The sequence below is a fragment of the Helianthus annuus genome, chromosome 10, assembly GCF_002127325.2.
Source record: "Helianthus annuus cultivar XRQ/B chromosome 10, HanXRQr2.0-SUNRISE, whole genome shotgun sequence".
In the NCBI taxonomy this organism is placed as follows: Eukaryota; Viridiplantae; Streptophyta; class Magnoliopsida; order Asterales; family Asteraceae; genus Helianthus; species Helianthus annuus.
The window spans coordinates 69,357,455-69,429,543 of NC_035442.2; the positions used below are offsets into that span (position 1 = coordinate 69,357,455).

The 72,089-nt window shown below is 37.0% G+C and overlaps 2 protein-coding genes and 1 long non-coding RNA gene across 3 annotated transcripts; 2 read left to right on the forward strand and 1 right to left on the reverse strand.

Moving 5' to 3' along the window:
* Positions 1-7,738: 7,738 nt before the first annotated feature.
* Positions 7,739-10,442, reverse strand: LOC110885491 (alpha-1,3-arabinosyltransferase XAT3). The gene is made up of 3 exons (XM_022133199.2): positions 10,140-10,442; positions 9,987-10,055; positions 7,739-9,152 (listed from the first exon to the last, which is right to left on the reverse strand). The coding sequence occupies exons 1-3, from the start codon at positions 10,351-10,353 to the stop codon at positions 7,921-7,923; spliced, it is 1,515 nt and encodes a 504-aa protein (XP_021988891.1). The 5' UTR covers positions 10,354-10,442; the 3' UTR covers positions 7,739-7,920.
* A 6,022-nt stretch (positions 10,443-16,464) lies between these two features.
* Positions 16,465-20,375, forward strand: LOC118482805. Its single transcript, XR_004868860.1, has 3 exons — positions 16,465-16,659; positions 19,161-19,209; positions 20,152-20,375. It is a non-coding gene; the product is annotated as an uncharacterized LOC118482805 (long non-coding RNA).
* Positions 20,376-27,127: 6,752 nt separating this feature from the next.
* Positions 27,128-28,093, forward strand: LOC110882240. Its single transcript, XM_022130315.1, has 3 exons — positions 27,128-27,467; positions 27,539-27,657; positions 27,734-28,093. The coding sequence occupies exons 1-3, from the start codon at positions 27,128-27,130 to the stop codon at positions 28,091-28,093; spliced, it is 819 nt and encodes a 272-aa protein (XP_021986007.1).
* The last annotated feature ends 43,996 nt before the right edge of the window (positions 28,094-72,089 follow it).

Here is a 72,089-nt window from a genome sequence, read left to right on the forward strand (position 1 = left end):
GACATATAGTTAACGGTTTTTACCTCTCCAAGAGCATCTCCTCTAACTTCTTGTGAAATCCTTTTGTCATAAAACGCCCAGCTAAAAAATATTAACAAAACAGATTTAGATAACTCGTTAATAACAAACACTCTTAAATCTGTTAATGTTTAATGTACCAAACTTCTCACACTTGCATCAATGCTTTGACACACAAAATCAACTTTAGCATAATGTTACCATCATGATGTAGATCGACACAAACCGTAAAGAAACAATATAATTTATGAACAAACAAAACACATGAGCAATATAACTGGATATAATAAAAAAACTACACCCCAACAACTAAAAGAAAGTTAGCAAAATGTAACATATTTTAAGGCAATTACTGATATTTGTATAATCATTTGCATATTATTTAGCATGATTCTAACTATTTAAGGGATTAAACTCATCTAATGTAGAATTTTAAGATTAAAAAAACTGATACTATAACTTTAATCAAATGATCATCTGATTCTATACTTCAAAACAATCACTTTGAAGGCCTAAAATTAATATTAATTTCTTAAGACACTAAAGAAGCCATATGCCAACATCTAAAAACTGTATAAATGTACAAAACCCTAAATTTCAAATAGAACTCACTGAGCTCAGCGAAGAACAACAGAAGCATGAAAATGGAAGATTCAATAGTGATAACACCACCAGAGATGGTTCTACCAGAGAAATCGTCATTGATTTTAGGATACTACTACCTAAATAAATTCAATTGTAAATACCTTGTCTGCCTCCATTTCAGCTTTACTCGACGCCATTTCTTCCCTATATCATTTACAGATAACAAATCTTGAAGTTAATGTTATACATAGAATATAACAATGATAATTACTCATTAAAAATTATACGAAGTTACGAACCTCTCCTCTCTAAGAGTTGATGCTACTTGATCCTTCATTTGCTCAATTACTCGGCTCCATTTAGTTATCGATGGGTCGGCAATAGTACGACGCTTGAACTTTGAACATAGCTTTACCATGAGACAGAAAATGATGAGAAAAATAAATACATAAATTTGATGTTAAGAAGAGAAGTGTACTCACAATAGCTTTTAAGATAGATCGGTCATTGTCTATGCGGATAAAGATGGAGGCGGTAGGTGAGGGATTTGGGAGGAGGAAGGGGTCTGGTACAGAATTATGTTATATATATATATATCAGAAATAATGGTTTGAATTTTGAATCTGGAGCCATAATTTTGAATTTTAAATGTGACAGAGGTTTTGAATTTTGAATGAGCAGAGCTTTGAAACTTGTATGAGGGCAGGGCATTGCCCTTTTGTATGTGGGCAGAGCTTTGAAATTGAATGTGGGCCAGGGATTTGAATTTGAATGTGGAGCAGAGGTTTGAAAATTAAAGTTGTTTTATATATTAAGCTTTATGATGCAATAATGACATAAGAAAAGCATTGTTGGACAGCCTCTACGGCTGCCACATCAGCTTTTCTTTTGTCATTGGGATTTCTCCTTTTATAGAAAATATAGATATAAATTTGATTAATTAAACTATATGAAAAATATATACGTGAAAGATAAACTACATAAAAATTGAACATTAATGAAAATTTAATTTTACAATTTAAATTCCAAAATTGGAGTTTTAAAATTTACACATTTATTTTACAACATTTTAGGAATAAAGGGGTTGGCAGCACTCCTCGAATTGGATTTCAAGTAGGGTACTTAATTTGGGTCACAACCCTCACCCATTCAGGTAACCAAATTCGGGTATTGATTTAGGGTAGTTCTTACTGATTGAAGGGGTGTGAGGGTAGGAGAGAGATACGGAGTAGGGAGAGAGATGATAGTGTAAAAATATAAGGTCTATGGTTCAGGGTAGCCATACCACCAATAATGTGTTTTTTATGGTAAAAGTGAGTTGCAATACGTGATTGGTGGAATTTCATGTACATTTGGGTTGTGTCACGACCTCCTAACTTATGTTTCATAATCAGGTAATAATAAATACGTGACGCATTAATGATTTTCAAAATATAAGAAATACACAAATTTGATGTAAATGTACATAAACATAATTTTTTGTTTTGGAAAGATGATATTTCATTCAACCAAAAAACACTAGCAAGATGTTAGATATACAAACAAGAAAGCAAACAAGACACAAACAAGAGACAATCCTCCCCTAATTAAACTCAAATTTTCTCCATTGCTCTTCATTCATCAACAACCTCTTGACAAGGTCTTGATTCACAGAAACCCCAAGGCCTTTACTTCCTACACAATACCTTCAACAACTTGTTTTTCAATTAATAACAAGATTGTTTCAAGATTTCCAAATCGACCAATAAACCATAAGCATAACCGACTGCGCCATTCGATTGTATAATTTATCCCCTTTGAGGTTCATATGATAGCTCAAAACGTCATAAATAAATAAAGCAAAAAATGGGAGAAGGCGACAACAAAACACAATAGCCTTCCAAACCTCAAAATATAAGATGCTGGATGTGAAGAGATGGTCCACCAATTCGGTCACCTCTTCACAAAATGGACACAAGTCTCTAGGGGTTTGCATGTTCTTTCACTAAAGAGCCCCTCGAGTTGGTGGCCTGTTTAAAAATGTCATTCACCCAAAAATGTTAACCTTCTTAGGGAGCAAATTATTCCAGGGAAAAACCTGTAAGCCCCTGGGAGGGGCTAAATCTAGACACATTTTATAAATAGATTAGACTGAAAAACCTCCAACGGGGTCCTGCACCCAAGTCCACGAGTCGTCCTACTCCGAAAGTCTTATCCCGCACAACAAATTATTACATTTTTATTCTTCATCCTTCTTCGCTGTCGTCTTTGGGATATGGACCCAATCCCATCTGAATTGGGTATAAGTTACCCGCCGCCGTCGGTAGCTTGTCATACACCAAAACATATGAAGTCGGACATGCCACCCATTTCCCATAACCCCTTTAATCAATATGTTATACATATATTCATTCTACCAAAGTCTGGGTTCAAATTGGAGACCTATTTCCACACCCTCGTCGCATTAGGCTTAAGCAAGATAAAGGAACCTGGCGTACTTATAATGAATAGCTTGAATAACCAAATTTCACAACCGGGGACCTTCATTTTTAATCTCCACTCTCACTTTGCCGACAAGCTAATATTGAAATCATTAAGTGCTATTAGACCCACCCCTTTTACTTTTTGGTCTCATCACCAAGGCCCAAAATTTTCATAATCGGATTAGTACTGTCTTACCAACCTGTTGGTCATACCAATTCAATCAATTTTAAAACACGGTGAAGTCAAATGTAATTTAATGTGGGTGTGTGTGTGTCTATATATATAATGCACTGATATTTATGAATCGAATCCTACAGTGACACGTGTCCAGAAACCCTCCCCATAATTCACAACGTTGAAATGAGGGATTAAAAATCTTTAAAAAAGGATTAGACTCAAAGTTGAGGGGCTAAATCTACCAAAAACCAAAATTTTGGTTTTCTGGAGGCCCTTGCAGACTGTATCATTAATCCCCTTGCGGTCCACAAGAGGTATTTAAAATATTTGCACACTGACGATCCTTGCGAACCTTATGGGGTACACCCTTGAGGTCCGCAAGGGGTCCCCAGACAACAAATATATTGCTAGCAGTAGCCTTGCTACATATTTGACACCTTTCTTCAATGATGCCACCATTTAATCTTCACTTGACACATAACATGAAACTAATCCTATTCTAAACACATCATAGGACACTTGTCATGTTCTCTTGATTCCTTGATCACTATGAATACCCTCATTTGTTCACCATTTCACTCACACCATTTCAAAGCACACAAAATTAAAGTGTGAGTTATGATCTCTTCTTCTTCTAATAGCTTCCCTTGGGTACTTTAAGAAGCTTTCTGAAGCAAGTAAGTTGTCCAACCATAGCTTTTTCCATAGAAGTCAGTTTCATAACTTAGTATTGTCCAAAAGTCCGGAATTGTCAACAACTTGACTTTTATGTTGACTTTCGATTCTGACCACTTTCGTCAAGTCAATTTCAAATTAAATTCACTGACGTGATCATCATAATATAGGGTATAATTCCCTGAAATTATATCATATGATCATCACGTTTAAATGGGTCAAGTGACGAATCAAACTTATATTTATAAAAAGTCAAAAATACCCTTTTATCTAATAACCAAAGAATAAAGTTATAAATATATATAACATGTAATTTGACTTCAAAAAGTTTATATAACACAATAAAATACATTTTGACATATCGGACTTATCACGAACCCATTTGACTATCCAAACCCGTAGTTACGCACAAGACTAGTTAAAATGGCATAAATTATGTAAACTAGTCTTAACAGGTGAAAAACTTTTCAAAACATTTCCAATTCAGAATTTATGGTTAAATCACCCATATCACACGATACTCCTCACTCGTACGGATACAAACAACATTACTCACCGGTCAACGCTTAATCTAGCGGAACCAATCGTAAATCCATGTTAACCGGTCAAGTCCAAAGGACACATAATGACCCATAAACAATTCTAATGGATAATATTTCCATTCATTCTATACTATAGAGCTCTTCGATGAATCGCATCTAAGTTAATAAACTTTGAATTCGGCTGTGCTACGAGAACCAAATATACTATTTATACAAAGGTAAATACTTTTTAGCCTATTTTATTTATAAAACTTGGGATATGGCACTAGGCACTTGGAGCGGGCATGGAAAATGGGCAAATGCTTTTAAAGAATGTTAATAACCCAGTTTATTCCGTTTTGCTTGATTAACATTAAAATAATTGGGGGTTAATAGTACCGTATCCCACCGTCCCGACTCACTAATTGTAATGGCCATAAATAAGTATGGAGTGTAGACATACACCTGACAGACGCAAAACATTAAATGGTGTGTATATTGATCATGAACCGGTTTTGAGCACTGGTCCCCGATTGTATGACTAACATGTAAATCTGGTAGCATGAATCTATCCCTATATATATCAAATGATTACTAAATGGTTATCTTGATTATCAAATGATTTTTCAAATGAGTCGGTTAATAGCGAAAGCTGACGTATTTTTAAAGATTGACTTACTAGCGACGAACCTCAATAGTAGGCTGGATAAGGTTCGGTCTAGCTTTGGAATTTGCAACTTCAATAGCAAAAAGACCTATGATGTCTAAACATTTATTTCATTTAGATCCTACCTATGGGATATTGTACCCAGCGATAATACTTTAAGTTTTAATAAGATTTCAAGTTTTTATATTTGTACTTTATTACTCTATACTTCCGCTGCAAATTGTTAACTGTTATCTGACCGTCATGCATAAACCCCACATTCAGACCCACTGGGAAATTGGGGTGTGACATTAGTAGTGTGACGTTCAATAGGGAATACTAAAAAATGGAGTACCGAGGAACAGTACATTAAACATGTTAAATATATCATAAAAATTCAATGTAAAATGCTAAAAGTTTTTTTTTTCAAAAATAAAAATGGGAGCTTTTGCATGTACAGTTGTGTAGAAGCTATTCCAATAAAAAAAATATTTTTGTAACAGAATTTTGTTACCTTTTTTAACTATTTTTTAAGCATATCTTTTAAGTTTTTTAGTTTATAATTTTTTTTATTAAAAAGGTTTGTATATGTATTTATATGTAAAGAGGAAGGTTAACGTACATTATGGCTTAACGTACATCACGTACGACAGGTAATTACGCACGTTCATTTTAAAATCACGCATGTTATAACTCAAAAATCCAAAATCACGCATGTTGAAAAACAATAATCACGCTTGTGAAAACATTAATCACGCATGTTATAGAACAAATCACGCACGTTGTTGTACGTGAAGTACGTTAAGCCGTAATATACGATATACTTTTTCTATATGTAAAAGCTACAAAAAGAATTTTGAAAAGAATACTTTTTAACATGCTACATTAAATTTTTATGATAAATTTAATATGTTAAATGCACCCTTCCTGGTTGGTTCCCCACTAAACCCAACCCATTGTATGTATACTTATATAAAAGTAAATTAAAACAATGTATATAATTTCTTATATATTATTAGTGTATTTACAATATTAGCAAAACATGAAACCCCGTGATTGGTTTAAATGAAGACGGTTCATGAGTATCCAACCAGACAATCATGTAGGCGGTTCTCATATATCCTAATCCTATCATCTCATCGGGCGTGTTACTTACGTGATTTTATCTCTTAGAGATGACAAGGTATCAATCTTTGTCAGCTTGAAAATAACCCAATACTTTTTTCTCATGTCAGTGTCGCATCAGTTTTATCTAGCTGGTGGTAAATGTCAGTCTCGTCTCCTCAAATCGCACTTTAGGGAAAACAAATATTACATCTCTAATTGTTAGTTTTGGAGATAAACAGAAAAGGGATAAATGATACAAGTAGAAAAGATTTTTGTCTTTAAAGGTAAAAGATGAGCATTTTTATGGTATTAAAAAATAGAATATGATCATGAAAAAGCTGAGCATAGTAACGTTCAAAAAACCAGCAACTATCCCTTTGTATTATCACACACATAAAGAAGAAAAAACAATGACATCCCACTTCCAAACCAACAACTGAGGCACAACTAACGATGCATAAAGTACAAACCCCTTTATCCCTGGAATCCAAAACCAGCTCACAACCAATTGTTTTATCAAGATTCTCCCTCATCAAAGTGCCAAACTGATTACAACTTAGGTCCCTCTAGTGGGGCGTTTTGTGTCCGGGTTTTTGCCTCATAGCGCCCAGTGACGTCTGGAACATCACGACGAGGGGCTTTATGGGGGAAGAAAATGGTGGGGGCGGTATGGTGATAGCGCCGTGATGGAGGGGAGTTTCAAATCTTTCACCAATAAAAAATAGTTAATGTTTATTTAATTAATTAATAAAAATAAAAATTAATAATTAGGTAATGATGGGTAGGGGCTTTATGACAACGAACTCTGGTGATATAACGCCCCATAAAGCCACTGTGCGACGTGACACGACACGTGTCGCATAACGCCCACCCGAGGGCTTTATGATTACAGATGGTCTTAGGAGGCACAATGTACAACATCGTGATGTAATTAGCATACGGATTACATATTTCTTTATACGAATTATATTTTTTCTTCTTAAAACGCTATCAGTTACGACTTTAAGTAACACGAATAGCACCTGATTTACAAAGCCTGAATATTATGGTATTTGTTTCCGCTAGTATATCTTAAGTTGAATTAAAGAATCCGGACGCGATTCAAATATTTATTTTTGTAAAAAATATACACCTTAATCAGGCTGACTTAAAAGTAGTGTAACTCATTATCTTAACGAGATAGAGGTTGATGGTTATAACGTGTTGCCAGTCTGTAAATGAATTGTTATCAAGTCGTAAAGAGATAACACATGTATGTTTTTTAATCTAGTTTTTTTACGGGTTGAGGGGTCACCACCACCCACCACCACTGTCCGTACACCGCCACCAGTTTATTTTAGAAGTCTGCATACGTTAAAAAACAAACAAACTTCTTCTTGCAGACTGCAGAGGTTTGGTTCACCTCTTCTTCTACAGATGTCTGCAGATGTGATCCGCAGATGCAGACATTTTACCTCTTAAAAAACAAACATCACCTTAGAAATTACCATCCCTAAGCTTGAAATCAGTAACTAAACTTAGTATATTATCATCGTATGTAAATATACATTACATAAACAATATTCCTATTCATGTATGAATAAAAAGAATTAAAAAATATAGTAACATTTTATCTATTTTTCCTACGATATATCTCATATACATTCATTCAATCTGCTAAACTTATACATTTGGTACCAATTCCACCCTAGCTTCGAACTTTGGTTATGTGTTACAATCTTCATGTTTTTATTGTGACCGCACCATCCCATTCCTCTTCTTCATCGTATAAATATACGAACGAACCAAACGCTTTCTGAATCGCGCGAGATTTAACCTCACCTTTTGTCGATCAAGATAAATCTTTTTCGTGAAATCCCACCCTCTATCGTTTACGCTATTTGGGTCCCTTAGAACTGGGTCGTTACTTTCATATTCTTCATACAACGAGCTCTCTCGAGGAAGAATCTCATACCCAATGTATCTTAACCCGAGCTTCTTCGCGGGTTCGCCATAATATGTCTCAGCAGCCCAAGTTGTACCTAGAGGCACAACTTGAATAAAAACCGAACCCGGTTTCATAAACAAGAAATGTGTCATGGCGGCCCCGTGAACCCCGACCATGACATCACTCGAGTAAAGTTCGCGGTAAATCTTCGCGAGTTCGGAAGTCCTCTGTGGCTTCAGAACCGTGACCGAAAACCCGATTTTCGAAGCCATTTTCACCAATACATTTTCGTTCATTATCGCGCGCGACCCGTTTCGCGATATGATCACGAGCTTCGGCTTCTTTGATTCTCCAACGAGCTTGATCGGGTTTTTCAACTGCGTGTTTTCTCGTTCCTCTTCTTGAATTAGACCTTGGATTCGCGGTTTATACCCTTTGTCCAAAATGTCGCGAAAATCTTTGATCGTTTTGCTACCTTCCATCAATGACGAATCCACTGTGAGCTCATCGTGAATTCTCAATCCGACAATGGACTCCGAGAAACAATGAGTCCTCTTATCACCACTAAAATCAATCGGTTCAAAATCCGAAAGATGTGTGAGGATATTCGCGTATTTGGTTATCCACCAATCATGATATTCAAGAATCACAAACACAACTTTCTTGTTGTACTTCTGAGAAGTAATGTATAATGGAATCAGCCCATCATTGAACTCATGGTATACATTTCCAGTGTAGCCTCCGGTGGAGAAGAACACCGCAGGAACGTCGTGATTCACATCGCATTTGTGCTGATCAACAGAAGCATTCGGTTTCTTGGCAATGAGGGTAAGTTCATCAATGGTGGCCATAGTTGATGCCTCCCATTTTCGAGTGTACGGTCTGATCTTTTCTTGCTGGAGTTGTTGATCCCCGGCACCCGAGTTCTTGGAACTGTATAGAAACACTGAGAACGACGACGAATGTGTTCGTATATCGCCTTTCATTACGCACACGTCTGATCGAATGCTACTTCTGTCGCAACAAATCGTTCCTGTAAATCAAACCGAAAAAGATCATTACAATCAATTTTTTTTTCAATCAGTTGGCCCTACATCCCGGACCCCACACGGGAGCCTCCAGGTTTACCACCCAAAAAATCATTACCATCCAAATTTTTTGATCAGTTGGCCTGACACGGACCCCGCATATATATATGGGAGTCTCTTGTATTGGCAGTGGCGGACCCATGATTTTGTACAAATTTTTCATAACAAAACGTTAAAATTTTCAGGTCAGGTCAAAGCGAGGTTTGAATTAGATTTAAAAAAAACACAAAAAATGGGTTATACAAGGTTTACCAGTACACCAGCTTTCCTTTTCTTTCTATGGTGTCCACCTAATTGTATTTATAGGGCCCTTATAAAATTTAATATACCGTATCTACTAATTTTTTTAAGAACACCGGGGTTCGAAGACCTCGACCCGCTCTATGTGGGTCCGCCCCTACGTATCGGGTTTCCAATAAGTTGGCCCGACACTTCCAAACCCCGAATTTTGTACGGGAGCCTCGGGGTTTACACCCAAATGTAAGGTTACAATCTATTGGCCCGACCCCTAGGACCCTTTACATACGGGAGCCTCATGAACCGGGTTTACCAACTTTTTTCATTTAGTTGGCTCGACAACCGGACCACGCACATATGAGAGTCTCGTGTACCGGGTTTACCCCCAGACTGCCAAAAGATGGCTCGGAATCCCCGGAACCCGTGCATGCTGGAGCCTCGTGTATGTGTATCGGGTTTACACTTTTTTTGGATAAAATTATTTTTCTACTGTTTCATCAAATTAAAACGCAAACAAACACCCACAAAATCAAACAACTAACCATTTGAGACAGATGAACAAACATTAATCTTTGAATCAGAAACAGCTTCGTGATCACCAGCAGATGGATCTAAAAACACACAAAAAAAACCATCAGAACCCAACAAAACAGAAAGAAACTTGTAACAGTAGAGAGAGAAAACAGAAAACTTACAAAGGAGAGAGAGAGTGGGTGTGGGGAAAGGAAGAAGATGTGGGGCAAGAATCAAGCAAAAAGAAAGAAGTGTGCAGAGCATAAGAAAAAACACAAGTTTAGGCTTTGGTTTCTTGTTACATCCACTCATATGAACACATGCATCTTCTTCATCAACATATGTTGCTACTGTGACCCCTTTTCTGAGTTGAATGTATCTTTGATAGTGCACCATTTTTATTGGGGTCTAGAGAGAGAAAGTTTGTGAGTTTCTAGAGAGAGAAAGTTGAAGGAGATTGGAGAATGGGTGAGGGGTATTTATGGGGTTAACAGGATACTCTGTTTCTTGTCATGTAAGATGAAAATTATATAAAAGAAATTAAAAAAAAAAGATGTAGTTGATGATGAGCTGGCAGAGGATGGCCAAGTCAGCTTTTGGGTATGTGGGTTATGCTTTTTGACAGTCAAAACCGATGTGTTGAGGATGGAGAATGCGGAAATAATACTAATATGGTCCTTGAGGTTTTGTAGAGTGTGGTTTTTGGTCCTTGTAGAATTTGGGAAGTTTAAATTTGTGACGTTTATTGTATGGTAATCGTCGAGATTTGGTCTTTGTGTGTCATCTTTCACGTGGTTTTTGATAGCATAATGTGATCGAGTCAACTTGATCATCTACCGATTTAGTTTGACCTTAGATTTGATAATGCTATATCATTATTTATATTTATACGGTTATTAATCATGTAACCTGTTTTCTTTAACGTGTTAAATGAGTAAATGGGTTTAAAACTTTTAATAAATGTGTTAAGCACGTTGTAAATAAAGTGGTAACAATCTTTGAATGAAATAAAATATACATGGAAAAAAACTTGTTTAAAAATAAGAAGGCTAATAACAATCATGTTGGCACACATCACAAATATTAACAGGATAATTGAATATATTATACCATTAACCGGTCCATATCAAACTAGACCATTCATAGATTGGACTTGGACTTGATCAAGACTGTTCATATGAGTCGAAGATTTGATCCGTTTTATAACCATTTGCTTCTGGGGCTAAACTATATATTATTCCATATATAAGTTTACAAGATTTTTGTGCATAACAACTTGTACATTGTGTTTTGTGACTTTTTCAAAAAAAAAAAGTTGATTTTTTACTTTTAACCAAAAGATTTTTACCTTTTTCAATTTTAACCCTACATAATTTGTTTTTTAACTTTAACCCAAAACTTTTTATTATTTGCAATTTAAATTCGCAACTTTTGTCACTTATACTTTTCAACTTTCGCAAATTTTCGTTTTACGTATAGTTCTAAATTTTTCGAGTTAATATGATGTAACGTGCATGTGTGGTCCAACGTTTTTACCTCTATTTTTCTATGTTTGACAGGTTCGTCGCAACACGCATATCCTAGGTCGAGTCAGTGTTGGTGGTCGATGACGGTTGTATGACATTAGTACTATTTGACACACCGTTTTACGCCTCACCGCAACGCGGTCTGCTTTGGGGGGTTTTCAAAGAAAAAATGGTTATGCATATGGTTGTCGTAACGTTGGCTTTTTGGGGTTTTCCAAAAAAAAAATTGATTTTTTTACTTTTCACCCAAAAGTATTTCATAAATTACTTTTAACCCAAAACTATTTGTTTTTTTTTACTGTTAACCCAAAACTTTTTATTTTTTGTAATCTATTCTCATAACTTTTTTTACTTTCAACTTTGATCCTTTATAGTTTTCATTTTTCGCAAATTTTTTGCTTTATGTTTGGTTCTAAATTTTGTGACTTAACACATCGCAACGTGCGTCTTTGGTTTAACATTTTTACGTTTCGTTCTAAATTTTGCGAGTTAACACAACGCAACGTGCGTGTGTGGGTGAACGTTTTTACATCGTCTATTTTTCCCCGTTTGACAGGTTTAACATAACGTGCGAGTCCTAAATTGACTTAGTAATAATTAAAGAATCCCCGCCGCATTGCGGCGGGTCGCAATCCTAGTTATTACTAATTTTTAAATTTTAATAAGAGTTAATTACATAGTTAGTCCCTGTGGTTTGTACAAAATAACATACTTGGGTACTAATAGTTTAAAATCACTTTCTAAGCTATTAACTTTTCATTTTGTAACGTTTGAAGGTATTAACTTCTAGGGTATTAACATAGTTAGTCCCTATGTTTTGCACAAAATAACATACTTAGGTACTAATAGAATGTGATTTTAAACCTACAAATAACGTTAATACCTACAAATGTTATAAAATGAAAAGTTAATACCCTAGAATGTGATTTTAAACTATTAGTACCTAAGTATGTTACTTTATGCAAACCACAGGGACTAACTATGTACGGATTTTTTTCTTACTTTTACTTTTAGTTCTATTCATAAGTTAAGTGGTTATCAGAACTGTCTACATAACTGCTTCAGTTAAGTTTATTTGGCTCCGTTCATTTAAACTGGTTGGTTTTCCCAATAAAACCGGCAAACAACATCTTATTGTAGGATCGGGTTTTAATTTTTTTCCTTACACAATCTCACTCACTTATATTTATAGGGTAAAGTTCTTGTACAAATAATCTTAACATACTAAACATACAAATTGAAGGAAAACTCAAAAAGACAAGGTGGCATTTTTGTAATTATCAATAACTATCAAAGTTACTCTACAAATATGTCTAAAAAAACCTAACCACTCCCCCCACCCCCAAAAAAAACCTAAACCCCCCCCCCCCCAAAAAAAACCTAAAAAAAACTACCCCCCCCCACCCCCCAAAAACCTAAAAAAACCTAACCCCCCCCCCCCCACCCCCAAAAACCTAAAAAAAACCTAACCCCCCCCCCCCCCAAGCTAAAATGCTAAAAACTAAACCCCCCAAAAAACCTAAAAAAATCTAAAAAAATAAAAAAAACACACAAATTATTTTATTTTATTTTTTTAACATTTTTTATTAAAAAATCGCTACTTTTAGTAGCAGCAAAAAAAAATAATAATTTTTTTTTTTTGCTAACGAAATGTAGCGATTTTTTAATAAAAAATGTTAAAAAAAATTTTGTGTTTTTTTAGGTATTTTTGGTTGTAACTTCGATAGTTGGTGGTAATTACAAAAATGCCACCTTGTCTTTTTGGGTTTTCCTTTAATTTGTATGTTTAGTATGTTAAGATTATTTGTATTTGATCTTTTGCCTATATTTATATTTATAGCTCATATATTTTATTTTAGAATTAGTATATTTTGTTAAAAATGCAAATTTACATCAGAAAGATAAACTTATTTCATATTTTGTTTTGAATTAGATACAAATATACATTTAAAGATCTTAATAAGTTATAACGTAATCACATTTTGAAAGAGCCTGACCATTGGACCAGTAAAACAGTAAATACGATTATTAGATTGGTTAAGCAAAAACTTATTTTTATCCATAACATTAGCAAATATAACTAAATTTATTGGAATACACAAATGAAATAATAATAATAATAATAATAATAATAATAATAATAATAATAATAATAATAATAATAATAATAATAATAATAATAATAATAATAATAATAACAATAACAACAACAACAATAATAATAATATACCATACACATATATTTTAAATATAAAAATATAAGTGTAATAAATCAAACTAATGGCACGTCTAAGAAAACGATGAAGTAAAACCATATACCAAACGTCCAAAACAATGGGATAAAAAAATCAGAAAACAAGTGACGGCTTTAAAAACAAAGGTCTAGTTTTGACATATACAATAACTAAGGGGATGCCTTTAAAACTATCACAAGATGACCATTTAGGAGGCTTGAACAGATTTAGCAGAGTGGCTGCTGCGTAGAGTTCACGCGCCTGAGAAACGGCGTAGTGTCCTAACTGTGGGGCAGAGTGCCAGCTATGAGTTTAACGGGACAATTTCTGTTGTGGGGTACCTACAATTGGGGTCATTAAAATTTTTGTAGCATTATGAGACTATTTTCTTTTCTTTTATAAAATTTAGAGATTACGTTTACATTTTATAGGTTGTTTCTTAACTTTTCCAATGAGTTATTTCAAATAATGGGACATTATGAGACTTCTTTTATAATAAAAGTATATATACTTGTTATAAGTTGTAAACGTAGTTTTGTAAAATTGTTGCAATGTTGAATATTCGAGGGTGTATCTTGTGGGTAACGGATGTGTTAATATGTTAAAATGTATATCTAGTTTGTAGTCTTGGTTGGAACCTGAAACATGTATGATGAATACAATCATAAGTGTTGTTTTTAAAGAAGACGCTATAACATGTACATATCAGATCGATGTACTCTTTTTACATGATATGGACGTATGTATCAAGTATGTCTTTTGCATGTGGTTCCAATCAACCATTGTATGAGCTAGTGTTGCTCTGAATGGTAGAATAGATTCACATGATAGAACATGTACATATCAGATCGTTGTACTCTTTTTACATGATATGGACGTACGTGTCGGGTATGTCTTTTGCATGTGGTTCCAATCACCAGTCTCTTTCTTCTTTGAAACTACAAGAACTGTCACAAATATATGGCGTTTTGGTTTTGGTGTGATTTATTGTTGTTCGTTGTTGAAGTGCCCTTGTGGATGTTGGAGACATAGATCGATGTCGTGTGGGTGGATGTTATTTGTCCGTCTTCCTCATTATCATCATGGAGTCCAAAATAACATTTACACTGGGATCAGTCTCTTCTTCTCATCCAAACCTTCTTCAAAAACAAATCACACAAAATGCCATATCATTGTCATTAGTCACTTTTTCTTGAATATTTGTCCATCTCATGCAACAAAATCTTATTGAGTTACCCCCTCACCCAACAATCCATTCAGTGAAATTTCACGCAAAACAATACTGAATATCCAAGAAACGATGTTTACCATATTTGGTTTTTTAAAACATTTTTTGGCGTTTTACAGTGGGTGGTAGTTAGGAAACATGGCATTTGTTTTTTGGTGTGATCAATGGAAGGTGCTGAGACGTTTCTATTTATAGGATGTTTTTGGCGTATAGTTTAGGCGGGATACTATTATAATAAATGCTAGTAATAAAGTATCCGTTGTTTTAGTTACTGTTTGTATTTACTGTTTTGTTCAGCTTTATCTGTTAAGTCTGTAACACGTCCCATCTTTCAAGTTTGACGTTTTATATTTAATGGCGTTTTTGTAGAACAAGATGATAAAATACACTAACTAACACACAGAAAAATTATGTAGGAAAAATAGTTTTTATTATTTGGCATTTTGTATTTAATGGCTTTTGTGGCATTTTGGCGTTTTGTAACTAATGAGAGAAATATAGTATCTTATTATTTGAAAAAAAATTACACAAAAGAAAATAAAAAAAATAAAACTCCTCGTTAGAAGGGACTTTGTCTGAGAAGTATTCATCACTCCCTTCGTCTTCTTCTTCGGATTCGTCTTCCAGTCTCTCATCCAAGTCATCACTTTCACTTTAATTGGCTTCTTGTTCTTAAAGATTTTGTAGCCTCTATTTGAACATGTCCTGCATCAATGCCAATTTTATGTTCATGTATGTGTTCAAACATGTGGCGTTGTGTAAATCCTCCAGGAACCCAAGACCCTGCTTGGTCATGATGTCTTCAAGTATGTAGTCTTCCTGTGACACCCGACAATTTAGGCTAGTACCGTACTGTTGTGACACGTGTAGTGACTAAATGATAATAAGATTTTATTAGACATGATGTTATTTTAAAATAGTTGAAGTCTGGTAAATCCAAACTAAATTATAAAGTCAGTTGCAATAAAAAGATAAACGCTTATCGCGTAACGAACAAAATGTGAAACGAAAGTCGGTGACCGCCCGGATAATGTTAAAATCCTAAAAAATATTTCGCTGTGATTAAAATCCTATTTTTAATCATAATCGTGAGGAAAAATTGATTAAAGTGCTTAAAATTCTTATTTTGCGAATTTAAGCACACACCGCGCGATACCGCGTGAATACTGCGAGACGTAGATAACGCAGTCAATCTAGAATGACAAAATATTATCCAGTAATATTTTAGTAAGATTATTTTATAAGTTGATAAAATGATTTTTAAAAGCGTTAAAACGCGATAAAACGCTAGATAAAATACCCGGTAGTCAGCAAAAGACCTGCTTTTTACCTGCATTATGTGTATATATTATATGTATATGTGTGATATGTGAGAGAGGTGATAGGTGGCGGCATTAGTGATGCCCACCTCTTTCTTATTTTGTGCAATTTGACAAGTGTAAGAAGCATGCAAAATTAATCATTCTAAAACCATTTAACCATTTCAAAAACCATCAAACAACAAATTCCTTTCCTTCCTTCATCACTCTCGGCTGAAACCTTCAACCATACACCTGCTTTCAAAATTTCAACTCATTTTCTTGAAGATCATGACGATTTCAAGCTAGTTTTGATTCGGTTTGAAGATCTAAAGGTGATTCCAAGGCGATTTCAAAGAGGAACAACCTCATTATCATCAAAAATCTCATCATAATTCCACTTTCGTACTTTAAAGGTATAAAAAATGTCATTACATTAAAAACTTGTTCTTAATGATGATGATGATGATGATGATGATGATTAGCATGGTTCTCGAATACGTGGATTCTCACAACTCTTGTAAACAGAACAATAAATGGTTTTTACAAAATTACAAATGAGATGAATGTGTGTATGTGTGTGAAGCATGGGTTTGTGTTTGTATTTAAGAATATGTGTTTTGATTTTTGATTAAAAGTGTTCTTGAAGAATGATTGCTTGAATGATTTAAGTAACATGCATGTGAAACTTGAAAGTTCTTGAAATAATATTTGCTATATGTATGATCATATGGCCGAAATATATAGGCTAGTGTGAAGATGATTGTGTTATGATTAAGTAGTTTAACTTATTGTAAGAACTATGGAAAGCATGCATGATTAATCAAAAGGTTTTCATGAAGGATACTTATAAATCAGAATATAAACTCACAAAAACAATACTGTATGATGTGTTTTGATGTAATAAAACTATGTCATAAATTTAGTAGCTTCACATGTTGTACATGTAGCTTAAAAAGTAGTAAAATTAGTGAAATTGCATGATTTTTGTGTCATACATGAAACGTGCATTATCATGAGTAAAATTATCATTTTGATCAGTAGATAATGTGTTTTATGTTAAAATATCAAGTCATGATGATTTGGGATGGTTACGGTAAAGTTCGGTACGAAACTATGCGTTAAAAACGGAAAAAATCGGCTTTTTAAGTGATTTTATAAAACAGTTTTGAATATGATTATAAACTGAAATTTTATGATAAATATAAAGTATTTTAACTTATATTAAATATCTTTGGTAATTGGTTGGTCATACGTGACTTCTGACGCCAAAAAACGCTACCGAAATGGTAAATACGCATATTTCAACGTACACGACAACGGGAAGTTCAAAGGTGAACTTTGAGTGATATAAGTTGATATGTGAATATGAATATTTGAAAATAGGTCTGTTAAGTGGTTACATGTTAATATGGATTGATGCTATGTTTAGGCGTTCGTGTGATAAAAACGGTAAACTAGATCAAAATCACGTTATATGTGCGTAAATTGTGATGAACATGAAAATTTACGTTTAAGATACTTTGATGAATTATTTGACATATTAAGTGTTATGTGAAATATATGTGCGAATCGATGTAATATGAGAATTATGAAATATATCGAATATGTCCATACTTATGCATATATATTACGAAGCGCAAATCGTAGATATATGGCGAATAAGCAGGCATAATAAAAAGGTCACCTATAAAATCGTTCTAAACGGAAATATCTTAATATGTATGTGTATGTATGAACATAGGGGAAGGTTCAAATGAAAAACACTAGTTAACGCGAAAACTCGAAAACTAACTTAAAAAGCCTAAAAAGCATACCAATTTTTTTTCATACCAATTTTCGTTATCTTAGGAAGGGATGGCAAAAATACCCGAGCCCAACGGGTATACCCGAAACCCGACACAACTGGGACGGGTATACCCAACACCCGACGGGTATTGGGCCGGGTATGAGATTAGTTTTAAAAATTTTCGCGGGTATGGGTAGGGTATGGGATTAGGTGATACCCGACCCGATTACCCGATTTCACATACCCGTTTACCCGAACTATATACCCGATCATATACCCAAAGTTTTTAATTTATATTTTTATTTTCCATTAACCCTTATCTATTAGTGATTTATTTTAGTATGTTCATAATGTGAAAAAATAATTTTTCTTTTAGCATATGTATTTGATGATAGTATTTATATTTTGTATGTTGTGAAGTATATACATATAAGTGTATAAATATTATAAAGTTATTAATTTATGATAAAACTAATATGTATGTAATATATTTTAATTTATAATAGTTGTTGCATAAATAAAATTATATAATAATTATAATAGTAAAAAATGTATTTGGAAATCCCAATGTATATCTTCTAACAAACTAATGGGTATACCCGGTACCCGACGGGTAATTACCCGACATATACCCGACGGGTATTGGGTCGGGTATGGGACACGATTTTACAACCGGGTATGGGTATGGGATTACCAATACCCGACCCGAACCCGACCTATTGCCATCCCAAATTTTACGTATATAAACAAAACACACATGTGTACTACAAATTTTTTTTTTGTAATTTCTTTTTTATATACAAAAAGTAGCGATTTTTTATAAAAAAAATTTTAAAAATAAACTTTGGTGTATTTTTTAGGCTGTTTTAGTTAGTTTTCGCGTTAAAAGTGGTTTTCATTTGAATCATCCCCTATGAACACACACACACACACACACACACACACACACATATATATATATATATATATATATATATATATATATATATATATATATATATAAATTGCCAACATAATCAAAATAAAGATTTTCGTGAAAATCTTAGAGATGTGTGAAAATTCGAAGTATCTGAGAAACTAAATTGTTTGTAGAATAATTAGTTATTAAATCGTTCCTATTTAAATTAGGATATGTAGATTCAGACTAAGGGATTGCGATAATAAAAAGCACCCAAAGGTGAGTGTCACAGAAACCCCTCTTTTTACTGTTTTATATACTGTTTCAGGGGAGAGAAACGCCTTTAAAAAGAAAAGTATATGTTTTCATATAAAATATACTTTCGAATTACATAAAAATGTATTTTCAAGGAAAATATGATTTTTAGAATATTATAATGTGTTTTGTAGAAAACACGAAATCATATAGATGAATGACTTAAACTGTTTTCGAGAAAAAACAAGTTTTAATGAAATAAATAGTTTTTGGGGAAAACGGGGGAAATGACTATGTTATGGGTATAACAATCGTAAAGATTTAAAAACGGTTTTTAAATCTAAGTTGGGACAAATTTGCCAAGTCTCAAGAGTGTAAGTAGTAGCATTGTCTTACATTGCCTGGGGGATGTCGGGAATTTTTACAACGCCAAATATTAAATTGTTATTCAGTAGGTTATATATATTGTTGAATTGGGGAATGCAAGTGGTTTTCTAAATGCGGGAAACTGGGCGCAGTTAATAGCATTTAATCATTAAGTAATGCACACGTGGAATCGTTAATAGGTCTATTGGGTTGACTACCCCGTCATGATCAGTCGCTCTGATCTACATAGCGGCGAATTTGAATTCTTTAACCGTCTAGTATTGATTAAAACCTCAATCTTAGTATATAGCTCGTAATGTCTAACTAACTTACGAAACTGAAGTTATAACGAAAAATTTAATATTACTAAAAATCATGGGTATAAGTCTTCATCAGAGACATGCCTGCGGGGCCGCTTCGAATGAATTCCTCCATGACATTTTACGAAGAAAATAAAATGATCTTTCTTAAACATATGTGAATGTTTTCAAACCATCAAAGGGTTGAATTAAGAAAGTTTTCCATAAACAAAATTGTTACGAAATTATATGTGAACTCACCTTCCATTGTGTTGACACTTGATTTTTACGTGTTCTTCAGGTACATGAATTCGGCTTCGAGGATTTTGGCTTATGTCGTCATGTGGTTGGTGATGCTTGTTGTAATTAAATAATTAAGTTTGGACACTTTAAAAAACTGTCATGGTGTGACAACTGGCACTTTTCCATGTATTCCGTACAATAATGAACAGTAAATTGTACTTTGATGACTGTGCATGATTGAATTAACAAGACGAATGATTTTCTGATTACTGTCGTATACATACAAAGGCATTTCATGTTGCAAGATTGTTTATCATTATTACATGCAACACAGTATGGTTCAATTAGCTCACAGAACAAAGTTAGCACAATTATCAGACAAACTAGAAGTACTGACGGGAGTTCAGTACTCAGACAGACATGATGTTAAGACACAGAATGAGCCCCGGAACCAAGAGTTACACTAGAATAGTGTGTAGGAAAGTAGGGATCATAAAATGCCTTCCGAATGATGATTCAAGTGCCGAAAGGTGCCCGGAACACACTAAAACTGCATAATTCTGCAGAAAACAATAAAATTCAGCAGTTTTCAGCATTTTAACATCACAACATAATGCAGAATTATGGTTTAATGGTCCAGAATGCTTTGATAAGGGTCAGGAATAAAAACTGTTATAAAAGGCATCATATTGCACACTAAACTGCGCAATTTAGCACCTTAACGAACCGGTAACCAACCGAATAACCGGAAACTACACGAAATACCAAAATTTAACTAGAAGCATTGTTTTAATGTTACAAAGCTAGTTATGGTCACTAAACATCATATTACCTCCCTAAACTCATAAACACACTTAAACCCTCTCGAATGCGAAGGTGCCTAACTACGATGGTAATGGTGAGGCGGAGGAGGCAACCTTGGACAGCAACCCTATCAGTGGGACGAGGTCCCCGAGGCATTTACAAAACAAGATTGACGACACTCTTGTCCAGACAAGGAAGATGAGGTACTCATCTTGAAGGTGCCCCTCCAACTACTATTACTAGGAACCCTCCTTATTCCTATCATGTCTAAGCATTGTGCCATCTCTCGCATGACGACAACCGGATTTAGCACGTGGACCACCATAAAGGTCCTTTCTATTTGAAAGTAAGAGGACAGTAGTGTCCCCTCTCTGGCTGATCGTTTGCTTTGAACGAGAGAAAATCAGGGTGACCATGCAAGACAATTTATTATTATGGGGGCCCACGTGATAACAACTTGTAGTGCATGGGGAATCTTGGTGGACTATGCGGGTCAAGCTAATGATCACCACCCATTCAAACTCTCTAGGTGTTCAAACCTCCATCTAATGGAACAATACCGAGATAGTTGCTATAACACTCTACAAAGCAGGAAGTCTGTCTTTGCCTACTTCGTGCCTCACACTTCTACCCGTAATATGAGTCGTTTGGGAACCGATATCTAAGCAAGAGAAGATGGCTAACACTCAGAAAAGATTCAGTAACTCTACACTCTCTATCCCATAAAGCACCCCATCGTTGGGTAGTGCATTCGCGCCTTGGAAAACTGCTCTACGGTTGCTACAAGGCGCAATTCGGTGCTGGGGATGAAGTCACGTACCCTCATGACCTTGTTTCTGCATTTTCACTATCACCTCCTATCCGTGGTAGTAATGCACAACCTCCATCTTTTGGGGAGTACACCCGTTTTTGTGAAACTAAAGACCTAAGAAGACCAATGTAGAAGGAAAATAGTCACTACTTTTGTATTATGAAACTTGTATGACCGAGGTGATGTAACCTCGAGTCCATCTTGTTTTTCTTCTGAAAAAATGTATCAAGTTGTCAAGCATATGTGAAAGCTCAGTGGTTGTTTTCTTATTTATACATTGTCGATTTCATGTGCATGTGATGTTATGTGATTACATGTTTTCTTGCTGTGATGATTATTCATGTTATATATGTATGTATACATATACACCTCATAGGCAATTATTGGGCGAATGATGTCTAACCTACCCGATACCTTTTGCTAGAAGAAAATGCCGCCCAGACGTGACACGGACACTAATACGTTACCAAGGACAGAAGCTGAGCTTCAAGAACGCATATCGTAGGCAATTGCACAGCACGAGGCCAACCGCTCAGCACATAGCGGTGGCACTTCTGAAAATAACCCTCCAACTGGTAATGTTAAGTCACCTAAGACACATTACAAATCTTTTGGGTATTTCCAATTATGCTTTGCGAATGCTCACTCGTAAATTGTGTTGCTTGTGTTACAGGCTGTACTTACAAGCAATTTCTGGATTGCAAGCCTCTCAGCTTTGATGGCACTGGAGGTGTTGTCGCATTTGTTCGTTGGGTCGAGAAAACCGATTCTGTGTTGAGGATGAGCAAGTGTGCACCTGAACAGAGGGTTACCTATATTTCAGGGCTATTCATGGATGGTGCACTTTCCTGGTGGAACCACCAAGTTCAAACTCTTGGCGAAGCTGCTGCATATGTGCTAACCTGGGATGAGCTTAAGGAACTGATGCGCAAGAAGTACTGTTCAAGAGCTGAGATCCAGAAACTAGAAACAGAGTTCTGGAACTTGAAGATGGATGGACCTAAGGTAGCTGAGTATATTCAGCGTTTTCATGACTTATCAAGGGTCGTTCCTTATCTTGTCGAGCCGGAGTTCAAGAGAATCGAGCGGTTTATTTGGGGACTTGCGCCTCAAATCCTGAGCATGGTTACTGCCGCAAAGCCTCCAACCATCGTAGAGGCTATCGATTTGAGCGTTGCACTGACTGAAGAAGCTCTTCATATGGGAAAGTTTTCGAAATCTGAGACAAATATGAAAGAGACTCACGTGGAATCTTTGGGCGACAACAAAAGAAAGCTTTCAAACCTGAAGAAAGGCACTCAAGCAAGCCATGGCAACTCCAATGTAAACAAAAGAAGGGAAGCAAACCCGCCTCGTGGCATGAGAGCTTATGGAGCCACCAATAAGGCCGGTGGTAAAGTTTACCTGGGGACTAAGCCGAGATGTGACGAATGCAAGTTTCACCATGAAGGTCAATGCCTGAGACCTAAGTGTGACATATGTGGAAAAGAGGGACACGACAAGGATGCCTGTTGGGCAAGATATCCCAACCAAGGAGGAAATGATAACTATAACCAAGGCGGAAAGAATAATGATAGGATTCCAGGTTGCTTCAACTGTGGTGACGTGGGGCACTTTAGAAAAGATGGCCCTAAGAAGAAGCAAGCGAGGAAGAGACTTCACAATCAGAGATCGTGAAGCACGCCAGGATCGAAATGTGGTCACGGGTACGTTCCCTATTAACCAACCCTATGCATCCATTTTGATTGATATTGGCGCCGACTTTAGCTTTGTATCTATAGAACTTAAGAACCTACTTGGTCTAGAAGCAAGTAAGCTAAATACCCCCTTATTCAATAGGATTAGTAAATGGGAAAGTTAGTTAAAGCAAATGAGGTGATTAAGGGTTGTACTTTGGAACTTGGAGAGTGGGAATTTTCTATTGAACTCCCACCTGTTGATTTGGAGGTTATGACGTTGTAGTCGGCATGGATTGGCTATCCAAGAATAGAGAGCTGAGGTTGTTTGTCATGAGGAAATCATTCGCCTCCCTCTTGCGAATGATGAAACATTTATAGTACACGACCTTCATGCAGTTGTTGCGAGGACGCTGGGCCCAATAAGGCGGAGGATGGCGACATCCCACATTGGTCATAAAGGCGCATGAGTGCCTCCGAAAAAGGCTGCATAGTCTTCCTTGCTCATGTTGTCGATAAGGAGACCAAGGAGCCGAAGCTGGAAGACATCCACGTTGGGAAGGAACTTCCAGAAGTCTCTCCCGAGGACTTGCTAGGATTACCCCCACAGAGACAAGTCGAATTCCATATTGACTTGGCTCCAGGCGCCGCTCCTGTAGCCAAGGCACCACATCGACTTGCGCCATCCGAAATACAAGAGTTATCCATTCACAAGGCCGAGCTTCTCACCTTGGGGGGGGGGGCTCCAATGTGATTTGTCAAGTAAAAGGATGGACATTTTCCGTATGTGTAACGACTATAGAGAGTGAATAAGTTAACCATCAAGAATCGGTATCCCTTGCCAAGGATTGATGACTTAGTCGACCTACTGCAAGGCTCTAGCTACTACTCCGAGATCGACTTGAGGCCGAGATATCATCAACTACGAACACAAGAATAAAGTATCCCTAAAACGACTTTTAGGACTCGTTATAGACATTACGAGTTTCTTGTCATGCCATTTGGCTTAACGAACGCACCGGCAGTATTCATGGATCTCATGAATTGGGTGTGTAAGCCGTACATGGATGAGTTTGTAATTGTGTTCATTGATGACATCCTTGTGTACTCGCGAACCCAGGTGGGTCATGAGTGATACCTACAAGATACCCTAGAACTCTTGAAGAAGGAACAGTTGTATGCGAAACTGTCGAAGTGCGAATTCTGGGTTCGCGAGGTGCAATTCTTAGGGCACGTGGTGAATGAGAATGGAATTCATGTTGACCCTACCAAGATCGAGGCTGTCAAGAACTGGGAAGCCCCAAAGACGCCAACTGAGATACAACAATTTCTGGGGTTAGCGGGCTATAACAGACGATTCATAGAGAACCTTTTCAAGGATTGCTCAACCGCTAGCAACCCTAACCTAGACGGTACCTATCTTGTCTTTAACTGACGGTACCGATGAATTTGCGGTTTATTGTGACGCTTCTCGACAAGGTCTCGGCTGTGTGTTGATGCAACGAGACAAGGTCATCACGTACGCGTCACGTCAATTAAAGGTGCATGAGAAGAGCTATACGACGCACGACCTTGAGTTAGGAGCTGTGATATTCACATTGAAGATTTAGCGTCACTACCTGTATGGCACTCGTTGCACAATCCTCACAGACCGAAAGAGCTTGCAACACATTTTTGATCAGAAGGATTTGAATATGAGACAACGAATATGGGTTGAACTGTTGAATGATTACGACTGTGAGATTAAGTAACACCTTGACAAGGCGAGCATTGTAGCTGACACCTTTATCCGCAAGGAGTGCGCAAAACCCCTAAGGATGCGAGCCTTAGAGATGACCGTACAGACGAATCCCGCTACTCGGATTCGTGAAGCTGAGCAAGAGGCGCTCAAACCAGAGAACCTACAAGCTGAAGCATTACGCGGAATGGGAGAGTAATCGTTGCCCAAGGAAGATGGAAACATTGTACTTCCTGAAGCAAATTTGGGTTCCATTCTTCGGCGATCTACGTGCACTTATTCTGGATGAAGCTCATGAGTCGAGGTACTCTATCCATCCTGGATCCGATAGGATGTACCAAAACTTTTATTGACAGCCCAAGATGAAAGCCGACATTGCTACATATGTGGGTAACTGTCTTACTTATGCCTCTGTTGTCAAAAGCGAGGGCTTAGGTCGCCTAGGCGCCAATTTCAGGCGAAGCCCCATAATACCGCCTGGTGGCAGGCAAGACGATGCAAAAGGTGGAATTTGGAAAAGCCCTAATAGGCGATAGCTTTCTTTCAGGCGCTACTCAATGGAAGGCGGTGGCTTTTTTCAGGTACGCTCCATCCTAATAGGAATTTGATTTTATCTAAAAAAATTCTTTGATTTTGTTTTGATCTTATCACATAAGATTGCCAATTCGAATTGACCTTAAAAATTATCGGCAATCACCATCTCTATAAAACTCTAAATAAAAAATCTAGGGTTACCAAGCTTTTCACATACCACGATAACCAACCAGAACTTTCAGAGGCAAATTCAAGGTTAGTTTTTTTTTCTCAATTGCTCAATAGCTTATTTGCTTTATAGCTTATTTGCTTTATAGCTTATTTGCTTTTGATTTGATACCTCGATACTCAACTATGTATATTCTTTTAATTCATATTATGTTAACTAGTTTTATTTACACTTGAAATTAGTCTATAACTAGCACATTCTCATAAACTCCGTAGTAGTTGCTAAATTGTACGACCTCTTAGTGTCTAAGTGGATATAGAAGAGTAAATAAACAGTTTTCTGTTGTAGGCTGACGAAAGCTTAATTGTTGGGGAAAAATCACTATTTAACTTATTGAGATTTTTGAACTAATTAATGTTATGGACTGCAATTGTTGACTTGTTTCCACAGAAAATGGCATCTGAAGGTGATTTGGCATCCTCAAAAACCAGGAGTAACGATCCTGGATGGAAGTATAATCTTTTGAAAGATAAGAATGACAAAAATTGTGTAACTTGCATTTTCTGCAACAAAGTAACTAGAGGAGGGATTTATCGAGCTAAGCAACACCAAATTGGAGGTCATAAAAATGCAAAAGTATGTTCTAAGTGTCCACAAAATGTTAAAGATGAACTGAGATCATATGTCGAAATCCAAAAGTCAAAGAAAAACCTTGATGGTTTCCATTACTTGGATTTTGAACAAGGTGGATTTGGTGATGATGAAGAGGATGAGGATGAGGTAACGGAGATAGCTAATGTTCAAAAGAAAAGGACTGGGGTAAATATTGGTGGAGCTGATAAAAGAAAGAAATCAAATGTGAAGGGTCCACTTGATTTGTTAATGTCGAAAAGTAAAGGAAAATATGTTCAAACAAGCATAATGCTTACGACAAGGAGCTTCGAGGAAGAACAGTTCAAAAAAATGCTGCCTTTTTTTACCAAGCTGGCATAGCATTCAATGTTGCTAAGTTAGATAGTTTCAAAGAGATGATCGGGGCTATTGGAAACTATAGGCCAAATCTCAAGCCGCCTAGTTATCACGAGTTGCGGGTTCCACTTCTTAAGAATGAGACAGACAATGTAGAAAAGTGGATTGAAGGGCAAAAGGTGGAGTGGTCAAAATTTGGGTGTTCGATTATGTCGGATGCTTGGACGGATCAGAGACATAGAACATTGATCAACTTTTTGGTCAATAGTTCTAAAGGGACTGTGTTTGGTTGATAACGAGAAAAAACTCGCAATGGGTTATATTTATGAAGCGATGGTGAGAGCAAAAAAAAAAAAAACAATAGCAAAAGCTTTAGGCAAGGATAGTACCGATTACATGATGGTGGCGAGCATAATTGATAACAGGTGGAGTTGTCAACTCCACCATCCATTACATGCAGCGGGTTACTACTTTAACCCGGAGTTTTATTGCACCAACCCGGACATTGAAAATAACAAAGAGGTGTCTGATGGATTGATTGAGTGCATTAAGAGGCTTGTCCCTAACAAGCAAAAACAAGATTCTATCATGAAGGAGATGGTGATCTGGGTGAACCAAGAGGGCTCTTTTGGTTTAGAGATGGCAAAGCGTGGAATTGGTAATATAGCTCCAGGTAAGTTCTCTACCTTTGAATTATTTTATGTTTAAGTTTTTTTATTTTTGCTTAATTTGGTATTTTATCAGCTGAGTGGTGGAAACTTTATGGGAAAGGGACCCCAAATATTCAACACGTGGCTATTAAAGTTCTTAGTCTGACATGCAGTTCGTCTGGATGCGAAAGAAACTTTAGTGCTTTTGAGCATGTAAGTGACCCAATTTTAGAGTTTGTATGAAATTTTTTATTCCTTCAAACTATTTAAAATTTGTCACTTTTAATAGATCCATTCCAAGAAAAGAAACCGTTTGGAACACAAGAAGTTACATGATATTGTGTTTGTAAGATACAACAAGACACTCCAAAATCGTCGTGACAAGAATGTTGCATATGATCCAATATCATTGGATAACATTGATGCTTGTAATGAGTGGTTGGTTGGGAGGATGGAAGAAGATGTGAATGATGAGGCTAAAGATGAATATGGGGTTGGAGAGGTAAGGGGAAGAAAATCGTCACAACCTTCTTCCTCACGAGCTCTAGTGGATGAAACCTCTAAAGAAGACATTGAAGATGAACCAGAAGCTGATTATCAACCTGAAGTGGATGGAAATTATGATGAATTTGATAACCTTGATGATTGATGAATGAAAGATTGCTGGTGGATTTGAACTTTTGCTTTTTTAGTATTTTTAAGCATTTGGCATTTGGATTTTAAAAGTTTGTTGCTTTTGAATTTGGTATTCATGTTTTGGTATTGCTTTTGAATTGTCTTTTGAACTGAATTTGGATTTAAATAAATTTGCGGCATACGTTGTTTGGATTTAAATAAATTTGCGGCATACCTTGTTCTATTTAGCTCAGGAGGTCTTGCTGCATACGTTGTTTGGATTTAAATAAATTTGCGGCAGATAATCTTATTACTTATTAGTGAGATCTTATAATTTTTTTTGTATGCAGAGCGAGATACTGAAACATGCTGGCGATTTTACGGGAGCAGCTGCATTTGGATTTTAAAAGTTTGTTGCTTTTGAAACATGCTGGTGATTTTACGAATGTTGCAGGCTGATCAGGTCCAACTATTCAAATACATTATGATATTCATTTACTTAATTTTAAACATTTGTACACTCCCTGATTTCAGTTTTTTACTCTCGATAATGAATTCTGTTAGGTCCAACTATTCAAATACATTATAATATTCATTTACTTAATTTTAAACATTCGTACGCTCACTGACTTCAGTTTTAAACGAACTTTGCAGGCTGATCAGGTCCAACCTGCATGACATGCAGTGCATGTGGTTATTTTTTGGTTTTTTTTCCTACGTGAGCTTTTTTTTTTCTCGGGCTAGCGCTTTATGTGGCGCCTTGCGCTTAGGCCCTAGAGAGACCTTAGCGCCTTGAGTGCGCCTATCGCCTTTAACAACATAGACTTGTGCGAAAGTTAAGATAGAATACCAGAAACCACTAGGGCTGCTGCAACAACCTGAGATTCCCATGTGGAAATGGGAAGAAATCTCAATGGGTTTCATTATGAAGCTACCACGAACCCGAAAAGATCATGATATGATTTGGGTAATTTTTGATCGACTCACAAAGTCCGTGCATTTCCTACCGAACCGTGAGGAAGATAACACGAAGAAGTTAGCAGAGATATGCCTCAGGGAGATTGTGGCACGCCATGGAGTGCCTGTATCCACCATATCCGATCGAGATGGTCGTTTGTGTCAAGGATCTGGCAAACGTTTCAGAAGGCATATGGATCACAGTTGGATCTTAGCACAACCTTTCACCCCCAAACGGACGACCAAAGTGAACGGGCGATATAGACCTTGGAAGACATGCTACGTGCTTGTGTGATGGACTTTGATGGAAGTTGGGATACTCACTTGCCTTTAGTGGAGTCTTCCTACAATAATAGTTATCACACCAGCGTTCAGGCCACCCCGTTTGAAGCTTTATATGGACGTAAGTGTCGGTCCCCATTGCGTTGGGCGGAAACCGGAGATAAATGGTTTATTGGCCGTTGGTTCAGGAAACTAAAGACAAGATCGTTCAAATACGTGATCGTATCAAGTCAGCACGTGATATACAGAAAAGCTACGCCGATAAGCGGCGGAAACCGTTGGAATTTGAGGTTGGAGATATGGTTTTATTGAAAATCTCGCCTTGGAAAGGCATGGTACGATTTGGAAAGCATGGGAAGTTGAACCCACGGTACATTCGACCTTTTGAGACCCTGGAAAGGATCAGAACCGTTGCATACAAGTTGAAACTTCCAAAAAGAACTTACCAGTGTCCCTGACATGTTTCACGTGTCTAACCTCAGGAAAAGTCCTACCCAAGAAACAGTCGTCTTTCCCGCAAACGAGATTCACATCAATGACAAACTCCAACTTACCGAAGAACCTGTTAAGGTCATGGACTATAAGGTCCACAAAACATGGAGAAGTCGTTTTAAACTTGTCAAAGTTCGTTGGAATTCACATCATGGCCCATAATTTACTTGGGAACATGAAGACCAAATCAAGTCTAAGTATCCACATCTATTTCACAACTCCCCTGCAACTGATAAAACAGCTTGAATTTCGGGACGAAATTCTTTTAACGGGGGGAGAATGACAACTGACACTTTTCTATGTATTCCGTACAATAATGAACAGTAAATTGTGCTTTGATGACTGTGCATGATTGAATTAACAAGACGAATGATTTTCTGGTTACTGTCATATACATACAAAGGCATTTCATGTTGCGAGATTGTTTATCATTATTACATGCAACACAGTATGGTTCAATTAGCGCACAGAACAAAGTTAGCACAGTTATCAGACAAACTAGAAGTACTGACGAGAGTTCCGTACTCAGACAGACATGATGTTAAGACACAGAATGAGCCCCGGAACCAAGAGTTACACTAGAATATTGTGTAGGAAAGTAGGGATCATAAAATTGCCTTCCGAATGATGATTTAAGTGCCGGAAGGTGCCAGAAAGTGCCCGAAACACGCTAAAACTGCAGAATTCTGCAGAAAACAATAAAATTCAGAAACTTTTAGCATTTTAACATCACAATATAACGCAGAATTATGGTTTAATGGTCCAGAATGCTTTGATAAGGGCCGGGAATCAAAACTGTCATAAAAGACATCATATTGCACACTAAACTGCGCAATTTAGCATCTTAACAAACCGGTAACCAACCGAACAACCGAATTGTTTTAATGTTACAAATCTAGTTATGGTCACTAAACATCATATTATCTTCCTAAACTCATAAACACACTTAAACCATAAATTAACACTTAAATCCTAACTAAACTAACTAACCAAGACTTGAAACCAAACTAGATAACCCCCCCCCCCATAACCGGTTATAGACAAGGGCCCCACTCTTGATTTCTTATAGTTATTTTATTAAACTTGTTGCTTGGATTTTTAACATTATAACCTACATGTAATAAAATGTTGGAAGGATCTTTATTTAAACCACAAGACTATAACATAAGTATCATTCATCATCTTCAACAAAACTCCTTCTCCTACACCCCCAAAACTCACGGCCACACTCATCTCTCACACAACCTCCATTTTCATTCCATTTCCAAGCATTCTAAGGGCTCTCTAAGGTGTAAGAAGCATATCTAAGAAGGTTGGGAGATTTGGAAGTTGAAGGACCTCATCTAGGAGCTTTTATCCACTCTATTTCTTCATCATCTTCATACTTGTTCTTCCCTAGCCTTAGAGCTAGTAGTAAGCTCCTTTAACCATGTTTTTACTTCTAGTTTTAGTGGTTAAAGTGTTATGTAACTTGTTAAACAAAAGAATCTCAAGAAAACATAAGCATGAACATAAACATAAAGCTTAATAACATGAAGATCAAGTTGTTTTAGTGTATGTATGAAACTTTTTTGTTGATTTCTTGTGTTTACGGTGTAGATCACCATAAGAAGCTTGCTAGATGATGATTAAACACATGATCTAGCAAGTATAAGGATGAATCTTGAGAAATTTGTGATGATCATCCTTTATGTTAAACATGAACTTGAGGATGAACTTGTTTTGGTGTATGATGATTATCTCCACAAGTTATAAGTCTTGTAAATAAAGGATTTCAAAAATAATATTTTCAAGAAACTAATGTTTATTACAAGATTTAACATGAAGTTGGTGTTTAAAGAAAGTAAACATGTTTTAAGGGTTAAAACAAAGCTAGTAAGGCATATGTAACAAGAAAAATACAAAAAGATTGATTTCATACAAGTTGTGAAGAGTGAAAATTCATAAGAATGAGTTTTATAACATAATAACCATGTTTTTAGTGTTCTTAAAGCTCACTAAACAACATGTGAAATTACTACAAATTTTTACAAACTTTCAAGTTCATGTCATAGTGTAAAATGCATATTTTTGGCTCTTGGTAAGTTATGTGTAAATTGTTGATGATTGGTGATGAATTTCTAAAAAAAATGATATACTTTTAAGCATGGAAACCTCCATTTTTAAAGGGAAACTATGGCAAAATTTTTGTAGAAATTAAACACTTAGAAAAAGATTTTTAAACAAGTGTTTACAAGTAAATTTTGATCATGGTTCTTATATAAAAATTTGCCATAATTCTTATTACAAAAAAAAAATTACAAATATTGGAGGTTGATTTTTGATAATAAAAATCACTAAGTATATATTTAGGAAAGTATATATTTAGATGTCACAAAATTGTGTGTTACTTGTATATTGATTGTAATACTTATATTATTTTAGGAACTTGAAAATAATATAACACACCAAAATACCAAAATTTGAAATATAAAATATTACCAAAATCCAAAGAAAATAAATATATAAACTATACCTGAATATTGGACAAACCGGACAAGGACCTTGGACTATATTTGTATATGTATTCCGGAAATAAATTATTAACTCGAAAAGTATGACGAACGGTATTTTTGAAAGCAAGGAAATGGCAAGATATGAATTTTTACAAGTATTACAAAATACAACATATTTTGCCAAATAGAAAATATATTATTTTTGAGAGGACAAAAATATATATTTTCTTAAACAAGTTAAAAATATATTATTTTGGGTGAAAGATAGAAATATATATTTTCTAAAGTTAATCTTAAAAATATACATCATTTTTGAGATACATATGAAGGTATATTTATTTTTGCCAAGTTAAGTTATAGATTTTTTTCTATAAAAATTCTCTTGAAATATGAATATTTTAAGAATACAAAGTTGGTGATTTTTAGTTGTCTAAAAATAATATTCCGGAATATTAAATATAAGTTAAGTATAAAATACTTAATAAATACAAGAAAATACGTATTTTCATACGTACAATTATACACCGGAATACACCACTAATACTTGGCAAAATACCCATGTACAAATGTTACACACAAGTATGAAAATACACAAGTACAAATATACCCATACTTGGGAAAAATATTTATATGAGGAACACATGATAAAACAAGTTAAAATATATTATTTTAACAATATTCCAATAATTGGATAAATATAATTATTTTAACTAATAATGATATAATCTAGAATTATATAATGTATATCAAAGATATAACTCAAATTATACCAATTCCAAAACAAGTCTTAATAAATGAATAAGACTGAGAGTCGTTACACGACCTAAACGTCTAATAAGCCATTGCATGTGTGTAGGTAGTTGTACGACTTGTAGAAGGACCTTTGAGTATACGAGATAGCAGGACACAAACTTGTGAGTTCATGTCCCCCTTTTCTCTTAACTGTTTTCATATTTATAACTCTCGGGGGTGAAATACATATCAACATGGGTATGATTTAGCTATGTAATGAACTATTAGATCATGTGAGCATTGGCTGAATTTGAAGTGCCATTAATTCATTTGAAAACTATGGACAAGGGTTAGTGTCGGGTACGACCGAGCCCCACTCATGGTCCTTGTGTGACCACTTAGAGTGCTGTTGTGTCCCAGTCGAGGTGATTCAGCAACGGTCAAGGTGATTTAACACAATCAAGGTGATTTGATACATTCAAGGGGATTTGACACAACCAAGGTGATTTGACACAGTCGAGGTGATTCGACACAGTCGAGGTGGTTCGACACTAATAATCGTCTACTCGGGTTGAGTACTCTGACGGGTAGTCCGTAGGACAACCCATAAGTGGTATAAATGATAATAAAATCCTACATTTAATCGGGTAGTTGTCTAGAATTAGATAACTACGGTTGTTTGTGTTTCAGGTACAAACGGGAGCTTAAAATGGAAGGAACACGGAGAATAAATGAAAAAAAATCAATTTTTGGAATTGAAGAATTAAGAGGATAGCATGATAGAGGACGAAATTACAAGAACGTAGGCGAAAATGGTGAAGAAAATGGAGTTGAAACGAAAAAGTTATGCTGAAAACAAGTTTTCCTGTTGAAGCCTGCCGTAGGCTACGGCAAGGGCCGTAGCTTACGACGGTGACTGGCACTTTTTGTCACCGTATGACAGTTTAAAGCCACCGTAAGCCATTCCAAGCCACCGTAAGCTACGGTGGCCACCGTAGCTTACGGTGCTGACCTGCGTAAATGTGTAACTTCCACCTTTTAATGCGGATTTATGGTGTCTTTTCACCTCTAATCATTCCCATTCGGTTACACATCATTTTGGAGACGATTTTTCTTGTTCTTGGGAGCTTGAAGACATCTTGAATCATTGTTTTTATGTTTTTGATTGTGATGAACATTAATACTTTTGTTATGATGATTGTCCAAGACATGTGCGGCTAAACTTATGGTGGTCATCTTTAGTTGAAGGTTTGTTTGAGACGGTTGTGCTTTGATTTCGTATTTCTACAATGGTAAACTTTATCTATGTTTTGTTTATTATGGTGTGTGATTATTTTCTTTTAAATTGTTGATTCTGATGTTATTCTAGTTTGAAACCATACGTTCTTGGTGCCGTTGGCAATCGAGATATCATGGGTAGAATTAGGATTGGGTAAGGGTTAATTGGTCATCGGGTAACCTCACGTTCTAGGAATCTGAGTACTTCGTTCCCTTTTATCACAACAAGTAATTACACATGAACTATGTCTATGTAGTTCTTTCTAGTGGATGATAGCACAAACGTTGAAGCAAACCGGAAACTAAAGATGGTCATTTGTCTCTAATTTGTTTACATCAAACACTTTCATTTTGCAATTAGAATAGTGATCTTAGTTTTACAAATGAAATCGATTAAACCAACTCTTGAAATTTACTTTTATTGCATCTAGTTTAATTTTAGTTAACTTAGATAAATCTTCAAATAACACATATTCCATAAACTCACTGTGTTCGATACCCACTTGCCACCATCTATTTAGTAGTAATTGGATTAAATTTGATTGTGACCACGACATCACGTCATACTCCCTATGTCATCACATATATTAATGTCCTTGCAAAACATTAATTGATCTGTTCATAGACGCTTTACATACCTGTTTTCAAAGGATTCTCTCAAATGTTTACAAGTTTATTGGAACCCATACAAAACACATGAACTCGCTCAACTTTCGTTGATGTTTTCAAAGTTACATGTATTTCAGGAAACAAGATGGATCTTGGGCGCTGGTGTTGTTTTCAGGATATAAATTTCAAGTTTAGATGTCATCCACTTTTGTTGGTTTGTAACTTAAATAGAGGTTGTGTTGTTTGAAACTTAAATGACTGGTATTTATAATGTTTTATACTTTATGAATGGATGAACAACATTTTAATCATATAGTTGTTTATTATAATCGAATTCAATGAAAACTGAACAAGTCACACGTATACGCTTCCGCAAAAGTCAGGGTGTGACACATGGGACCGTGTGTACTAAGACCCCTAAGGGTTAAATAACTATGCTATGGTTGTGGACTATGTTTACAACTTTAAAACTTAATATTTTTAAATAATAAATTTTCCAAATAAACAATGCATTGACCACTAAGACATTTTATGGGTACCAACCTCCTTCACTGCCACATTTGTATTTCCGCTGCGATGTTTTTGGGGTGTGACACTTCCTGTGCTCCGTTGTCACATATAACGGTGATCATGTCCTTAATCTTCATCAAAACGCCATGATGTGATGACTGGGTCCATTTTTGCATTTGCTTTGCTTTGTCCAAATTTTCTAGTTAATCTTCTCATAACCTTATGTGTTTCATCACATTCGTTATTAAGAGGGATGCCAAGTGATAGGATCCCCCTCTGTACCTCTTCTTCCATGTTCAAAATGGCTTTGACTGTTTTAACAAACATTCTTCTTCTGTTGTCAAAACATATCACGAATCTTCTGATTCTGAGGGTGTATCTCCATGAAACGATGGTTGCCATTTTGGTGTTTTGGTTAAATTTGGCGTTTTGGTTTAAGATGACGTTTTTAGTATGATCAATCGAAGTGATGATGGAAGCGATGGTAACATCGTTTATATAATGATGTTTTTGGCGCGTAGTTTAGGAGAGATTTTTTTGTAATAAATGTTAATAATTGACTTTCAGTTACTGTTTGTTCCATTTACCTGCTAAGTCTGCAACGCATTTTATCATTAAGCTTTGGCGTTTAGCATTAATGGTGTTTTAGTCGTTTTTGAATGGCGTGTTACTCATTAGGATGGCGTTTTGAATTAGAGCAGTAAAAAGACCCTTTTACCCTTAATGAAGCACGCTCCAAGTAATAAAATTGATGTTATTTATGAAAACGCCATCGCGCCAATCTAGTCCATAGATTGTTTTGATCTGACGATCTATAAGCGTTCTCACCGTTCTTACACTTTTCACTGTTTTCCCTAAATCCCGACCCTATATATATATATATATATATATATATATATATATATATATATATATATATATATATATATATATATGACAGGTAATCATGCACCAAGGAGACGATGTGGACCATCACAACCGAAAACATCACATTCCCATCATTCAGAGCATTCACAACATTCAAATGAATCCCATTCATCCTAGCCGGCTGGACATTCATACTCATATCACTCCAATTCCCACCATTCACATCATTCCCAATCCTACTCACACCATGACCCATTCCATGCATCTAATTACCTAAAATCCCCGCACCCAAGCCAAAACCAACGGTAATGATTCCGACCTCGAGATGCCACCTTCCGGAACCAACCAACATCCAATTGAACTTTCCAACGACACCATTTCTTATGCTAATTCGCCATACCAAGGTCTGACGTATGGGACCAATATTTTAATCAATTCACCTTTTCCTACACTCCCGAACATCAACAACAAACACCCCCATATCCACCTCCTCAAACTTCAGCACCTCCACAAGATGAAGCACCGGTGGAGCAAAAACAACAAAAACAACCACCACCACAATCGAGGAAGCCCCGTACCGGAGCACGATTGTCCGTACGCGCCGGAGAATGGTCTGGATCTCTTCCACCTCTTCCACTATCATATCCACCAATACTAGAGGACCCCCAAATGGGTGGACCCCCTAACACCGCTCCTGTTACCGAGCCACCACTTATGGGTTTTGATAATCCCATTCCCACATATTGAAATGTGACCGGATATGATAGTTCCTATGCCGCAGCCGCTATCAATTACAACTATCCGGCACCATCTTATAACCCCTATTTACAAGCGGTCATTCAAAATGCTTTGTACTCACCTCCATTCCTCCCACCTATCAAAATCCGGGCTATCCAAACCCCGGATATTAGTACCCCGTACCAAGGCACGAATGTCAGTACGCGCCGGAGAATCTCTTCCACCTCTTCCACTATCTTATCCACCAATACTAGTGGACCCCCAAATGGGTGGACCCTCTAACACTGCTCCTTTTACCGAGCCACCACCTACGGGTTTTGATAACCCCATTCCCACATATCCAAATGTAACCAGATATGATAGTTCCTATGCCGCAGCCGCTACCGATTACAACTATCCGACACCATCTTATGACCCCTATTTACAAGCGGTCATTCAAAATGCTTTGTACCCACCTCCATTCCTCCCACCTATCAAAATCCGGGTTATCCAAACCCCGGATATCAGTACCCGGTTATGCCTCAACCATAACCACCTTAACAGCACGTACCTCTTGAAGCTATTAACCAGGCGCTGAACGAACTGAACAAATCCAACGAAAAGTCGAAAGAAGTGAATGGAGGACGAACAAAATATACAAAAAGCTCTCTAAGCCAGTGAGAGGAAGGAGAGATGACTGAAAACTCTAAATTTAATTTATTGTAATTTTATATTTCTAAAAGTCCTTTAAGGACATAGTATTGTAATTTTCATTCCAAAAGTCCATTTGGGGTATGTGTTGCATTTTATTAATTCCAAAAGTCTATTATTGGGAAAGGTATTGTAATTCCTAAATTTATCAATTTTAAATTGTATTGTTTTATTGAAAATATTCAAGTGTTCATATCAGTATTTAAATTCAGTATTTAATTGATCTGCCCTGAACGATAAATCCATTGTTGGCCTTTAGCTCAATTTTTGGTATAATGACGAGCCAAATTTCTAGCGACGATCACGACAAACGTGACGATGTGGCACACGCTGACCGAGAGGGCAGAGGAGATAACTCTGATCCCTAATTGCTGTTGAAGTCAGCAAAGATATGGCAGAGTTCATGGCTAATTTTTAAGGGCCAAGACCAACAAATTCTAAATGTACATCTATCCTTCCATCTTCCACACATAAGACTTAGAGCTCACATTAATCCTCCCTTAAGAGTGAGAAGAGCCAATCAAAACATGTTGCCTAAAAGGAACACTGGAATTCTAAGGTAGGGTTTTCATATAAATATTCGTGTAAACCTCGTGACTTCACAAGGGAAAAAGGAGTTATTGACACCATGAAATGGCTAGACGAAATAGAGACTGTCGTTGATATCAGCGAATGTGCTGAAAAAGACATGATCAAATATATGTCTCAATCCTTTAAGGATGATGCTCTGACATGGCCGAAAGCCATGGTTCAGTCTACTAGGAGGGTTTCTTTGTACCACATGGGTTAGGACAAGTTTGTTGAATTGATCAATGAAACCTATTGCCCTCCTCATGAGGTTGAAAAGGTAGAGTCAGATTTCTTGACTATCACAATGAAGAACCTGGACTATAGGAAGTATGTGTCTAACTACATTTCCATGTCCTAACTTGATTACGCCTGAATCTAAATGCATCGTGCATTTTATTAGTGGTTTAGCACCAGAGATCAAAGGGATGGTTAAATCCTCCAAACTTGCTGCTTTCAGGTCAACGGTGGATATAGCTCTCTCACTAACTGAGGATGAAGTGAGATTGAGGGCAATTAAATCTGAGGTTGATGGGAAGAGGAAGTGAGAGGATTACCGCTTCCAAAACTCGAAGAAAGAGAAATTCGGTTCAAACAAGAACTAATCAAGGTCCAATGATAATAGGACCGAATGAAAATTGTGTGGGAAAAGACATTAAGAGCAATGTCAACCAGTCAACAACAAAGGCCTTGTGGCATATGCTACAAGACCGGCCACAAAACCCACGAGGGTAAAGTGTCACACCCCGACCGCGTAAAACAACAAACTACGGCGGAAACGTCGTGGAGTGTAGCAACATAATTATTGTTTCACAACCATGGTAATTAAAGGTTTGTTTTATTTATTAACAAAAGGGGTTACATTGTCTTAAAACAAAAGAAACAAGAGTACATAACATTATTTAAACTAATCTTGCTTCTTTTATGTCACTAAGACCCGAGTCCACCCTAGTGTATCTTGATCAAACCTATGCATCAGCTCCTGAAAACACATGTGAAAATAGATACGTCAACGGAAAAATGCCTGTGAGATACATAGGTTTTGTTAAAATAGGATTCATGACTTAAGTTTAAAGAAATGTTTAGTAAAGGTTAGTCATGAATCTTGTTAAATGTTTTCTTTTATAAAACATATAAAAGTGATAAGAAAATCTGATGATATATAAAAGAAAGATGTATGGTTAAATGAATAACCACGAAAAATGAGTTTGTATAAAATAAACTGTTTGTAAAACAATGTCTTGTGAAGATATGTTATTTGTGTAAAAATATAATATGCCTAAATTGAAATGGTTTAAATAACGCTACGACATGTAATATCATAAAAGCACTTATATATAGGAAGTACCAACGGCGTATCCACCATGATTTTATCATATTACACACGCCTCGTTACTTAAATCACTTACCCAAACAAACCACCAAAATGTCTTGTTTAAACCAATTGTCAAATGATTACGTGTAAACAATGTCTATTGTCAAAATGTAACCAATGTCAAAATGTTTATGTGTAAATAATGTTTATTGTCAAATGTAAATCATGTAATGTGTAACCAAATGTCATGTATGGAAAGTGAAATATATCAACTAAACCATAGGTAAAATGCACAAAACAAGGTATTGAAATAAATCACAGTTTAAATCAAGGTTATGTTTTGTAAAATAAATGCATGCTCTGCTGAAACAAACATCTATGTGGTATTGTAAAATGCATACATTCAAGCCTTGCGACTGTGGCGACAAATCCTTAAACAAATTAAAGGTTTATCTGTATTATGTATATTGGATTCAATCATTCCTTCCACCCAAACAAACCTAGGATTTCAGGAACGGGAGTTGTCAATTCCTATGGTACCATTACTTACTACCAAGCGGCATGGCCAATGTTAATGATCGTATTTTTGTCCCATTTAAACAAACCCAATGTCATACCAAATGTAAGCATGTGATGTAAAACAATGTACTAAGTATGCAATAAATAAACATACATAGCATGTGATTTAAAACAATGTACTAAGTATGCAATAAATGAACATACATAGCATGTGATGTAAAACAGTGTACTAAGTATGCAATAAATGAACATACATAGCATGTGATGTAAAACAATGTACTAAGTATGCAAAAATGAACATACATAGCATGTGATGTAAAACAATGTACTAAGTACACAATAAATAAACATACATAGCATGTGATGTAAAACAATGTACTAAGTATGCAATAAATGAACATACATAGCAAAAACATGGATAAAATCATGTACTATATGTGTACTAATGAACATAGCAAGTATGAGTTATGAAATCATGAAAAGCACGAAAGTAACAAGTAGGCACATGTGTTTCACCCCTAAATGTTTGAAAATAGTAAAAGAGGGGACTATGTACTCACTTGAGATTGCTCAACAGTCTTTGGATAACAACCAAGCAATGCTAGAAAGATCGCGTAATCAATCGGCACCTAAAATCGGAAGATCGGATAAAATGAGGTTTCGTAAACCAAATGAGTATAGGAACTCATGTAATATGGTTTAACAAGGCCTACATTCTAAAACGAAACTTATCCTAAGTGCTTACGACCCATTACGACCCGTTTAGGTAGCTTACGCTACTTTAACGCGTCGTTCGCGTAAAACGCGTTTGGACCGCCTAACTAGTCCTATGACAAGTATTATATGCCTTAACATATCTAATAATGTTGCCTAATCAGTTTAGATGTCAAAATTTAGGTTACATATGCTTAAAATGAATTTATGCGCAAAAGGGGCATTTTGGTCATTTTCCTAAGGCATATAAACTACCTATCATACAACTAACTACACGTAGTGACCATAAGGTATAACCTCGGAAGGTTATTCCCTATAAAACTATGGTCACAAAATGTGTTTGGTCCGATCCTAATGATCTACCAAACGGGTTGGGTTCGAAAGTCTAAGCGGTTGTTTAAACCGCTTACCTTACGACCCTACATAAGCACTAAACCTAAAGTGACGAGTTAAACGTGTTAAAACATGTTTAACGAAGTTAGAAAGCAAGTTTGATATCAAAACAAAGGGTCTTGGTACCAAAAAATAGTTTGGTTTCAAAATACGCATAAACGCGCATTTTGACCGAAACTATGACTCGTCACTACGCCTAAATAACGTGGTAATCAGTAGGTATAGTCACAAAGGACTATGACCATCGTGATTACGCTCACGTTGCGAAGTTCAAACGAACTTCGTGTTGACCATAGACTGGTCAAAGCAAAAAGTAAACACTGTTTGACTTTCGCGCTAAAAACGCATAAAAGCACGAAAGAATACTTACAAGAGGTCCAAGCAATGGGGATTTGATCCAAAATTCTCAGGTATGAAGGTTTTTAGGCTTCAACTTAGAGAAATCAGATCAAAGTGTGGGTTACAAATGAAAATCTTAGGGTTTATATAGTTTTCGGGCCATCGTTAGGATCGTTTATCGAAAACCGAGCTTCGATCTGAGCCGTACAAGTGTGCCCATGGTTTTAGAATACCATGGGTGCCCCAAAATAGCCCATAGATTTGCTAAAAACCATTTGCAAACCCAGAAACCCAGCTGCTGATTTGAAATCAGCTGTTTTGCTGATCTGGGGGTCACTCGCGCCCCGTGTACGAGCCAGGCAGAGCCTACGCGGCCCGCGTCCGATGTGCAGTTCAGCAACAGTTTGAAAAGTTGCAGTTTGGTCCCTGCAAGCAATTAAGGCCATTTTCAACGTGTTTAAAGCCTGTTAAGCCATTTTCAAGGCTCTACAATGATGCCTAAGCATAAGGGACATGAAACATGCTTGAAAATATGTTGGATGTCAGTTCGTTTGGTCGTATGATCACGTTATTCGGTTAATTACGACGAAACACGAACGGACGTGAAAAACAATCCAAATTACGCGAAGAATGGAATTTTATCATGCCAATCACTAAAATAAAATATTTTAATGATTACATAAATTTTTGGATGTCCGGATGTATTCAGAACGTAAGATATGCGCGAAAATGCAAACTTATGCACTTTTTGACGCTTTTAGTCCCTGAATGACAAAAAAGTTTATTTTAGCACACCGAACCCCTCAAAGCCTATTTCTAAGCTATGTAAAGGATATTTATGGTATGTTTAACTTATGATCATGTTCCAGATTGTCCGTGACAGTACGAATCGGCATACTTTCGCAGTTTGTCGAAATTAGTCCCTGTAAGCGAATAAACTTGATTTTTCCATACCAAAGCCTTCAAAACTTATTTCTAAGTTATGTAAAGGTTATTTAAGGTATGTTAAGCACATATTGATGTTCCGGAGTGTTTGTCATGTTAAACTGATTACATTTACGCATCGGTTTGCGTATAACTCTCAAGAAAGCGATATAGAGTTTGAATTTGAACAAAAATCAAAACATGCAAAATGTCAAACATAAACAAACAAACATTGGGATCAAATAACATTGTTTTTATTGATAACTGAACTGTTTACAATGATTACAAGCACATGTGTCACAGTCTCCCCTACTTGTGGAAATTTTGTCCCGAAATTTATTTAGAGGAAACTTGTGAGAAAAGATGTCGATATTTCGCCTTCATTTGATCCTCACGTTCCCAGGTAAATTCTGGTCCATGTTTAGATTCCCAGCGAACTTTGACTTGTGGAATGCGCTTGCGTTTGAGCCATTTGACTTCACGGTCCGTGATTTCCACAGGCTTTTCAGCAAAATGCATCGTGTCATCAACACGAATTTCATCAAGTGGTATGTGGAGGTTCTCATCAGCTAAGCACTTCTTGAGATTGGACACGTGAAAGGTTGGATGAACATTTCCAAGTTCAGGAGGTAACTCAAGTCTGTAGGCTACCTTACCGATTCTTTCGATGATCTTGAATGGTCTAACATATCTAGGTGCAAGTTTTCTTGTCTTTCCAAATCTGATCACACCTTTCCAAGGTGAGACCTTAAGTAATACGCGATCACCGACTTGAAATTCAAAGGGCTTGCGTCGTCGATCCGCGTAAGTCTTTTGACGGCTTCGAGCTGTCTGAAGGTTATCGCGAACTTTCTTAACCTTATCTGTTGTCTCTAGAATGAGGTCAGGTCCAGTAAGCTGAGCCTCACCGATCTCATTCCAGCAGACTGGTGAACGACATTTTCGACCATAGAGAGCCTCGAAAGGAGCCATGTTGATGCTGGAGTGATAACTATTGTTGTAGGAAAATTCAATCATCGGAAGATATGAATCCCACCTACAACCAAAATCGATCACACAAGCTCTAAGCATATCCTCCAAAGTCTGGATTGTTCTTTTAGATTGACCATCTGATTGCGGATGATAAGCTGTGCTAAAAATTAAGTTGGGTCCCCATAGCAGATTGCATGGTTCTCCAAAAACGAGATGCGAATCGAGCCTCTCTGTCAAAAATAATGTTCAAAGGAACACCATGTCGAGATACAATTTCATCGACATAGATTTTAGCAAGCGTGTCAGCAGATAGATCCTCACGGATCGGCAAGAAATGTGCTGACTTTGTAAGACGATCAACAACTACCCAGATGGCGTCATGACCTCTCTTAGTGTGCGGAAGTTTGGTAATAAGATCCATAGCAATGTTTTCTCATTTCCAAACTGGAATATCTGGTTGCTCCAATAAACTAGATGGATGTTGATGTTCAGCCTTAACCTTAAGACAAGTAAGGCATTTTGATACGTATAAGGCAATGTCTTTCTTCATACCAGGCCACCAATACTGAGTACGAAGATCCTTATACATTTTATTTGCACCAGGATGAATAGAATAACGAGACTTACGAGCTTCATCCATAAGCAAGGTGCAAAGATTGTCCTGACTTGGGACCCACAAACTATCCATGAAATAATATGATCCATTGTCCTTCAGTTCAAGATCAGGCTTAATATGATAGGGTAATTCCTTACCCATCAAGTCTTGCGAGACACAAGTATGTTGAGCCTGAGAGATGCGGGCTTGAATATCATATTGAACTTTGACACAGTGAAGCTTGACACGTTCCTTACGACCCAATGCATCGGCCACGACATTCGCCTTGCCAGGATGGTAGCGAATTTCGCAGTCATAGTCGTTTAGAAGTTCAACCCAACGGCGTTGCCTCATGTTGAGTTCTTTCTGATTGAAGATGTGCTGAAGACTTTTGTGGTCAGTGAAAACCACACATTTTGTACCATACAAATAGTGTCTCCAGGTCTTGAGAGCGAATACAACTGCACCTAACTCAAGATCATGAGTGGTGTAGTTCTTCTCGTGTATCTTCAAATGCCTCGATGCCTATGCTATGACTTTGTTCCTTTGGATGAGAACACAGCCAAGACCCAAGTTTGATGCATCACAATAAACGACAAAATCATCAATTCCCTCAGGCAAGGATAGAATAGGCGCATCACAAAGCTTCTGTTTCAAGGTGTAGGATCGTTTTCACGACCGAAACGAGTCGTTCAGAGGTGTTCTTCTCAATACAAGAGGCGGAAACTAACGTATTGAGTTCGAAACAGCTTGCAATTCACTTTAAACTGTCTTTTGATTGATTTGACAACGTTTTACAGTGAGTAGAGACTTCGGCAGCAGTTCGGCACTGAAACCGGAAAGTTACAAATGAAATCTCAAGGCAGGTATATATAGGGTGTTGATTTCGTACGAAATGGGCAAGGCTCATTTCGTGCGAAATAGCCACTATCTATTTCGTGCGAAATGACCTTGTGTCATTTCGTGCGAAATACCCCTACAACACATATATTTGATATTTTTCTTGTATAACGTGCCCTGATCTATCTAATCTAATGCAAGACTCGATTCAAGACGAAGACGACAGACGTATACACCAACAGACTCCCCCTTGGATGTTGACGAAGTCTTTAGTGTCGAGTCTTCAAGCTTCAATCTTTATCAGTCTTCTCGTTCTCTACCAAAGTATCTGACAGAGTAAAGCATCCTCATTCTTCACTCTTTTCTTCTCTCTTCCAGGATCTCCATCTGACTCTATCTTCTCTTGATCAGATCTCTTGATTCCTTAAGTTCATCATCATTAGCAGTTTGCATGCATCACAGGATTTGAACCTGGCTCTTTATCATTCAAACTCCCCCTTGAATGTTGATCTATAATCTGAAACTAGCTCTTGTTCTATAATCATAACCTGGCTCACATTCTGCTCAGGTTTAGACACTTGAACCTGCACACATCTCTACCTCATAATAAATTTCACAAATTTTAAATTTGACAAATTTATATACCACTTGCAGATATTAATCATTTAATAAATGATTTTACAATCTTAATCTCTGATGAACCACTTGTAGAAATAACATTTTTCTTTTCAAACAGACTCCCCCTTACTTGATGTTCATCATGTTTAACACTTGGAATTTTGAAAATCAGCTTTTCAACATCAGTTGTCGAAAATCTTTTTGAGTTTTTCAAAATTTTATGCTAAAACACACCGAAAATCTTTTTGGATTTTTGATTGTAAAGAAATGCAATGTAATAAAGAAATATTTACAAACAATACTTTTGTGAGTTTGTGTAAGAGGATCATATCATTTTTTGAGACAAATCACTAACACCGTTAAGCTTTAAACATTTTAATTCTAAACGATTCACTTAGATTGTCAGTATACTGATCCACTTAAATTTTCACACAAAGTTCAAATGTTCCGAGATACGAGATTAGTGTTTTAATGTGTTAAACTTATTCGCGTGTCCCACCTCGGAATATACTCCCGTATCCAGACTTCTATATTCAGTCTTACAGGTGAATGTACACTAATGATATCTGTAAACGGGTAGTGCGAGACCATGAGAGCTCAGGTTAGAACTTCCATTCAGACAGAGAGATGATGGCTCGTCTTTAGGTGTGTCCCGTTTGGGGATCTTTTCTTCAACAGCACATGATTAGCATTTTTCAATGTTTCATCATTTTTTGTACTGAGGGCTGACTTTAAGATTAAAGCTTATGCAAAGTATTATACGAGGACTAGGCTATTGCTCCCGCAAAATCAGAAGTCCTGGTATAATACCCCAGATATCACCACGCACAAAGACCTAGTATGTCAGAAATAGAAAATCTTTCTAACAAGATTTAGGGGGTTACCCATATATCCGAGAGATGTTCCCCACGATATAAGTAAGATTTTGAATTTATGTTTATATCTCGAGAACAATTTACTAAATGTGTAAAAACCTACTGGCATATCCACAGTGAGATTGTTTATCACATTTTTGACATTACAATTCTTTAGCATGCTGTAATAGTCTACTGATGTACTATCATTTCCTCTTATTACACAACAAACTCTTTTTCATTTTTTCGATGTTTTTGGCTTTTTGGATTTTATCATGTTTTTGTATTTCTCAAATTTTCGAAATTTTTACCCCCCCTTAAAATCAAAATATGTTTCAATTTTGATTTTCTGAGAAAATTTGAAAAGAAACTGTACAATAAAGTGACAACTGTTGTGAATTTATTCAATTCGCCATTCACTTGGCATAAACAATCAAAACTCCCCCTTACAACAAACTATTTTCCCATTATGCTTTCAAAACACTTAAGTTTGTTTTAATCAAAATGGTTTTTCCGGAAAATTAGTTTTGTAGATTTTCACAAACCACTTGTAAAATTGGGGATTCGTTCATCACATTATTTTCTTCAACCTCTTAGAAAACTTTAACAATTTTAGATTTTTATCAACACAACCACTTGTAGGAAAGATGAATCAAGTACAACTTAATGTCCCTGATTAATCCTTTTGAACTTCGAAATATCACAGAAGTGAATTTCTCAAGAAAGATGCCGATTCCTGCTCCACATTACCAACTTGGGAGCTCCGGCAAGTCAGGATTTTCAAGTAAAGAATACAGACACCCAAGCCTGACCATCTTTAGGTGTGACCTTTTCATCTTCACTTGGGATTTGAATATTTCTTTTTGCTTCATAAAAATCTTTTACCCCTTTGGCCCTACCATCGACCATTTTCCCAAAAATCTTTTTCACATTTCCATTGAAAGCCTTTTCGATATCAAATTCTTTCTTTTCAAAATAGAATTGATTTGATTCGAGATTTCAACCTTTCCAACCTTTGATTTTAAATTTTCAGCCCACAATGGTGGAAAATTGACATCATCCATTGGTGGTACTGAGTTTTCTCCTTTTGATTTAACTGGTGGCTCCTCTGACTTTATGGAATCAGATTGATCGCCAGATTTCACATCAGATTTCTTAACAACCGATGTTTGGTTGTTAAGATTCACCCTTCTTCTTCATATGTTGAGTTTTTGAAAACTTTAAACTTTTCAGTTGGTGGTTCGGTTTTATCAACAACTTTTTCTTTCAGTTTAGAAACAACTTCCTGTTTTGTGTTGTTGCCTTTGGACAGTTCCAGGCAATGTGACCAACTTCTTGACATCTATAACAGGTTCTTGTTTCCTTCCTCTGATAGGATCCATTCTTCATTCCTTCTTGCCTCTTTGCAAGGAATTCTTGATTCGATTGCTTCCAGAATGAGCTCTTTTCTTCTTCCTCAGAACTTATCCCTGAAACAAATTTTGTTTTTGGTTTAAAATTTTTCATATTTGTATGATTTTCTACATTAAAACCCAATCCTTTCTTTTTAAAATTACCGTTATGGTTTGGTTTCTTTTGAAAACCAGAACCAGAACCGTAACTTTTTTTCTTGTTTAATCTTTGTTGAACTCTTGAAGTGTATTTTTTAGGTTTTTCATTAAGATTGACATCTTTTATTTCAGAAATATTAATTTCTGTTAATTTGAAAACCTTTTTAATCTTTTCAATTTGAACACTTCTTATTGGAAATTCCTCATCAGAATATAATTTGTCTGAATCATTCAAAGTATATGCTACTTTGATTGGTTCATCATTCGAATTAGATTTTGATAACAAGAATTCTTTATTGTAAACTCGTTTAACCGACGATTTTGGACTTTCAAATGATGATGATCCCGAACTTTCAGACTCAGACTTTGACTCTGACTCCTCATCTTTATCCAACACCTGATCGACCACCTTTTTTATTAACTCAGACTCATGATCAGTGTCAGACGATGTGAATGTGACGTCAATGTTTTCTGGTAATTCATTAGTTGTTTCAGACTTAAATTTTATATTGACTGCCTTTTTGACTTGCTCCTCATTTGGTTTTCTGGGAGAATATCCTTCCCAGATCGAAGGCGGACACTTGTTATAACTGACACTCTGTTTCTTACCAGTATCCTTCTCTTTTGGCTTTTCATCTTGAAAGGCTTCAAGACCTGCAACAGTTGGATAAATTCTGTCAATCAAATAATCAGAACTAAAATAGCTTTGTAACAATCTTCTGATCCTTTCAATTTCTATCTTTTCTGTCTCCAACTCTTGTTTCAACTTAGCACATTCTTCAATGTAATAATTGATAGCTTTCTGCTTTGACATCATCACTGTATTCATCATCGTCAAAGCGTCTTCTCTTTCAGAATTTGTCTTTTGTAGACCAGTTACCATTCTATTCAACACATCATATGATTCTTTCATGTAGTTGAGATCGAACAGTAATTTCTCTTTCATCTTATCTTGCTCACTCAACTTCTCATTTTTTCTTCACACTGCTTGCATGATTCTAAACATTTAAGACATGGTCTGATGACCTCAACAATCTTTTCAACTTCAATCACTTTCTCAGCCACTTTAACTTCTTCATTTTGTTCAGACTTCTCTATTTGAGCAACACTTTCACATTTCATCTTTTTCTGTTCTTTTGCTGCACGTCTCTCCTTCAGCTTTTCCAATCTATCTGCAAAATAAAATTGAAAACTTTCAGGAGATAAAGAAGTTTTTCCAATATTTATTTATGTTTCTTCTTCATCATCACTGTCATCAGATGATGATTGATCAAACACTGTTGTCTACTGAACTATCATCAGAAGAAACAGACTCTCCATCTTGGTTTTTCTCATCACTAGCAAATACTTTCATCCATTCCGTCATCAAATCTGGCTCTTGAACTATTTGTGCAATGAGAGCTACTACTTTTGAATCTGGTGGAATGTATTTGTCCCAGCTAAAGCCTTCTGCAACTTTTTCATCATTTTGATCAACGATACCAAAATAAGCTTTCTTATTTGCTTCTTCGATCATTTTAACATGTGCAGTTTGTGGTTCTTTTTGTTGATACGGTTGATGAGCAACTTGTTGATATATGGCTTTTCGATAATAATCATTACCACAGAACGGATTCTTTGCTCCTCTAGCTTCTCGATTGGTAAATTCCCTCTTGAAATGTCCTTTCTCCCTGCATCGAAAACAAGTAACTTTAGATTTATCAAAACCCAAAGTAGAAACATTAGCATCTCTGAAATCATCTCTCCCTGTAATTATCTTAAATTTCTCAGCCTTCCTCAAAACACTCGCTAAACACTATTTAATATCCATGAGCTCCATTTCTTGTGCATCAATCTGATCGTAATCCTCTTTTGTCAACATAGGATTTCCGATCCTTCCAGCAACCAATCCTTCGTAAGATTCTAACACTGTAGCAAGTAATGACATGTGACCTTTAGCGACCTCTTCAGAGAAATTTTGACCATTCTGAAGATGCAACGCGATGTTGCAATGTAAAACATGACCATTACTGTTTGAGCTTTGGAACTGATGACGTGATGTTGAACTCTTCGGATTAACACTCGGATATGAAGAAAATCCACTGCTACTATTTAAACTTTGATTGACTGATCCAGATGAGTTTTCTGCACTGAAAGCAGTTTGGACCTTTGGAGTTGCTTCAACTTCTTGAACACTTCCTTTGAAATACATCTTGATGTCTTGTTGACCGCTCGGACTGTTCATTCTAGCTATCTTTTGTTGTTCCAAATCTTGTCCTTCAATCTTTTCAATAAACTGGGAAATAGTCCATTTGTCATATTCTCTCGTGTTTTTCAAGATCATCAAATATGTACCCCATTCTTTCGAAGGTAAAGCATCAGCTAACTTATCGACCCATTCTTCTGGATCTTTGTTAATGTCCAACAAAGACATTGATCGCACTAAATGGCGATATCTTTCAATCAGCTTCCTTGAAGATTCACCTGGCAAGCTCGAAAACAAGTCAAATTCTTTCTTAAGCAATGCTTTCTTACTCCTGATCATCTTCTCACTTCCCTCAAATTTAATTCGAAGTGCTTCCCAGATCGACCGTGAAGGATTGTCGTGTTGAAGCAAAATGAAGATGTCTTCTTTCACCGCATGCTGGAGTAAACTGATCATCATCTTTTCTGCTTTGTACATGTCTCGTTCTTTGTCAGTCAACTCAGAAATAGCTTTAATAACTCCCAAATCTGTACGCAGTTTAACATATTTTTCTCTATACATTCCCAAGACCTCAAATGATTAGCTTAAACCAAGTTTTCAAATCGGTCTTTCCAACCATAGTACTCCTCAATGCCTATTAGTTTCGGGGGTTTTTGCAAAGTTCCGGTCTCATTTTCCATGTTCAAGTTCTGAGTAATGGTAGTCGGAGTAGTCGGGGCAGTAGCAAACGCGTTATAGAATTCCTCTTCCATGATTTTATAACAAGTTTTTCAAATCAGACACTTTCAAACAAAATCAACTTTCACACACTATGATCCTTCAAGCGAAATGACCCTCTGGTGCGAAATGACCTGCACAATGACTTCAAACGAAATGATTCACACGAAAACAAAACTTTCACACGAAATGACTGATTTCGTGCGAAATAACTAAGCGAAATCTTGATTTCGTACGAAATCAACTCAACGCTCAAACGAAAAGATGATTTCGCGCAAAATGGACCGATTTTCACACAAAATGAGTCTCTTTGGTGCGAAAGAGTGATTTCGTGCGAAATGAAATCAAATTTCACACGAAATGACAACAATTTAGTACGAAATAGTGATTTCGTACGAAATAGCTCACACGAAATAGTGATTTCGTGCGAAATCAAGTGCTATTTCGTGCGAAGTACTGCTGATGTCATCATGTCGGCCATATTTTTGTCAAATTGATCAGGTTTTAGTTCGAATTTTGGTCCAATTCTCTCAAGGCTTTGTTAAAACAGTGTTTCGAGTATAATGTGAGAAATTCAATCCATTTTAACCGTTAAAACTTGTTGAATTTTGAAAAGAAGGTGTAGAAGTCAGAAAATTTGATGAAATCAAGCTGAATTCGGTAGAACTCCTCCTCCTGAGCTCTGATACCACTTGTAGGATCATTTTCACAACCGAAACGAGTCGTTCAGAGGTGTTCTTCTCAATACGAGAAGCGGAAACTAACGTATTGAGTTCGAAACAGCTTGCAATTCACTTTAAACTGTCTTTTGATTGATTTGACAACGTTTTACAGCGAGTAGACACTTCGGCAGCAGTTCGGCACTGGAACCGGAAAGTTACAAATGAAATCTCAAGGCAGGTATATATAGGGTGTTGATTTCGCACGAAATGGGCAAGGCTCATTTCGTGCGAAATAGCCACTGTCTATTTCGTGCGAAATGACCTTGTGTCATTTCGTGCGAAATACCCCTACAACACATATATTTGACATTTTTCTCGTATAACGTGCCCTGATCTATCTAATCTAATGCAATACTCGATACAAGACGAAGTCGATAGACGTATGCACCAACACAAGGTCTGAAACGCTTCTTCCTGTTTAGATCCCCATTCAAAGGGTTTATTCTTCTGAGTTAGAGCAGTTAGAGGAACTGCAATCTTGGAGAAGTTTTCGATGAAGCGGCGGTAATAACCCGCAAGTCCAAGAAAAGAACGAACTTCAGTAGGAGTAATAGGCGTATCCCAATCCTTAATCGCACTGATCTTGGAGGGATCTACATGAATACCTTGTTCGTTGACAATATGTCCCAAAAATTGAACTTCCTTAAGCCAAAATTCGCACTTGGAGAATTTGGCGAAAAGTTGCTCTTTCTTCAGGAGTTCCAGGGTAAGACGAAGATGTTGCTCATGATCAGCTTGCGTCTTAGAATATATCAAGATGTCATCAATGAAAACGATGATGAACTTATCTAAATAAGGCTTACAAACCCTATTCATCAAGTCCATGAAAACAGCAGGAGCATTAGTCAAACCGAATGGCATAACAGTGAACTCATAATGCCCATATCGAGTGCGGAAAGCTGTCTTGGGAATATCTTCTTCATGCACACGAAGTTGATGATACCCAGAACGTAGATCAATCTTTGAAAAACAAGTAGCACCCTGTAACTGATAAAAGAGATCATCAATGCGAGGTAGGGGATATCGATTCTTGATGGTAAGCTTGTTAAGCTCACGATAATCGATGCACATCCTGAAAGATCCATCCTTCTTCTTGACAAAAAGAACGGGAGCACACGAAGGTGAAAAGCTAGGATGGATAAAACCTTTGTCAGAAAGCTCCTGAAGCTGCTTAGATAACTCTTGCATCTCAGACGGTGCAAGACGATATGGAGATCTGGCAATAGGATTTGCACAAGGTACAAGATCAATACGGAACTTGACTTGGCGTGCTGGGGGTAAACCAGGTAATTCTTCAGGAAACACTTCAGGATAATCCCGAACAACAGGGATATCTTGAATAGATTTACCTTTGCCTTTATCTGCTACGACATGTGCCAAGAAGGCCACATAATTCTTTCGCAGATACTTCCGAGCTTGAGTACAAGGCATGAGCTTGAGGCTACTAGCAGGTTTCTCACCACGAACCTCTAGGATCTTACCTGTTGAGAGCGGAACACGAATAATATTCTCAAAACAAACTACCTCAGCGTGATGCTTGGCTAACCAATCCATTCCTACTATAATGTCGAAGCTTCCAAGTTGCATCGGTGTGAGGTCGATAGGAAAAAGATGGTTGTTAAGGTTCAACTGGCAGTTACGAAGAACAAAATCGAGAACAACGGGTTCACTTATAACAACTTCTACTGTCAAAGGCTTTCCTAGTTTCGTTCTAGTCATGCGAAGCAGTGGTTCAAAAGACAATGACACAAAACTCTTATCGGTACCTGAATCAAAAAGAACAGAAGCAGACTGATTGTTAACAAAGAACGTACCGTTGACCACCTCATTGTCTGCATGCGCTTCGTTAGGATTCATGTTGAAGACTCGTCCACGAGCCTGAGCCTAATTTGCGTTGGCCAGCCTTGGACACTGGTTTTGTTAATGAGTCAGGTCCCCACAATTGTAACACGAACCAGGCGGAAAATGAGGTCGTGCAGCTTGAGCCTGTTGTGGAGTAGGCGGTTGAGCAGCCTGCTGAGCAGGGTTCTATGCAGCTTGATTCTGAGCAAAACGACAAACATCGGCAAGATGGCCCGATTTTCCAAAGTTAGCACGGAAACGATATTGAACTTGTGGTTGATGGTGACTATTGCATCTGTTGCACAATGGTGCATTCCCGGAATACCGTTTCTTTGCTGGCGGTTATGCAGTGGTTGGGAGCTGCCTGATTAACTTGGGCAGTGACAGCCAAATTCTGAGAAGCCTTGCGCTTCCTAGACCCTTTCGAAGAACCAGATTTCTTCCCCTTCTTGTTTTCACCCTTACCAGACGACTGTTTCTTATCCTTGTCACCCTTCCTGTGTAGTTTCCCCTTTCTGATCTGTGACTCAGTCAAAGTCGCAGCTAAATCGATTGCCTGACGAACTATGGTAGGGTTACTACCAGTGATGATGTCTTGCATGGTGTCAGGTAAACCATCGACATATCTCTCGATAGCTTTCTCGAGTGGGGTAACCATTGTAGGGCATAGCAAACTTAACTCTTCATACTTGTCAGTGTAAGCCCGGTGCTCACCACTATCCTGCTTCAAGTCATCAAACTCCCTTTCTAAAGCCCTTAGTTCATGACGAGGACAAAATTCCCTCATCATAAGAGCCCTAAGCTCTGCCCAGGTCTGTGCTAAAGCAACCTCAGCACCACGGTCTCTCATAACCCCGTTCCACCAAGTAAGAGCCCTCTTTTGAGACACGCTAGAAGTAAACTCGACCTTGCGATTATCAGGACACTGAACATGACGAAACGTACTCTCAATGCTCTCGAACCACTGGAGGAGCCCAGTTGCTCCTTCAGAACCACTAAACTTGAGTGGTTTAGCCGAATTGAAACTCTTGAAGTTGGATGGAGCATTTTGGTTATTGTTGGCTTGGTTAACTTGAGCAACAATGTCTGGGAGTATAGCAGCCATTTGCTGCGCAATGATAGCTGCCATTTCGGCATTAGGTAGCGGATTTTCACGTCGAGGAGGCATTCTAAAAGAGGAAACATGAGAGAAAACGAGTGAGATGATTAGATGAAAAGAATGAGATGACACAGAAATCGAAAAAAGCAAAGATGGTGGTCATTCGTCCATACCACAAAGCAAACAAACGACACACAGTGACTAATCAAAGTAAACGGGTCAAAAATAATGTATCGCGAAGACATGCTTTAGCCTATAAGTGGACACTCACCCTAAGAGTTCCTAGGTAAGAGTGAATGGTCCGATTATGTGGATTTGTACGAACACTCTAGCCTAGACAGAAAACTCGAGGTACAGGCACCCACCCTTCCAGATTGCACGTGTTCACATTATTTAGACCCAAAACTTTGACGACATTTTGAAAACTTAGAAGGCACAAGGCCAAAAGAATCATTCAAGAATGGATGATTGAATTTTCAAAATCATTTGGAAAATTGGAGGATTCAAAACCTTATAACAAATCATTTAAAAACAGATGATTGATTTTCAAACCTCGTTTTGGAAAATTGTGCTCTTGTTTTGGTAATCACCTAAGGATAGGTGACGGTAGTGTTTTATGATCTAAACACAAGGTAACTTGTGTTAGGGTTCTAGAAAAGTTATAGTCTAGGTCAAAGCATTACTAATAACCTAATTCCCTATAACCATTGGCTATGGTACCAACTCTTCCTGTCACACCCTGACCGCGTAAAACAACAAACCGCGGCAGAAATGTCGGGGAGTGTAGCACCAGAATTATTGTTTCACAACCATGGCAATTAATTTATTTATTAACAAAAGGGGTTACATTGTCTTAAAACAAAAGAAACAAGAGTACATAACATTATTTAAACTAATCTTGCTTCTTTTATGTCACTAAGGCCCGAGTCCACCCTAGTGTATCCTGATCAAACCTATGCATCAGCTCCTGAAAACACGTGTGAAAATAGGTACGTCAGCATAAAAATGCCTGTGAGATACATAGGTTTTGTTAAAATAGGATTCATGACTTAAGTTTAAAGAAGTGTTTAGAAAAGGTTAGTCATGAATCTTGTTAAATGTTTTCTTTTATAAATCATATAAAACTGATAAGAAAATCTGATGATATATAAAAGAAAGATGTATGGTTAAATGAATAACCAAGAAAAATGAGTTTGTATAAAATAAACTGTTTATAAAACAATGTCTTGTGAAGATATGTTATTTGTGTAAAAATATAATATGTCTAAATTGAAATGGTTTAAATAACGCTACGACATGTAATATCATAAAAGCACTTATATATAGGAAGTACCAGCGGCGTATCCACCATGCTTTTATCATATTACACACGCCTCGTTACTTAAATCACTTACCCAAACAAACCACCAAAATGTCTTGTTTAAACCAATTGTCAAATGTTTATGTGTAAACAATGTCTATTGTCAAAATGTAACCAATGTCAAAATGTTTATGTGTAAATAATGTTTATTGTCAAATGTAAATCATGTAATGTGTAACCAAATGTCATGTATGGCAAGTGAAATATATCAACTAAACCATAGGTAAAATGCACAAAACAAGGTATTGAAATAAATCACAGTTTAAATCAAGGTTATGTTTTGTAAAATAAATGCATGCTCTACTGATACAAACATCTATGCGGTATTGTAAAATGCATACATTCAAGCCTTGCGATTGTGGTGACAAACCCTTAAACAAATTATAAAGGTTTCTTTGTATTATGTATACTGGATTCAGTCATTCCTTCCACCCAAACAAACCTAGGATTTCAGGAACATGAGTTATCAATTCCTACGGTACCATTACTTTCTACCAAGCGGCATGGCCAATGTTAATGAACGTATTTTTTGTCCCATTTAAACAAACCAAATGTCACACCAAATGTAAGCATATGATGTAAAACAATGTACTAAGTATGCAATAAATGAACATACATAGCATGTGATGTAAAACAATGTACTAAGTATGCAATAAATGAACATACATAGCATGTGATGTAAAACAGTGTACTAAGTATGCAATAAATGAACATACATAGCATGTGATGTAAAACAATGTACTAAGTATGCAAAAATGAACATACATAGCATGTGATGTAAAACAATGTACTAAGTACACAATAAATAAACATACATAGCATGTGATGTAAAACAATGTACTAAGTATGCAATAAATGAACATACATAGCAAAAACATGGATAAAATCATGTACTATATGTGTACTAATGAACATAGCAAGTATGAGTTATGAAATCATGAAAAGCACGAAAGTAACAAGTAGGCACATGTGTTTCACCCCTAAATGTTTGAAAAATAGTAAAAGAGGGGACTATGTACTCACTTGAGATTGCTCAACAGTCTTTGGATAACAACCAAGCAATGCTAGAAAGATCACGGAATCAATCGGCACCTAAAATCGGAAGATCGGATAAAATGAGGTTTCGTAAACCAAATGAGTATAGGAACTCATGTAATATGGGTTAACAAGGCCTACATTCTAAAACGAAACTTATCCTAAGTGCTTACGACCCATTACGACCCGTTTAGGTAGCTTACGCTACTTTAACGCGTAGTTCGCGTAAAACGCGTTTGGACCGCCTAACTAGTCCTATGACAAGTATTATATGCCTTAACATGTCTAATAATGTTGCCTAATCAGTTTAGATGTCAAAATTTAGGTTACATATGCTTAAAATGAATTTATGCGCAAAAGGGGCATTTTGGTCATTTTCCTAAGGCATATAAACTACCTATCATACAACTAACTAAACGTAGTGACCATAAGGTATAACCTCGGAAGGTTATTCCCTATAAAACTATGGTCACAAAATGTGTTTGGTCCGATCCTAATGATCTACCAAACGGGTTGGGTTCGAAAGTCTAAGCGGTTGTTTAAACCGCTTACCTTACGACCCTACATAAGCACTAAACCTAAAGTGACGAGTTAAACGTGTTAAAACATGTTTAACGAAGTTAGAAAGCAAGTTTGATATCAAAACAAAGGGTCTTGGTACCCAAAAATAGTTTGGTTTCAAAATACGCATAAACGCGCATTTTGACCGAAACTATGACTCGTCACTACGCCTAAATAACGTGGTAATCAGTAGGTATAGTCACAAAGGACTATGACCATCGTGATTACGCTCACGTTGCGAAGTTCAAACGAACTTCGTGTTGACCATAGACTGGTCAAAGCAGAAAGTAAACACTGTTTGACTTTCGCGCTAAAAACGCATAAAAGCACGAAAGAATACTTACAAGAGGTCCAAGCAATGGGGATTTGATCCAAAATTCTCAGGTATGAAGGTTTTTAGGCTTCAACTTAGAGAAATCAGATCAAAGTGTGGGTTACAAATGAAAGTTTTAGGGTTTATATAGTTTTCGGGCCACCGTTAGGATCGTTTATCGAAAACCGAGCTTCGATCTGAGCCGTACAAGTGTGCCCATGGTTTTAGAATACCATGGGTGCCCCAAAATAGCCCATAGATTTGCTAAAAACCATTTGCAAACCCAGAAACCCAGCTGCTGATTTGAAATCAGCTGTTTTGCTGATCTGGGGGTCACTCGCGCCCCGTGTACGAGCCAGGCAGAGCCTACGCGGCCCGCGTCCGATGTGCAGTTTAGCAACAGTTTGAAAAGTTGCAGTTTTGGTCCCTGCAAGCAATTAAGGCCATTTTCAACATGTTTAAAGCCCGTTAAGCCATTTTCAAGGCTCTACAATGATGCCTAAGCATAAGGTACATGAAACATGCTTGAAAATATGTTGGATGTCAGTTCGTTTGGTCGTATGATCACGTTATTCGGTTAATTACGACGAAACACGAACGGACGTGAAAAACAATCCAAATTATGCGAAGAATGGAATTTTATCATGCCAATCACTAAAATAAAATATTTTAATGATTACATAAATTTTTGGATGCCCGGATGTATTCAGAACGTAAGATATGCGCGAAAATGCAAACTTATGCACTTTTTGACGCTTTTAGTCCCTGAATGACAAAAAAGTTTATTTTAGCACACCGAACCCCTCAAAGCCTATTTCTAAGCTATGTAAAGGATATTTATGGTATGTTTAACTTATGATCATGTTCCAGATTGTCCGTTACAGTACGAATCGGCATACTTTCGCAGTTTGTCGAAATTAGTCCCTGTAAGCGAATAAACTTGATTTTTCCATACCAAAGCCTTCAAAACTTATTTCTAAGTTATGTAAAGGTTATTTAAGGTATGTTAAGCACATATTGATGTTCCGGAGTGTTTGTCATGTTAAACTGATTACATTTACGCATCGGTTTGCGTATAACTCTCAAGAAAGCGATATAGAGTTTGAATTTGAACAAAAATCAAAACATGCAAAATGTCAAACATAAACAAACAAACATTGGGATCAAATAACATTGTTTTTATTGATAACTGAACTGTTTACAATGATTACAAGCACATGTGTCACAGTCTCCCCTACTTGTGGAAATTTTGTCCCGAAATTTATTTAGAGGAAACTTGTGAGAAAAGATGTCGATATTTCGCCTTCATTTGATCCTCACGTTCCCAGGTAAATTCTGGTCCACGTTTAGATTCCCAGCGAACTTTGACTTGTGGAATGCGCTTGCGTTTGAGCCATTTGACTTCACGGTCCGTGATTTCCACAGGCTTTTCAGCAAAATGCATCGTGTCATCAACACGAATTTCATCAAGTGGTATGTGGAGGTTCTCATCAGCTAAGCACTTCTTGAGATTGGACACGTGAAAGGTTGGATGAACATTTCCAAGTTCAGGAGGTAACTCAAGTCTGTAGGCTACCTTACCGATTCTTTCGATGATCTTGAATGGTCTAACATATCTAGGTGCAAGTTTTCTTGTCTTTCCAAATCTGATCACACCTTTCCAAGGTGAGACCTTAAGTAATACGCGATCACCGACTTGAGATTCAAAGGGCTTGCGTCGTCGATCCGCGTAAGTCTTTTGACGGCTTCGAGCTGTCTGAAGGTTATCGCGAACTTTCTTAACCTTATCTGTTGTCTCTAGAATGAGGTCAGGTCCAGTAAGCTGAGCCTCACCGATCTCATTCCAGCAGACTGGTGAACGACATTTTCGACCATAGAGAGCCTCGAAAGGAGCCATGTTGATGCTGGAGTGATAACTATTGTTGTAGGAAAATTCAATCATCGGAAGATATGAATCCCACCTACCACCAAAATCGATCACACAAGCTCTAAGCATATCCTCCAAAGTCTGGATTGTTCTTTTAGATTGACCATCTGATTGCGGATGATAAGCTGTGCTAAAAATTAAGTTGGGTCCCCATAGCAGATTGCATGGTTCTCCAAAAACGAGATGCGAATCGAGCCTCTCTGTCAAAAATAATGTTCAAAGGAACACCATGTCAAGATACAATTTCATCGACATAGATTTTAGCAAGCGTGTCAGCAGATAGATCCTCACGGATCGGCAAGAAATGTGCTGACTTTGTAAGACGATCAATAACTACCCAGATGGCGTCATGACCTCTCTTACTGTGCGGAAGTTTGGTAATAAGATCCATAGCAATGCTTTCTCATTTCCAAACTGGAATATCTGGTTGCTCCAATAAACTAGATGGATGTTGATGTTCAGCCTTAACCTTAAGACAAGTAAGGCATTTTGATACGTATAAGGCAATGTCTTTCTTCATACCAGGCCACCAATACTGAGTACGAAGATCCTTATACATTTTATTTGCACCAGGATGAATAGAATAACGAGACTTACGAGCTTCATCCATAAGCAAGGTGCGAAGATTGTCCTGACTTGGGACCCACAAACGATCCATGAAATAATATGATCCATTGTCCTTCAGTTCAAGATCAGGCTTAATATGATAGGGTAATTCCTTACCCATCAAGTCTTGCGAGACACAAGTATGTTGAGCCTGAGAGATGCGGGCTTGAATATCATATTGAACTTTGACACAGTGAAGCTTGACACGTTCCTTACGACCCAATGCATCGGCCACGACATTCGCCTTGCCAGGATGGTAGCGAATTTCGCAGTCATAGTCGTTTAGAAGTTCAACCCAACGTCGTTGCCTCATGTTGAGTTCTTTCTGATTGAAGATGTGCTGAAGACTTTTGTGGTCAGTGAAAACCACACATTTTGTACCATACAAATAGTGTCTGCAGGTCTTGAGAGCGAATACAACTGCACCTAACTCAAGATCATGAGTGGTGTAGTTCTTCTCGTGTATCTTCAAATGCCACGATGCATATGCTATGACTTTGTTCCTTTGCATTAGAACACAGCCAAGACCCAAGTTTGATGCATCACAATAAACGACAAAATCATCAATTCCCTCAGGCAAGGATAGAATAGGCGCATCACAAAGCTTCTGTTTCAAGGTGTAGGATCGTTTTCACGACCGAAACGAGTCGTTCAGAGGTGTTCTTCTCAATACAAGAGGCGGAAACTAACGTATTGAGTTCGAAACAGCTTGCAATTCACTTTAAACTGTCTTTTGATTGATTTGACAACGTTTTACAGTGAGTAGAGACTTCGGCAGCAGTTCGGCACTGAAACCGGAAAGTTACAAATGAAATCTCAAGGCAGGTATATATAGGGTGTTGATTTCGTACGAAATGGGCAAGGCTCATTTCGTGCGAAATAGCCACTATCTATTTCGTGCGAAATGACCTTGTGTCATTTCGTGCGAAATACCCCTACAACACATATATTTGATATTTTTCTTGTATAACGTGCCCTGATCTATCTAATCTAATGCAAGACTCGATTCAAGACGAAGACGACAGACGTATACACCAACAGACTCCCCCTCGGATGTTGACGAAGTCTTTAGTGTCGAGTCTTCAAGCTTCAATCTTTACCAGTCTTCTCGTTCTCTACCAAAGTATCTGACATAGTAAAGCATCCTCATTCTTCACTCTTTTCTTCTCTCTTCCAGGATCTCCATCTGACTCTATCTTCTCTTGATTAGATCTCTTGATTCCTTAAGTTCATCATCATTAGCAGTTTGCATGCATCACAGGATTTGAACCTGGCTCTTTATCATTCAAACTCCCCCTTGAATGTTGACCTATAATCTGAAACTAGCTCTTGTTCTATAATCATAACCTGGCTCACATTCTGCTCAGGTTTAGACACTTGAACCTGCACATATCTCTACCTCATAATAAATTTCACAAATTTAAAATTTGACAAATTTATATACCACTTGCAGATATTAATCATTTAACAAATGATTTTACAATCTTAATCTCTGATGAACCACTTGTAGAAATAACATTTTTCTTTTCAAACAGACTCCCCCTTACTTGATGTTCATCATGTTTAGCACTTGGAATTTTGAAAATCAGCTTTTCAACATCAGTTGTCGAAAATCTTTTTGAGTTTTTCAAAATTTTATGCTAAAACACACCGAAAATCTTTTTGGATTTTTGATTGTAAAGAAATGCAATGTAATAAAGAAATATTTACAAACAATATTTTTGTGAGTTTGTGTAAGAGGATCATATCAGTTTTTGAGACAAATCACTAACACCGTTAAGCTTTAAACATTTTAATTCTAAACGATTCACTTAGATTGTCAGTATACTGATCCACTTAAATTTTCACACAAAGTTCAAATGTTCCGAGATACGAGATTAGTGTTTTAATGTGTTAAACTTATTCGCGTGTCCCACCTCGGAATATACTCCCGTATCCAGACTTCTATATTCAGTCTTACAGGTGAATGTACACTAATGATATCTGTAAACGGGTAGTGCGAGACCATGAGAGCTCAGGTTAGAACTTCCGTTCAGACAGAGAGATGATGGCTCGTCTTTAGGTGTGTCCCATTTGGGGATCTTGTCTTCAACAGCACATGATTAGCATTTTTCAATGTTTCATCATTTTTTGTACTGAGGGCTGGCTTTAAGATTAAAGCTTATGCAAAGTATTATACGAGGACTAGGCTATTGCTCCCGCAAAATCAGAAGTCCTGGTATAATACCCCAGATATCACCACGCACAAAGACCTAGTATGTCAGAAATAGAAAATCTTTCTAACAAGATTTCGGGGGTTACCCATATATCCGAGAGATGTTCCCCACGATATAAGTAAGATTTTGAATTTATGTTTATATCTCGAGAACAATTTACTAAATGTGTAAAAACCTACTGGCATATCCACAGTGAGATTGTTTATCACATTTTTGACATTACAATTCTTTAGCGTGCTGTAATAGTCTACTGATGTACTATCATTTCCTCTTATTACACAACAAACTCTTTTTCATTTTTTCGATGTTTTTGGCTTTTTGGATTTTATCATGTTTTTGTATTTTTCAAATTTTCGAAATTTTTACTCCCCCTAAAATCAAAATATGTTTCAGTTTTGATTTTCTGAGAAAATTTAAAAAGAAACTGTACAATAAAGTGACAACTGTTGTGAATTGCTTCAATTCGCCATTCACTTGGCATAAACAATCAAAACTCCCCCTTACAACAAACTATTTTCCCATTATGCTTCCAAAATACTTAAGTTTGTTTTAATCAAAATGGTTTTTCCGGAAAATTAGTTTTGTTGATTTTCACAAACCACTTGTAAAATTGGGGATTCATTCATCACATTATTTTCTTCAACCTCTTAGAAAACTTTAACAATTTTAGATTTTTATCAACACAACCACTTGTAGGAAAGATGAATCAAGTACAACTTAATGTCCCTGATTAATCCTTTTGAACTTCGAAATATCACAGAAGTGAATTTCTCAAGAAAGATGCCGATTCCTGCTCCACATTACCAACTTGGGAGCTCCGGCAAGTCAGGATTTTCAAGTAAAGAATACAGACACCCAAGCCTGACCATCTTTAGGTGTGACCTTTTCATCTTCACTTGGGATTTGAATATTTCTTTTTGCTTCATAAAAATCTTTTACCCCTTTGGCCCTACCATCGACCATTTTCCCAAAAATCTTTTTCACATTTCCATTGAAAGCCTTTTCGATATCAAATTCTTTCTTTTCAGAATAGAATTGATTTGATTCGAGATTTCAACCTTTCCAACCTTTGATTTTAAATTTTCAGCCCACAATGGTGGAAAATTGACATCATCCATTGGTGGTACTGAGTTTTCTCCTTTTGATTTAACTGGTGGCTCCTCTGACTTTATGGAATCAGATTGATCGCAAGATTTCACATCAGATTTCTTAACAACCGATGTTTGGTTGTTAAGATTCACCCTTCTTCTGTAAAACATTTTTGAACATTCACCAACTTCATATGTTGAGTTTTTGAAAACTTTAAACTTTTCAGTTGGTGGTTCGGTTTTATCAACAACTTTTTCTTTCAGTTTAGAAACAACTTCCTGTTTTGTGTTGTTGCCTATAGACAGTTCCAGGCAATGTGACCAACTTCTTGACATCTATAACAGGTTCTTGTTTCCTTCCTCTGATAGGCTCCATTCTTCATTCCTTCTTGCCTCTTTGCAAGGAATTCTTGATTCGATTGCTTCCAGAATGAGCTCTTTTCTTCTTCCTCAGAACTTATCCCTGAAACAAATTTTGTTTTTGGTTTAAAATTTTTCATATTTTTATGATTTTCTACATTAAAACCCAATCCTTTCTTTTTAAAATTACCGTTATGGTTTGGTTTCTTTTGAAAACTAGAACCAGAACCGTAACTTTTTTTCTTGTTTAAACTTTGTTGAACTCTTGAAGTGTATTTTTTAGGTTTTTCATTAAGATTGACGTCTTTTATTTCAGAAATATTAATTTCTGTTAATTTGAAAACCTTTTTAATCTTTTCAATTTGAACACTTCTTATTGGAAATTCCTCATCAGAATATAATTTGTCTGAATCATTCAAAGTATATGCTACTTTGATTGGTTCATCATTCGAATTAGATTTTGATAACAAGAATTCTTTATTGTAAACTCGTTTAACCGACGATTTTGGACTTTCAAATGATGACGATCCCGAACTTTCAGACTCTGACTTTGACTCTGACTCCTCATCTTTATCCAACACCTGATCGACCACCTTTTTTATTAACTCAGACTCATGATCAGTGTCAGACGATGTGAATGTGACGTCAATGTTTTCTGGTAATTCATTAGTTGTTTCAGACTTAAATTTTATATTGACTGCCTTTTTGACTTGCTCCTCATTTGGTTTTCTGGGAGAATATCCTTCCTAGATCGAAGGCGGACACTTGTTATAACTGACACTCTGTTTCTTACCAGTATCCTTCTCTTTTGGCTTTTCATCTTGAAAGGCTTCAAGACCTGCAACAGTTGGATAAATTCTGTCAATCAAATAATCAGAACTAAAATAGCTTTGTAACAATCTTCTGATCCTTTCATTTTCTATCTTTTCTGTCTCCAACTCTTGTTTCAACTTAGCACATTCTTCAATGTAATAATTGATAGCTTTCTGCTTTGACATCATCACTGCATTCATCATCGTCAAAGCGTCTTCTCTTTCAGAATTTGTCTTTTGTAGACCAGTTACCATTCTATTCAACACATCATATGATTCTTTCACGTAGTTGCGATCGAACAGTAATTTCTCTTTCATCTTATCTTGCTCACTCAACTTCTCATTTTTTCTTCACACTGCTTGCAAGATTCTAAACATTTAAGACATGGTCTGATGACCTCAACAATCTTTTCAACTTCAATCACTTTCTCAGCCACTTTAACTTCTTCATTTTGTTCAGACTTCTCTTTTTGAGCAACACTTTCACATTTCATCTTTTTCTGTTCTTTTGCTGCACGTCTCTCCTTCAGCTTTTCCAATCTATCTGCAAAATAAAATTGAAAACTTTCAGGAGATAAAGAAAATTTTCCAATATTTATTTATGTTTCTTCTTCATCATCACTGTCATCAGATGATGATTGATCAAACACTGTTGTCTTTTCTGAACTATCATCAGAAGAAACAGACTCTCCATCTTGGTTTTTCTCATCACTAGCAAATACTTTCATCCATTCCGTCATCAAATCTGGCTCTTGAACTATTTGTGCAATAAGAGCTACTACTTTTGAATCTGGTGGAATGTATTTGTCCCAGCTAAAGCCTTCTGCAACTTTTTCATTATTTTGATCAACGATACCAAAATAAGCTTTCTTATTTGCTTTTTCGATCATTTTAACATGTGCAGTTTGTGGTTCTTTTTGTTGATACGGTTGATGAGCAACTTGTTGATATATGGCTTTTCGATAATAATCATTACCACCGAACGGATTCTTTGCTCCACTAGCTTCTCGATTGGTACATTCCCTCTTGAAATGTCCTTTCTCCCTGCATCGAAAACAAGTAACTTTAGATTTATCAAAACCCAAAGTAGAAACATTAGCATCTCTGAAATCATCTCTCCCTGTAATTATCTTAAATTTCTCGGCCTTCCTCAAAACACTCGCTAAACACCATTTAATATCCATCCATGAGCTCCATTTCTTGTGCATCAATCTGATCGTAATCCTCTTTTGTCAACATAGGATTTCCGATCCTTCCAGCAACCAATCCTACGTAAGATTCTAACACTGTAGCAAGTACTAACATGTGACCTTTAGCGACCTCTTCAGAGAAATTTTGACCATTCTGAAGATGCAACGCGATGTTGCAATGTAAAACATGACCATTACTGTTTGAGCTTTGGAACTGATGACTTGATGTTGAACTCTTCGGATTAACACTCGGATATGAAGAAAATCCACTGCTACTATTTAAACTTTGATTGACTGATCCAGATGAGTTTTCTGCACTGAAAGCAGTTTGGACCTTTGGAGTTGCTTCAACTTCTTGAACACTTCCTTTGAAATACATCATGATGTCTTGTTGACCGCTCGGACTGTTCATTCTAGCTATCTTTTGTTGTTCCAAATCTTGTCCTTCAATCTTTTCAATAAACTGGGAAATAGTCCATTTGTCATATTCTCCCGTGTTTTTCAAGATCATCAAATATGTACCCCATTCTTTCGAAGGTAAAGCATCAGCTAACTTATCGACCCATTCTTCTGGATCTTTGTTAATGTCCAACAAAGACATTGATCGCACTAAATGGCGATATCTTTCAATCAGCTTCTTTGAAGATTCACCTGGCAAGCTCGAAAACAAGTCAAATTCTTTCTTAAGCAATGCTTTCTTACTCCTGATCATCTTCTCACTTCCCTCAAATTTAATTCGATGTGCTTCCCAGATCGATTGTGAAGTATTGTCGTGTTGAAGCAAAATGAAGATGTCTTCTTTCATTGCATGCTGGAGTAAACTGATCATCATCTTTTCTGCTTTGTACATGTCTCGTTCTTTGTCAGTCAACTCAGAAATAGCTTTAATAACTCCCAAATCTGTACGCGGTTTAACATATTTTTCTCTATACATTCCCAAGACCTCAAATGATTAGCTTGAACCAAGTTTTCAAATCGGTCTTTCCAACCATAGTACTCCTCAATGCCTATTAGTTTCGGGGGTTTTTGCAAAGTTCCGGTCTCATTTTCCATGTTCAAGTTCTGAGTAATGGTAGTCGGAGTAGTCGGGGCAGTAGCAAACGCGTTATAGAATTCCTCTTCCATGATTTTATAACAAGTTTTTCAAATCAGACACTTTCAAACGAAATCAACTTTCACACACTATGATCCTTCAAGCGAAATGACCCTCTGGTGCGAAATGACCTGCACAATGACTTCAAACGAAATGATTCACACAAAAACAAAACTTTCACACGAAATGACTGATTTCATGCGAAATAACTAAGCGAAATCTTGATTTCGTACGAAATCAACTCAACGCTCAAACGAAAAGATGATTTCGCGCGAAATGGACCGATTTTCACACAAAATGAGTCTCTTTGGTGCGAAAGAGTGATTTCGTGCGAAATGAAATCAAATTTCACACGAAATGACAACAATTTGGTACGAAATAGCTCACACGAAATAGTGATTTCGTGCGAAATTAAGATGCTATTTCGTGCGAAGTACTGCTGATGTCATCATGTCGGCCATATTTTTGTCAAATTGATCAGGTTTTAGTTTGAATTTTGGTCCAATTCTCTCAAGGCTTTGTTAAAACAGTGTTTCGAGTATAATGTGAGAAATTCAATCCATTTTAACCGTTAAAACTTGTTGAATTTTGAAAAGAAGGTGTAGAAGTCAGAAAATTTGATGAAATCAAGCTGAATTCGGTAGAACTCCTCCTCCTGAGCTCTGATACCACTTGTAGGATCGTTTTCACAACTGAAACGAGTCGTTCAGAGGTGTTCTTCTCAATACGAGAGGCGGAAACTAACGTATTGAGTTCGAAACAGCTTGCAATTCACTTTAAACTGTCTTTTGATTGATTTGACAACGTTTTACAGCGAGTAGACACTTCGGCAGCAGTTCGGCACTGGAACCGGAAAGTTACAAATGAAATCTCAAGGCAGGTATATATAGGGTGTTGATTTCGCACGAAATGGGCAAGGCTCATTTCGTGCGAAATAGCCACTGTCTATTTCGTGCGAAATGACCTTGTGTCATTTCGTGCGAAATACCCCTACAACACATATATTTGACATTTTTCTCGTATAACGTGCCCTGATCTATCTAATCTAATGCAATACTCGATACAAGACGAAGTCGATAGACGTATGCACCAACACAAGGTCTGAAACGCTTCTTCCTGTTTAGATCCCCATTCAAAGGGTTTATTCTTCTGAGTTAGAGCAGTTAGAGGAACTGCAATCTTGGAGAAGTTTTCGATGAAGCGGCGGTAATAACCCGCAAGTCCAAGAAAAGAACGAACTTCAGTAGGAGTAGTAGGCGTATCCCAATCCTTAATCACACTGATCTTGGAGGGATCTACATGAATACCTTGTTCGTTGACAATATGTCCCAAAAAATTGAACTTTCTTAAGCCAAAATTCGCACTTGGAGAATTTGGCGAAAAGTTGCTCTTTCTTCAGGAGTTCCAGGGTAAGACGAAGATGTTGCTCATGATCAGCTTGCGTCTTAGAATATATCAAGATGCCATCAATGAAAACGACAATGAACTTATCTAAATAAGGCTTACAAACCCTATTCATCAAGTCCATGAAAACAGCAGGAGCATTAGTCAAACCGAATGGCATAACAGTGAACTCATAATGCCCATATCGAGTGCGGAAAGCTGTCTTGGGAATATCTTCTTCATGCACACGAAGTTGATGATACCCAGAACGTAGATCAATCTTTGAAAAACAAGTAGCACCCTGTAACTGATAAAAGAGATCATCAATGCGAGGTAGGGGATATCGATTCTTGATGGTAAGCTTGTTAAGCTCACGATAATCGATGCACATCCTGAAAGATCCATCCTTCTTCTTGACAAAAAGAACGGGAGCACCCCAAGGTGAAAAGCTAGGATGGATAAAACCTCTGTCAGAAAGCTCCTGAAGCTGCTTAGATAACTCTTGCATCTCAGACGGTGCAAGACGATATGGAGATCTGGCAATAGGATTTGCACAAGGTACAAGATCAATACGGAACTCGACTTGGCGTGCTGGGGGTAAACCAGGTAATTCTTCAGGAAACACTTCAGGATAATCCCGAACAACAGGGATATCTTGAATAGATTTACCTTTGCCTTTATCTGCTACGACATGTGCCAAGAAGGCCACATAATTCTTTCGCAGATACTTCCGAGCTTGAGTACAAGACATGAGCTTGAGGCTACTAGCAGGTTTCTCACCATGAACCTCTAGGATCTTACCTGTTGAGAGCGGAACACGAATAATATTCTCAAAACAAACTACCTCAGCGTGATGCTTGGCTAACCAATCCATTCCTACTATAATGTCGAAGCTTCCAAGTTGCATCGGTGTGAGGTCGATAGGAAAAAGATGGTTGTTAAGGTTCAACTGGCAGTTACGAAGAACAGAATCGAGAACAACGGGTTCACTTATAGCAACTTCTACTGTCAAAGGCTTTCCTAGTTTCGTTCTAGTCATGCGAAGCAATGGTTCAAAAGACAATGACACAAAACTCTTATCGGCACCTGAATAAAAAAGAACAGAAGCAGACTGATTGTTAACAAAGAACGTACCGTTGACCACCTCATTGTCTGCATGCGCTTCGTTAGGATTCATGTTGAAGACTCGTCCACGAGCCTGAGCCTGATTTGCATTGGCCAGCCTTGGACACTGTTTTTGTTAATGAGTCAGGTCCCCACAATTGTAACACGAACCAGGCGGAAAATGAGGTCGTGCAGCTTGAGCCTGTTGTGGAGTAGGCGGTTGAGCAGCCTGCTGAGCAGGGTTCTATGCAGCTTGATTCTGAGCAAAACGACAAACATCGGCAAGATGGCCAGATTTTCCAAAGTTAGCACAGAAACGATATTGAACTTGTGGTTGATGGTGACTATTGCATCTGTTGCACAACGGTGCATTCCCGGAATACCGTTTCTTTGCTGGCGGTTGTGCAGTGGTTGGGAGCTGCCTGATCAACTTGGGCAGTGACAGCGAAATTCTGAGAAGCCTTGCGCTTCCTAGACCCCTTCGAAGAACCAGATTTCTTCCCCTTCTTGTTTTCACCCTTACCAGACGACTGTTTCTTATCCTTGTCACCCTTCCTGTGTAGTTTCCCCTTTCTGATCTGTGACTCAGTCAAAGTCGCAGCTAAATCGATTGCCTGACGAACTATCGTAGGGTTACTACCAGTGACGATGTCTTGCACGGTGTCAGGTAAACCATCGACATATCTCTCGATAGCTTTCTCGAGTGGGGTAACCATTGTAGGCATAGCAAACTTAACTCTTCATACTAGTCAGTGTAAGCCCGGTGCTCACCACTATCCTGCTTCAAGTCATCAAACTCCCTTTCTAAAGCCCTTAGTTCATGACGAGGACAAAATTCCCTCATCATAACAGCCCTAAGCTCTGCCCAGGTCTGTGCTAAAGCAACCTCAGCACCACGGTCTCTCATAACCCCGTTCCACCAAGTAAGAGCTCTCTTTTGAAACACGCTAGAAGTAAACTCGACCTTGCGATTATCAGGACACTGAACATGACGAAACGTACTCTCAATGCTCTCGAACCACTGGAGGAGCCCAGTTGCTCCTTCTGAACCACTAAACTTGAGTGGTTTAGCCGAATTGAAACTCTTGAAGTTGCATGGAGCATTTTGGTTATTGTTGGCTTGGTTAACTTGAGCAACAATGTCTGGGAGTATAGCAGCCATTTGCTGCGCAATGATAGCTGCCATTTCGGCATTAGGTAGCGGATTTTCACGTCGAGGAGGCATTCTAAAAGAGGAAACATGAGAGAATACGAGTGAGATGATTAGATGAAAAGAATGAGATGATACAGAAATCGAAAAAAGCAAAGATGGTGGTCATTCGTCCATACCACAAAGCAAACAAACGACACACAGTGACTAACCAAAGTAAACGGGTCAAAAATAATGTATCGCGAAGACATGCTTTAGCCTATAAGTGGACACTCACCCTAAGAGTTCCCAAGTAAGAGTGACTGGTCCGATTATGTGGATTTGTACGAACACTCTAGCCTAGACAGAAAACTCGAGGTACAGGCACCCACCCTTCCAGATTGCACGTGTTCACATTATTTAGACCCAAAACTTTGACGACATTTTGAAAACTTAGAAGGCACAAGGCCAAAAGAATCATTCAAGAATGGATGATTGAATTTTCAAAATCATTTGGAAAATTGGAGGATTCAAAACCTTATAACAAATCATTTAAAAACAGATGATTGATTTTCAAACCTCGTTTTGGAAAATTGTGCTCTTGTTTTGGTAATCACCTAAGGAAAGGTGACGGTAGTGTTTTATGATCTAAACACAAGGTAACTTGTGTTAGGGTCCTAGAAAAGTTATAGTCTAGGTCAAAGCATTACTAATAACCTAATTCCCTATAACCATTGGCTCTGGTACCAACTCTTCATGTCACACCCTGACCGCGTAAAACAACAAACCGCGGCAGAAATGTCGGGGAGTGTAGCAACAGAATTATTGTTTCACAACCATGGAAATTAAAGTTTTGTTTTATTTATTAACAAAAGGGGTTACATTGTCTTAAAACAAAAGAAACAAGAGTACATAACATTATTTAAACTAATCTTGCTTCTTTTATGTCACTAAGGCCCGAGTCCACCCTAGTGTATCCTGATCAAACCTATGCATCAGCTCCTGAAAACACGTGTGAAAATAGGTACGTCAGCATAAAAATGCCTGTGAGATACATAGGTTTTGTTAAAATAGGATTCATGACTTAAGTTTAAAGAAATGTTTAGAAAAGGTTAGTCATGAATCTTGTTAAATGTTTTCTTTTATAAATCATATAAAAGTGATAAGAAAATCTGATGATATATAAAAGAAAGATGTATGGTTAAATGAATAACCAAGAAAAATGAGTTTGTATAAAATAAACTGTTTGTAAAACAATGTCTTGTGAAGATATGTTATTTGTGTAAAAATATAATATGTCTAAATTGAAATGGTTTAAATAACGCTACGACATGTAATATCATAAAAGCACTTATATATAGGAAGTACCAGCGGCGTACCCACCATGCTTTTATCATATTACACACGCCTCGTTATTTAAATCACTTACCAAACAAAC

What these genes read in the sequence shown, in the direction of transcription:
- LOC110882240 (XM_022130315.1), top strand. Translation starts at nt 27,128, where the DNA reads ATGGTGAGAGCAAAAAAAAAAAAAACAATAGCAAAAGCTTTAGGCAAG. An exon ending in AATTGGTAATATAGCTCCAG is followed by an intron (nt 27,468 to 27,538) that starts GTAAGTTCTCTA and finishes GTATTTTATCAG; the next exon opens with CTGAGTGGTGGAAACTTTAT. An exon ending in ACTTTAGTGCTTTTGAGCAT is followed by an intron (nt 27,658 to 27,733) that starts GTAAGTGACCCA and finishes CACTTTTAATAG; the next exon opens with ATCCATTCCAAGAAAAGAAA.
- LOC110885491 (XM_022133199.2), bottom strand. Translation starts at nt 10,353, where the DNA reads ATGGTGCACTATCAAAGATACATTCAACTCAGAAAAGGGGTCACAGTA. An exon ending in ACCCACTCTCTCTCTCCTTT is followed by an intron (nt 10,056 to 10,139) that starts GTAAGTTTTCTG and finishes GTGTGTTTTTAG; the next exon opens with ATCCATCTGCTGGTGATCAC. An exon ending in TTGTTCATCTGTCTCAAATG is followed by an intron (nt 9,153 to 9,986) that starts GTTAGTTGTTTG and finishes TTTGATTTACAG; the next exon opens with GAACGATTTGTTGCGACAGA.